Genomic DNA, 72089 nt, shown 5'->3' with positions numbered 1-72089 from the left:
GTACCATTAAGTGGGGTCCAAGTGAACCAGTCAGAATGACTGAAGTGATGCTTAAGCAAAATCCTATGTCTTGGAGCGAAGGCAATGAGAGCAAATCTTATCTAGAGCTGGATAAGTCAGCTTTGCTTGTAGCCCAAGTAAAGTTGTCGTGTGTGTTTGAAATCTGACCATTGGAACACATGTCAGTTCCTTAGTGACCCAGGGTCATTTCAGCCAAATCAGGTCGGGTTGCCTAGTGGCTATAAATAGCCCACCCCCTACAACCACAAACGATTGGCTGCTCAGAGTTAGTGTACGGCTTTTTTCGTTTGAGAGCAACCCACCTCGGAGCCTTTGAGAGAGAATTCCTTGCGAGGACAAAGCTCTAAACACCTAGAGCCAAAGAGTGTTAGGCATCACTGAAGTCTTCCTGTCTGTGTGATCTGAAGACTTATTACACTTGAGGACTGTGAATCCTCCAGCCGGTTAGGCGTCGCGTTCTGAGCATCCAAGAGTCATTGTGGATCGCCGGTGAACGATGTCTATGAAGTTTTGGAAGTCTACCTTGAAGACTTACCAGAGTGATTGGCCAAGGACTGGGTGTCCTTAGCTCAAGGGGAATAAGGTGAAGACGCGGTCTTCTGAGTTGAATCTCAGCCTCCCTAACCACACGTACAGTTGTCACAGCAACTGGAACTGGTCCAACAAATCATTGTCTTCAACGAGTCACTGGTTCCATTCTTCCCATCTCTTTATTTGCAGATTGGTCCTTGTGAAGTCATTGCCTGTTTGCATTATCTATTTGTCTTCACTTTGTGACTGCTTGTTCTGTTTGGCTTCATACTATCTTCCATCCTGATCTATACTGCCTAGCTGCTATTAGTCTTTTTGCTTTCATCTCATTTGAATACTTGACTATGGCTTGCTTAGTGTAGTCTACCTTCCACTTCATGGTAATAGGTTTGTTTTTATCGTTTGTCTTTGAAACTTCCATGTTTTGTAGACTTTCATAAAAATCATCTATTCACCCCCCCTCTAGTCGATCACTGGCACTTTTAATTGGTATCAGAGCAATGTACTCCCTTGTTCTGTGTGATTTGGTTTAACCACCTGGAGTTTTAGCTATGTCGACTGCAGGGATAATCAAAGTCTCCGCTGCGTGCCCAGTCTTTGATGGAACTGAATATCCCTACTAGAAGAATAAGATGCGCATGCATCTTGACGCCATTGATGTCGACCTCTGGTATGTCGTCAAGAATGGCGTCCCCAAGGCTGGTGCAGGTGTCAGCGCTGCTAATGTCAAGAAGTTCGTTCAACTGGATTCCACTGCCAAGAACATCATCTGTGGTCATCTGACCAAAGGACAGTATTGACGTGTGAGTGCTCTAGAAACATCCAAGCTAGTCTGGGACTGGCTCTCGAGGGTCAACGAAGGCGTCTCAACCCAGAGAGATCAAAGAATCAGTGTCCTTCGCAACCTCTTCAAGCGCTTCAAGAGAAACGACAATGAGAATGTTTAGCTCACGTTTTATCGACTCACTGACATCACAAATGAGCTTCAAGCCCTCGGCGCTGCTGAGATCACCAAGCATGAAGTCATCAAGACACTCCTGAGATCACTTGACAGCTCGTTTGACACCCTAGCCCTGATGATTCAAGAACGCCCTGACTTCAAGACACTCGATCCGTCTGACATACTTGAAAGGCTCAACACACATGAGTTTCAGCTTTCTGAGAAAAGAGATATCTACGGTCCCAACTATGGGCAAACTCGTGCTTTGAAGGCAAAAGTTGTTTCCTCATCTGAAGAAGACTCTGATTGTAGTTCTGATGATCCTAAAGACATTGGAAAGGAGCTTGCTATGCCTGTGAAGAAGTTCTAGAAATTCACCAAGAAGAAAGGCTTCAGAAAGTTCTCACGATCTAGCTCAAGGAATGATGAAGCTTCTGCTCATGACTACAAGAAGAGAACATGCCACAAGTGCAAGAAACCTGGCCACTACATCTCCGAGTGTCCCAGTGGGACAATGAGAACAACAAGAAGAAGAAGAGTAAGGAATATGATTCTGACGACAAGAAGAAGAACAAATACTCAAAGTCTTCTTCCAAGTCTTTGTCAAAGTCTTCATCACACAAGAAGAGCTCATCTGGGAAGGCTCGTGCGTTTGTTGGCAAGGAAATGGATTCAGAGGAGGAGTCTGCTTCTGAGGAGGCGGAGGTGGAGTCTAAGGAGGAGTCCGATTCTGGCATTGCAAGTCTGGCTATAGCCTACATTGCCAAGTCCATCTTCAACATTGAAGAGAATGACTCCATCACCAATGCCGATGCTAATGACCAGGACGAATCCGCTCCCACCTACTGCTTCATGGCACGCGGTGCCAAGGTAAACTCACGCACTACTCACAATCAAACATCAAGTGAAGATGACTCTGATTGTGGTTCCAAACCCAGCTACAAAACACTTGCTAAAATTGCAACTGAACAACAGAAAGCTATGGAACATATTCAAAAACTGTTAGACAAAAGCGATGACCTGTTAGACGCTGAAATGACTCGATCTCTGTCCTTAACTGAAGACATAATACATCTTCACGTTAAGTATGAGGAACTTGAAAGTCGTCATGAAACGCTCTCAAGAACTCATGAAAAGCATTCGTATGATTATCTTCAAAGGAAGCAAGATCTTGAGAAATTGAGAGCGGCTCATGAAGATCTTCAAAAGGAAAATGAGTCACTTCACACCAAACAGATCAGTTCCGCTCAGGAAGGATTTGAACCACCATGTCTTAAATGCATTGAGCGTGACAATGCTACTTCTGTTGCTGGATGTTCTACTGCTGCTACTGTTGCAATATCTTCAACTGTTGATGTGGTAACTAACCCCTCTGCTGAGGATGCCACTGCTATTGCTGATGAAAATGCTAGGTTGAAGACATTGCTTGAAACAGGGATGTACTAAAGTCTCAAAGGGCATCAGACACTATGTGATGTCCTCAAAAGGCAGATCATGAACCGAAACCCTAGGAAAGAGGGTGTTGGGTTCGAAAGGAAAATGAATGCTGATGGCTCTTACTGGAAACCTGAGCAGTACCCCAAAACCACATGGGTTGCTGCAAAGGAACTTTTAGTGGATCCATCCACCCTATCTGGCTTCACTTGTGCTAATCCCATTGTTATTGATGAATCCTTTGATGCAAACTATAAACTGTTTAAGAATCAGAATGGTGAATTATTTGCCAGGTATATTGGTACTAACTGCAGGAATAGGCCACCTATGAAGAAATTCTGGGTGCCGAAAAGATGTCTGGAGAATCTTCTTGTGAATTTCATCATGACATCACAAGTGAAGAAGAGAAACCCTAGACCATAGGCTTCATATGGTCCAAAGGCTTCATACAGACAGAGGACTCACCTGAGTCGCACTAATGCAAATATTTTGCAGGGAAACCATACTCAGGCCTATTCTTATGAGTACTATTACCCTCCTGCAAGACTGTTTGCTAGTGCTCCAAAGCCAAAGTTCTCAGATGCTGCACTTTGACTCATTGCTTCTAAGCCACCCTTGAAGATGTGGGTGGCTAAGAAAGCTTAATTCTCTTTTGCAGGCAAGGGTCTCCAGCCGAAAATCAAATTCGTCTGAAGCTATTGCTGGGGACCTTAAACATCTTGTAGGGCGCAAGATCAAATGCCCAAATGGTCTTATTATGTATTTTGTTCCTGAGTCGCTTGCTACTTGCCCTATCAGTCCTAACCTCGATCTAAGCTTTCATAATCCACTTGCTCATCAAATGTTTATGCTCCACAATTCCCTTCGTGAAGCCTATCCCCCTAACTGCACTGTAGGGTATGGCACCAGCTGCTTCAGAATGGATTATTGATAGTGGGCGTACTAATCACATGACTGGCAAGCGAAGTCTTCTCATGGACTCAACTTTACGTCCATCTGACAAGAGTCTCATCACATTTGCTGATACTGGTAAAAGCAAGGTATTGGGTCTAGGTAGAGTTGCAATCTCAAGGGATCAACACATGGATAAAGTGATGCTTGTTGAATCCCTTGATTTCAACTTAATGTCTGTCTCAATGCTTTGCGATTTAAACATGATTGTGATATTTGGAAAATATCGTTGCCTTGTTCTAATGGAATCTGACAAGTCTCTAGTCTTTGAAGGGTATCGGAAAGATGATTTGTACGTGGTAGATTTCTCAGCAGGACCACAGCTTGCCGTATGTCTTCTAGCAAAAGCTTTAGAATGCTGGCTCTGGCATCGGAGGCTAGGGCATGCTGGCATGAGGAACATGCACACTCTTGCAAAGAAGAAGCATGTCATAGGCATCGAGGGCGTCAAGTTCAAGAAGGATCACCTATGCGGTGCCTGTGAAGCTGGAAAGATGACAAGGGCCAAGCATCCCTCGAAGACAATCATGACAACGACTCAACCCTTTGAACTGCTACACATGGACCTCTTCGGTCCCACTCACTACTCAACTCTTACTACTACTGCCTGTCTCTATTGCTTTGTCATTGTTGATGATTATTCAAGATATACATGGGTGCATATAATCCTCTACAAGACTGAAGTGCAGGATGTCTTCAGACGCTTCGCCAATCGAGTCATGAACAACTATGGCGTCAAGATCAAGCACATCAGAAGTGACAATGGCACTGAATTCAAGAACACTAGCCTCAACGCTTATCTTGATACTTTGGGCATCACTCATGAGTTCTCAGCTCCGTACACGCCGCAACAGAATGGCGTCGTGGAACGCAAGAACAGAACACTTATTGAGATGGCCCGGACGATGCTCGATGAATACAAGACTCCAAGAAAGTTCTGGCCTGAAGCCATTGATACCGCATGCCATATTATCAACCATGTTTATCTTCACAAGCTTCAGAACAAAACATCCTATGAGCTCCTCAATGGTAAGAAGCCAAATGTCACTTACTTCAGAGTATTTGGTGCGAGGTGCTGGATCAAGGATCCACATCACACTTCAAAATTTGCAACGAAAGCACATGAAGGTTTTATGCTTGGATACGGAAAGGATTCGCACTCCTACAGAGTCTTCAACCTCTTTCACTACAAAGTGGTTGAAACTGTGGATGTGCAGTTCGATGAGACTAACGGCTCGCAAAGAGGGCACCTGCCAAATGTGCTAGATGAAGTTCCATCCAGTGAATCCATCAAGCTTATGGGAACTAGAGAAATCATACCGTCTGAAGCTCAGCCTGAATAGGAACTCATCACCTCTGCACCTGATCAACCTGAAGACAATGCTCAGCCTGAAGACAATCCTTCTAACGATGACAATGATCAGCAAGAGCAAAATCTTCGTCCTGTTCATCCTCGTGTTGCAAATGAAGTACAAATTGAGAGAATAATTGGCAGCATCAATGCACCTGGTCCACTCACTCGTTCAAGGGCAACACAACTATCAAATTTCTGTGAACACTTCACATTCATCTCAATATCTAAACCCAAGAAAGTTGATGAAGCCTTCATGGAGCCTGAATGGATTCAAGAAATGCAAGAAGAGCTTCAACAATTTGAGCTGAATAATGTATGGGAACTGGTCAAGCGTCCTGATCCTTGTAAGCACAATTTCATAGGAACTAAATGGATATATCGCAACAAGCAAGATGAGCATGGTCAAGTTGTTAGAAACAAAGCTCATCTCGTTGCACAAGGATACACTCAAGTTGAAGGAATTGACTTCGATGAAACATTTGCTCCTGCGGCTAAGCTTGAAGCTATAGGCATACTACTGGCCTATGCAAATCAACATAACATTCTTCTGTATCAAATGGATGTGAAGAGCGCTTTTCTCAATGGCAAGATTGAATAAGAAGTGTATGTTGCACAACCGCCTGGCTTTGAAGATCCAAAACATCCTGACATGGTTTGTAAGCTCAACAAGGCACTGTATGGCCTCAAACAAGCCCCTCGTGCTTGGTATGACACACTCAAGGACTTCTTGAAGAGCAAAGGCTTCAAACCTGGTTCTTTGGATCCCACACTCTTCATGAAGACATATGATGGTGAACTATTTGTGTGCCAAATATATCTGGATGACATTACCTTCGAAGGCACGAACCAGAAATATAGTTATGAGTTTGGATATATGATGCAAGAGCAATATCAGATGTCCATGATGGGTGAATTGAAGTTCTTCCTTGGTCTTCAAATATGACAGCAACGCAACTGCATCTTCATATCTCAAGAGAAATACCTCAAAGACTTCCTGAAGAAGTTTGGAATGCAAGACTGCAACGGTTACGCGACGCCAATGCCAGCTAAACACCATCTAGGTCCCGACGACAATGGTAAAGAGTTCGATCAAAAGGTATACCCTCCCTGGTTGGTTCTTTGCCTTATTTATGTGTATCTAGGCCAGATATCATGCTTAGTGTTTGCATGTGTGCCCGATTCCAAGCGTCACCAAAGGAATCGCATCAGTTAGCTGTGAAGCGAATTCTTCGATATTTGGCTCACACCCCAACACTAGGATTATGGTATCCAAAGGGCTCAGATTTTGATCTAGTTGGATTCTCGGATGTTGATTTTGCTGGTGACAAGGTGGATCGCAAGTCTACATCAGGCACATGTCACTTTCTGGGACGATCACTTGTATGTTGGTCTTCAAAGAAGCGGAACTATGTATCTCTCTCCACTACTGAATCTGAATACATTGCTGCTGGATCTTGCTGCGCTTAGCTTCTATGGATGAAGCAAACACTCAAAGACTATGGCATTCATCTGAAGCAAGTGCCACTCTACCGCGACAACGAAAGCGCCATCAAGATTGCTAACAACCCAGTTCAGCACTCGAAGACAAAGCACATTGAAATTCGTCATCACTTTCTCAGAGATCATGTCATGAAGGAAGATATTGATATCATACATGTCAACACTGAAGAGCAATAGGAAGATATCTTCACAAAGCCCTTGGATGAGAAAAGCTTTTGCAAGTTATGGTGTGAGCTAAATATCTTGGAATCCTCAAATGTCCTGTGATCAGGCACACATCCTAACACTTATGCATGTTGATGACTTAGATGTGCGACACACGAAGTTAAGTATGTCTTCAATCAATGAAGACTTACATTCTGAGTGTGAATACATTAACATGGAATTTGACTTCGGAGCGCCACGATAATTGTGCGCCGTGTCTGGGTCTAACACTTCCTATATGGTGGGTAACGCCACCACCAAATTCTTTCCTTAGAAGTGTTTTTCACATGGTGTTACGTTTGCAAAGTCTTCGCATTTTGTTTATCTTCAATGTTAACATGGCCTCATGTTTATCTTCAATTTAGTTTCTATCCCCTACAGCATTCACTTATAGCTATGTCTTCACGTTGAATCTTTTGAACTAAGTGAATGTGATCGGACCCTAACCTTTCTATGCTCCTGTCTCAAGTCTATCTATCCAAACTGTATGCATTCTATTGAAACTGTCGAATGTCTTCGTTGTGTCCTTGTCAGCAGGAGATACAGAGACAAACATTAAATCCGTTTTTAAATGCTCAATCCTTTTTCCTGAAACCCGGAGAAGTGGGAACGACCACCTGACAATCCAAGCGTGCGTGGGAACATGGAACAACCTCCAATGTGTTGCATGATCGCCACATGTCCTTCAGATGTGAACCACCAGGGGCACCTACGTAATAACGCTATGCCGTCCCTGTCTCTATAAATACACACCTCACCCCAGTAATTATCTGTTCTTCCACTCTCGCACAAACCCTAGCGCCACCGCTAGCACTCAACGACGCCGGTGACGAAGCGCTTAGCTGCCGCGACCTCACCGACACCGTCCTCACGCCTGCCGCAGACATTGTCTTATCTGCCGTCGCCGTAGGTGTCCTCGGTCGCCAAGTTAGGGCACGGAAGATCGAACTGCTCGGCCTCCTCTCCCACTCCGTCTAGCAGTTCCTCGTGTGGTAAATAAAACCTCCTTTCTAAAGTCTTTTTGATCCGATAGATTCATCCTTTTCAACCACAAGTGGTTTCTATTCCCACAAGTTGGATCTATCTCATTCTGCATCTCATAGCATGCCTAGTATGTTCACTTATGCTTCACAAAGTAGTTAGATTCCTCACTTGTACTTATTCATGGATTCGTACAAATCTGGAACCAACTCTCTACATATGAGTGAATGTCTTCGCACTATGAGGTTAATGTCTTCTAAACTGATTTATCTTCGACATCTTCTGAGAATGCATATGACCTCTTCCCCTTCCCTTGCACCTTTAATGCTATAACAGGTACATGTCCATGGCAGAATCCCTTGCTTATCATAGTCTGCATTCATTTGCAGAGTTCTTACAGCATCATATAAATTCTCCTGAAGCCAGTTCTTGTCTGACTAGTAGACGGAAGACTTTGACAGTGTTGAAGCCTTTCAGTCTAAACTTCATGGCAATAGAGAAGTCTGCAAGGAAGGGTGGAAGACAGCGCCATGGAAACACCTCAAGAGATTTGCCTCCTGACCACTATGAGTTGTATAAGACAGATCTAGAGGAGGACTACAATCAGTGGAAAACCCGAATCCAATGGATTCGAAGATATTGGGCAGAACAATGGTTCAAGTACAGGTTCGTGACCCAGGAATATGTTGAGAAGAATGCCATCAAGAGACCCTGGGGAGACATATTGTACAAAAACCTTCAACCCAGGTCCAGAGCTGAAGCCATTGAACAAGGCTTCTATCCTTGCATGGTCCATGGACCACAGCCTGCAGATGCAGACACATCTTCATTACTATGGTGCCGTGACGACAATCTGTTCAAGCGCAACTTCCAGTTTGCCAAGAACTCGGCAAAAGAAAACAAGAAGTCGTGGGGATTAGACTTCAATCCAGGCCCCTCTGCTCCTCGTGCTGACGGCACATGCGAAGCTGAACCCAATCTGGTTGGGCCCTTCTACAACTTAGAAGGTCTCATCACTCACATAAAGGTTCAAGGGGCAGTCGTGGATCAACCTACAGACGGCGCTGATTCTGACGAAGCGCCTGCACTGTAACACCCTCGATGCGACTATAGCTCCCACATGTCGAGGCACGACTTAGAGACATAATCGCATTGAAGGCATATGTCGCAAGTTAGGCAATCTTCACAACATCCCATGTAATAATAATAAAAGGGGAGATAACATAGTTGGCTTACACTATCCACGTCAATCAAGTACATTAATAACATTACATCATCCATACACTCAAGGCCCGACTACGGCGCCAAAATAAAAGAGAACCCAACATGCGACACGGTCCCGACCACCCCCAACTGGGCACCACTACTGATCGTCGGGAAAGGAAACGTAGTATCATTGAGAGTCTTCGTCGAACTCCCACTTGAGCTCATACGCGTCTCCTGGAGCAGAAACATCAGGCCCTGCATCTGGTGTAATAGTAATCTGTGAGCCACAGGGACTCAGCAATCTCGCACCCTCGCGATCAAGACTATTTGAGCTTATAGGTAAGGCAAGGTAAAATATGAGTGGAGCTGCAGCAAGCGACTAGCAAGTATGGTGGCTAACTTATTCGCAAAAGAGAGCGAGAAGAGGAGGCAAAGCACGAGCGAGAAGCTAGAGAACAACCTACGCAAACATTACTCCAACACGTGTCCACTTCCCGGACTCCGCCGAGAAGAGGCCATCACGGTAACACACTCAGTTGGTTCATTTTAATTAATTAAGGTTCAAGTTATCTACAACCAGACATTAACAAATTCCCATCTGCCCATAACCGCGGGCACGGCTTTCGAAAGTTCAAACCCTGCAGGGGAGTCCCAACTTAGCCCATGACAAGCTCTCATGGTCAACGAAGGAATAGACCTCCTCCCAAGATGTTCCGATCAGACTCGGTATCTCGGTAACTCAAGACACTGCGACAGGTTAAAACAAGACCAGCAACACCGCCCGAATGTGCCGACAAATCCCGATAGGAGCTGCACATATCTCTTTCTCAGGGTACACTCAGATGAGACATCCTACGAGTAAAACCAACCCTCAAGTTGCCCCGAGGTGGCCCCGCAGCCTACTCGATCGGACCAACACTCAGGGGAGCACTGGCCTGGGGGGGGGGGTTAAAATAAGATGACCCTTGGGCTCCGGTAACCCAAGGGAAAAAGAGGCTAGGTGGCGAATAGTAAGACCAATGTTGGGCATTGCTGGAAAAGCTTTAATCAAGGCGAACTATCAAAGGGTTCCCATTATAACCCAACCGCATAAGGAACGCAAAATCCGGGAACATAACACCGATATGACGGAAACTAGGGCGGCAAGAGTGGAACAAAACACTAGGCGAGAGGCCAAGCCTTCCACCCTTTACCAAGTATATAGATGCATTAAGACAACATAGCAATATAATGATATCCCAACAAGTAAATAAAGGTTCCAACAAGGAACGGCCTCCAATCTTCACCTGCAACTAGCAATGCTATAAGAGGGGCTGAGCAAAGCGGTAACATAGCCAGTCAACGGTTTGCTAGGACAATGGTGGGTTAGAGGTTTGACATGGAAATTTAGGAGGCTTGCAAGCAAGTGGTAGGCATCGTAACAATGGCATAGCAAAAGAGCGAGCAAACTAGCATAGCAAAGATAGTAGTGATTTCGAGGGTATGATCATCTTGCCAGCACAGTTGTCAGAGTTGACTGGATCCTCAAAAGCAAACTCAACGGGCTCCTCGTTAGCGAACTCATCTCCCGGCTCTACCTAACAAGACAAACAAGCAACAAGGATACAATCAACCACGTGCAAGACCAAGCAATATGATGAAACGATGATATGCTATGCGGTATGCGATGCGGGATGCAAAAATGCAAGATATGACAGGAAATGCATGAACCTGGCCTCAACTTGGAATTCCAAGGGTGCCACTGGAAATATGAGATGAAATCGCTTGAAAACGATATAAAGAACGCCGGAATCGGAGTTACGGTTTGGAAATGGCAAGCGATTCAAAAATGACACCGGTCTGCGATTTACAGCAAGTAGGCATCTAAATGCAATGAAATGAACATGCTACAGCCACCAAACATGACAACAAAATACATGGAAGGGATGCACACAAGATTCTTAACAAAAGTCTAGCACTGAGCTACGGCCACAACATCCATTAACAGGTTCAAACAAGCATGGCAAAAACACAAATGGTAAAACAGATCTCAGACTTTGTGAAATTAACACTTGTCTGGAATTTCATATCATATAGCCCTCTTCGGAGCAAAAAAACAACATGCTACAGGACCTGAACATGACAAAGAAAGACATGGCATGGAGCTACTCAACAAGCTTAACAAAAGTCCCTTAGTGACCTTGAGCCAAAAGGGAACACAAAATATACTAACAAGCACACGAACATAGCAAAAACATAATCAGTTTTCAAACTTTGTGAAAACTGGGACATGCTGAAATATAACTCACGAAGGCATGTTTACGAGCTCGATGCACTCACCACGGTGCAAGTAATGGCAAGAAAAGTATACATCCTTCAAGAAGGCACAAACTAGAAGCTAGACATGGCAAGAACAATTGCATAGCATGCACGGATCAACTATAATAACATCGGCAAAATCGCAAACAAGTTGTCGATCTGCCCAGATTCACAATGAAGCAAAAGTAGAGCTCGATTGACTCAAGCTAGGGTTTTCCATAATTTCAAACAAAGACATGGATGGATAGAGCACTACAAGATTAACAAAACTCCCTTACTTATCATCCTCAAAAGTGGCACGGATCACTAGGAAACAACAATAACATATGGCATCATGAACTAAACAATCCCAGGACTTAGTGAAATCACTAAGTCCCTGAAAACAGAATTAGCAAGTGCACCACTTTGCAAGCTTGCACAAGACACCACACACATCCTAAAAATACATGGGTTGCACCTCTTGATAGATGACAAAACCCTTAACAAAACATATGTAGAACTCACAGGCATAGCATGCACACATAAATCATGGCAAAAATGACAAATGTCTAAGATGAACTAGCAGATCTGACAATTAACTCACGAAGCCCTCTTCTAACAGCATTCGGGCATCAAGATGAGCTCAAATGAAAATGATGCAATGGAATGAAAAGATGTACTCTCTGAGATGAACATTTTGATATGCTATATGCCTCAATCGGAGCTATGGATGCGGAGATATCACAGGTCAAAGATTGCATAAAAAATTAACGGAGAGGCAAAAGTCAACCCTAGGGTTTTCGGATCTGAGATCCGGATCGGCACGGATTTCGGAGCATGCCAGAGTTACTGTAGCTGTTCGCAGGAATCGACGGGGGAGGAGGCCGGTGGCTTGACGGAGCTGCGAGGGAGGCCCGGGGCGCGCGGGGAGCGAGGCGGCGGCGGCGGTGGTCGACTGGGGCGGCGGCGGCCGCCAGGCGAGGCGCGGGACGGCGCTGAGCTTCGGGGCGGCGGGCCCTCGCGAGCAGGAACAGCGGTGGGGCGGCGAGGTGGGCTCGGCCACCGGCCGCAGGGAGGACGACGCGGGCGCGGGCGGCGGCCTCTGGCTCGAGCGGCGGGGACGAGGGCCGGAGATGGGCCTCGGCGGGCCGTGGCGGCGGCGGGCGCCGGTTGCCACGTGGCAGCGCGGGTGAGGGCGGCGGGATCCGGACGTTGTCCGACTCCGTCCGGACACGTCCGGCGGTGGCGGAGATCTGTTTTCTAGGGTTTGGGAGAGGGGATCCGTGAATTTTTGGAGGGGGGGTGTATATATAGGCATAGGGGGAGCTAGGAGAGTCCAAATGAGGTGCGGTTTTCGGCCACGCGATCGTGATCGAACGATCTAGATGATGGAGCATAGTTTGGTGGGTTTTGGGCCAAATTGAAGGGTTGTTGGGCTGCAACACACACGAGGCCTTTTCGGTCCCTCAGTTAACCGTTGGAGTATCAAACTAAGTCCAAATGGTACGAAACTTGACAGGCGGTCTACCGGTAGTAAACCAAGGCCGCTTGGCAAGTCTCGGTCCAATCCGGAAATGTTTAATCCCCACACACGAAAGAAAGCTAGAAATGACCACCGGAGGAGAACGAAGCGCCGGAACGCAAAACGGACAACGGGAAAAATGCTCGAATGCATGAGACGAACACGTATGCAAATGCAATGCACATGATGACATGATATGAGATGCATGACAACGATAACAACACACGGAGACAAAAACCCGAACCCGAGAAATAAATATAACTTAACGCCGGAAACGGCAAGAGTTGGAGTACAAATTGGGAAAGTTACATCCGGGGTGTTACATGCACCAGCGAAGCCAAAGAAGCTGAAGAAACCTAAAGCTTCGAAGCGTTCCCCTGCACCAAAGGTTTCACGGGCGAAGCTCCTGGCCACTGCACCTCCTGAAGACAGTGTGCAGTCTGAAGATCTTTCACGCATCTCCAAACCCGCCAAAGTGAAGAAGCCCATGCAACCCACTGGTCAAGCACTGACCTTTGCTGCTGTTTTGCGAAATGAAAATGACGCCATTGATCTGTCCAGTGATGACGATCTTGGCGATGACGCTCTTGAGCAGTTGATCAAGAGCAAGCAAGAGGCGGAAATCTTCAATGACCTCCCTCTCTTTGATGTGGAAATATTAAACAATTTTATTGATGAGTGGTTCGACAGCCCAAATGTCAGCTTTGATGATCTTCAGCTTCCTATTGACCTCAGCGTTGCCTTCCACGGAGCCATTGCTCCTGAGCTGGCTCTAGCTCAGAAAATTGTTGAGCTGAAGCATAAGATCGATTATGAAAAGGCTCAGTTAAAGAAGCACATGGCCAAGCTCAATGTTGAATACATTCAAAACTTCAAGGTCATGATGCATGAGCTCAAGGAAGCATTCCACAAGAAACGCGAAGTAGCCAAAGATTCTCGTGAGTGCATGAAGGATCTTGCTGCCAAATGTGTTCAAGGATACAATGAAGCTGAAAAGCGCAAGGCTTTCAGGCGACCAGGCATCGACCTAGAATGGCTGCCAAGAAGAAGAAGAAGCCAGTTGTGGAAGAACCAGAAGCATCAAGGCAGGAAGAACCTCGCATTGTCTTCCTTGCCAGGATGACAGGCTTGAAGCCTAAGGTCCCCACAGTGGCTTCCGAACTCAAGAAAACTAGGGCAGCTGAAGCCGAAGCCAAAAAATGCAAGACCAAAGCCACCAGTGATGATGCTCCCCCAACCAAGAAATGGAAAACCAAGAAGAGAGACTGGGCTGCTCCCACGGAGCACCTTGATGTCGAGCCAATCTCAGTGGCTCGTCCTGCATCCGAACATCGAGAGCGCCAGTTGATAGTTCATGAGCCTGCTTCCACAGAGGCTCCTGAAGTTGAAGACAATCCAGCTGTTGACCCCACCACAGCTGAAGACATTGGTCCTCACGACAATGTTGAAGATGATGAAGTCCTTCCTCAGATCGAGCGCAATTTGGTATCATCCCCTGTGCTCATGCACAGCGAGCTCATCAGCATTGGTCGTCCTCTCACGCCAACTACTCAGGATGCCTCATGGGCTGATCACCCACAACAACAAGACACCCCAAGTGCTCCCCAACAACAAGATGACGATGACTTTGAGGCCCAGCCGACTCCATCTCCACAAGCGTCTCCAGCATTCCGCAGGCTTCACAAAGAATCAAGGCCCCAAGTCCCTCCAACTGTGAACGTCTCTGAGTCTGAAGCCAAAACGGCTGAAGATATTCCGGCTGCATTAGCCGATGAAGAAGAAGAACCAAGAGTTGAAGTAGAAAGAGTTGCTACACCCTGTACCACCAAGATGTTGTTCTCGAGGAGAACGTGTCCGACCCTCCAGCTCCTGAAGTGGAGATTAACAATACTGAGGCGGCCACCAACATCAACACTGAAGCCAATGACGCTATCATGGATGAAGCTAATGTGGCGCCTGAGGCTAATGTGGCGCCTAAAGCTAATGCGGTGCCAGAAGTGCATGCACCTGAAGCCACTGCAGCGCCCGAAGCCAATACTGAAGCACCTGAAGCCAATGTGGCCCCTGAAGCCCATGTCAATGACAATTCCAATGCTCTTGTACCACCTCCAAGACCACATACAATTGAGCTGGCATTTGATCGTGGTCAGCCTGTTATGGTCCAATGGCCCATTCTGGTTCCTCCACCTGCTGTAGGTCCACAATTTGACTATCATGTCGAGCACAGACCTCAAGTCCAGAATCCCAAGCCAAGACTTCCAAGATTCCCAAGCACTGCAACTTCACCTGGGGTCTTCAATGTGAATGGCTTCGTGGCCCATAACACCTTCTTCAAAAACGCCAAGAACCCTTACACCAAACCTCGCATTTCCTTGGATCGGTTCTGGAGCTATCAGCAGCGCAGCTACTATTCTTGCGTCTTATACAATCAAGGGCGCATATTTCCACATATGCGTCTCGACACTGAAGCTATAGCTGGCCTGCCCTGTCTAGAAGAAGCGTTGGATTGCTTCAGAGACGCTGGACTCCTGAAATTTGTCACAGACAAGGAACACTGGAATGAAGAGCTTCTGTTATAGTTCGAGGCTACAACAGGGATCCAAAGACTTGGGTCCTTGAGTGGATGAAAGGCAATGTCCATCATGAAGCCAAAGCTCTTGATATCATTGAGCTCACAGGGCTGCGCACTCCTGGTGAATACTATGAACCAGGTTGTCAACAACACTAGAATGCTTTGGAGAGCATTTTTCAGAAGCCAGAACCCAACATGAGCCAAATTTTGAGCATGATGAAGCCTTTGCCTCACGACGCTGACTACCCATCTGAATTCTTTGTTGAAAACCTAGAGTATCTGCCTTGCACCATTTATCATATCATCAGAAAAACTCTATGGCCAGTCAAAGGACATTCATCTGCAGTGAAGCTTGAAGGAGCAATGAAGACTTTGTTTTTCTATATCTTCAATGGCATCATGTTCAATGCTCAAGAATTTTTCATCAGACAATTGGCTGCATCTGGCTCCGACATTTTTGGGTTGAAGTTCTATGCTCCATGGGTAATGCGTCTTATCAAGCTTCACTCTGCCTTCAACTATCATCCGTATGCGCGCAATCATCTTGTATTCTTGCCAAAGGTTGATCTGTGAGTTGAAGCTATTTACCCAGAGGCTGCTAAGGATCCCATTTATCTTCAACATGCTGATCATCAAAGCTTCACCCAGCCCATTGAAGGAGTTCAGGAAGTCTCTCGTGTTTATCCCTTGCCTGGTAACACAGGTGCTCCTCGTGCTCAAACTGACGCCACTGGAAGCACCATTGCCCAAAGGCCTCGAAAGCAATCTCGTGTTCTCAATGACCGAGAGCTTCTCGTGGTGCTACATCAGAAACAGGATAAGCATCATGACTGGCTTAAGCGTCAGATGCAAAGCCTCTTGGTGGACGTCAATCGCATTCGCAATCTTGCCACCAAGAATGCCTTTGTTACACATGAAGCCTGTCGGAGGTCTTGGAAGAGTTTGACATTGCTTAGTGTTGAAGCTGATCTGCAGGACGATGGCTTCACTGAAAGATTCAAGTTTGACTCAACTCCTCCAAGGAATGCTCACTTGCGTCGGACTCCCTCATTTGAAGACTCTGACTATTTGTCCTCAGCTGTGACAGTGAATGCCAGAGTCATCGATGACCAAGATGATGCAACTTCACCTCCTCCAACTTCAGCGCGTGTCGACACTGCACCAATTTCTTCTGCACCACCGGACCTCAATGACGACCCTGCTGCCTCGCCTGCACCTCATGGGAACACGTAGGCGCTCCATGTCTTCAAACCTTTTTGGTCCTTACTGACAAAAGGGGGAGAAGCATATGAGTTGATAGTCTTCAAGCGGGTCCATATGGGTGGTTGCTTTACTTTTTGCGACTTTTGCCAAGTGCTTACAACTCTCGCTTTTTGATACATTTGGTTCTTTGAGTTGTAACACTTAAACTCGATGGTCGTCTGCTACTTATTTGCTATTCTGTGATGCGATGATAAATTCTGCATGTGCGATAATAACTTCCGCACTTAGGTCATTTTGTAGACGTCCATTTTTCATTATGCATGTCATTATCTTCGTTATATCAAATCATGCATGATGAATTGTCATCATAAGTTGAAGAGGATCTCCACAAGTACAACCTGCCATGTGCATTTGCATTCCAAAAGCAAATTACTTATATGCGCATCTTCAGGGGGAGCCTTTGCCACTTATGAAGACAATAGCCTATCCTTTACAATTTCACATATTTTATTCCCTGTTGAAAACTTCAACCAATTTTTCATCAATCACCAAAAAGGGGGAGATTGTAAGTGCATCTAGTGCCACCCCTAGTTGGTTTTCGAGTATTGACCACAAACCTGGTTGAGGGACTAATGTGTTTGTGAGAATTGCAGGATAACACAGGTAGAAGTCCCCCATGATTCGGTTTTCCTACCAGAGATGACCCCTAAAAATGCATGAAGACATTGAAGTCAAAGGTGGTATGTGAAGACATTCACATTGAAGATTGTGACAAGAGAAGACATTGCGTGAAGACTATGGAGCGTGAAGACTTAGTTATTTCGTCGTTCTTTTTCTTCTTTGTTGTGTCATAGGAACCTCCGTATTGTTAAGTGGGGTCCAAGTGAACCAATCAGAATGACTGAAGTGATGCTTAACCAAAATCCTATGTCTTCAAGCGAAGACAATGAGAGCAAATTTTATCGAGAGCTGGATAAGTCAGCTTTGCTTGAGCCCAAGTAAAGTTGTCGTGTGTGTTTGAAATCTGACCGCTGGAACACGTGTCAGTTCCTTAGTGACCCAGGGTCATTTCGGAAGAATCAGCTCGGGTTGCCTAGTGGCTATAAATAGCCCACCCCCTACAACCACAAAAGGTTGGCTGCTCAGAGTTAGTGTACGGCATTTTTTGTTTGAGAGCCCTAAACAACCAGAGCCAAAGAGTGTTAGGCATCACTGAAGTCTTCCTGACTGTGTGATCTGAAGACTTATTACACTTGAGGACTGTTGTCAGGACCCCGATTCCAAGTCACATCGATCTAGCTGGTAACACCTCATATCACTTTGCGGCCTCACACACGTTATTCCCACGGGTGTCGCCTTACCATGGCCCGGGACCGTTTGTGCCTTTTGGCTCACGTATATGATAGTGTCGCTAGCATCCATATGATATCGTACCCGGGCCGACATGGCTAGTCGTGAACCCGAAGCGGCACTAACCTATGGGGACAGACATACATGAATCACATCGAGCATGTCGGTCAGCAACGTGTGAATCCGGGCTATAGCACTGGGCTAACAGGACTCCGAGAACCCGGGCTATAGCAGGCTAGGCAGGACTCCAGACGTCACCGTGCGACATTTCCCTGAAGGGATAGACATAGGAATGAAGTGAAACACATGCCCGCCAGTCAAGTGTCCTGAGCAGTAGTGCTGGGCTAGCAGGACACCGGTGAACCGGGCTATAGCGGACTACTATGGCTCATGGAGGCACTATACTACATTTCCCCATAAGAGAGGCTGCCAAGGATAAACAACTTAATTGTCGGATCCCACACATACCAAGCATTTCAATCATACACACGATATGCTCGACATGTGTAAATACAACATGGCATCACAACAATACTCTATGACTCAAACATTTATTCATTAGGATCTGAGGAGCGAGATATTACAAACATGGGTCTCATGACCCAACAATCATAGCATACAAATTAAGCACATGCGGAAGCTTAACATGTCTGAGTACAGACATCTACAAATGAAAAAGGCTAAGAAGCCTGACTATCTACCAGATCCTGCCGAGGGCACAAGATCGTAGCTGAGGTAGCAAGCTAAACATCGAAGCCCGCACGGAACTACTAGCGAGACTGACGTCTCTCCGCAAAACATAAATTAAACAAACGTGGGTACAATTGTACTCAACAAGACTTACATCAGAACTAACTACATATGCATCGGTATCAACAAAGGGGTAGTGGAGTTTAACTGCAGCAAGCCAGCTTTGACTCAGTGGCTAACCTGAACTACGACATCAAGCAACTCTTTGAGGAGGCGCACACGAGTCCACATATTCACCATTCAATACACCACTATGGATCCGCTCCCGTCTCCCTACGAGAAGGCCATCCATAGCACTCACACTTATCTTGTGAGTTTTAGAGTATCCACTTTCACTTGTCTATGAACTGTTATAGGCAACCCAGAAGTCCTTTACCGCGGACACGGCTATTCGAATAGATCATTTATAACCCTGCAGGGGTGTACTTCTTCACACACGCTCTCGCCACTTACCACCATGTACACGTCGTGTAACTCGGCAACCTTCAAGCGGAAGCCTGGCGAGGGAGTCGGCCACGACCTGACTAACCACACAAGTCTCTAGTCTAGGTTTATCGCCTATTCGGGTTCCATCCGCGAGGAGATCCGGCCGGAGTTTTGCTCACAGCCGCAAACGATGTGTGGAGGGTTCCCGAGACACCAAACAGGCACCCGATACATCGTGCCATGGTGTATCTACCGCATCATAGCCCACCCCTAGGGTCAGCGCTACGCACGGCCGCCAACACATATCCTATGAACACCAGAAACTAGTTGCAACTCCTGGACAGAGGGCAAGGGCAGTTAATAAGTCGAGAGGGTCCATTGGTTTCGGGCCCAATGCGTGGTAGTAGCTGTTTCATGGATCACAAACACAGAACCCAATTCCCAAGTATGGCTTCAATGAGAAAACCCACCATGTACTCCTACATGGCCTCTCACCGCTACCTTTACCAAATCGTGTTCACACACTTAGCTCACACACAGTAGGACATGTTCATCACCATTCCAATTCATTCCCGATGAATCAGACCCGACTCAACTCTAAGCAGTAGCAGGCATGACAAATAAGCATGAATGATTAGGCACATCAGGGCTCAAACAACTCCTACTCATGCTAGTGGGTTTCATCTATTTATTGTGGCAATGACAGGTCATGCAGAGGAAAAGGGGTTCAGCTACCGCAGCATGTAACAGTTGAATCATTGTTGTCCTAATGCAGTAAAAGAGAGCAGGAGCGAGAGAGTGGGATTGTATCGGCATGAACAAGGGTGTTTTGCTTGCCTGGCACTTCTAAAGATAATATAGTTCTTCATCGGTGTCATCGATCACGTCGTTGGAATCACGTCTATCAAGAGGGGACAATTACCGGCAAGGGAACATAGACAACATTCAATTAATGCAATGCACAAGAGGATGAATGATATGACATATTAAGGTACTGAATTGACTTAATGCGATATCTAGCCAATCTAATTGAAGTGGTCAAACAAGATCAAATTCCAATTCCAAATGTTATTTCATAAGTTGCCCTAATCATAATTTGTCCTATTCAGTGAGGTTAACTTGTTCAAACATGCATGATCATGGCATAAACATATTCTTCATATTTTTCTGATCATTTTTCATATATAATTTATTTCATTTAGAGTTACTGTTTAATTTCTATGAATTTTGGAAGTTTTGGTCATTTTCTGGAATTTCCTGATTATTTTTAAAACCAGAAAATCCTTAATTGCGTTAGCACTACGTCACTGTGACATCAGCAGGACAACGGGGGTGGTCCAGGTCAAACCTGACCTGTGGGGCCTACTGGTCAGTGACACACCGCTGGCATGAGTCACTGACGTGTGGGGCCGGTTAAAGGCCACGTCAGCAAGTCAAACTGACGTGTGGGACCAGCTGGGTTAATAACTAATCTAAACAGAACATTAAGTTAAACTAAACAGGCACTGGGCCCACATGGCAGTGGCTCTAGGGAGTTTTAGCAGGGTCATTAGCACTAATTAAGCCAGTGCCACGTCACCTCGCCGGAGCATGGCCGGCGGTGACCAAATACGCGACGGGGTTTCGCTGGAGTTGCTCGGGTTTCTCGTGTGGGTCGCCGTTTGGCGCACTGTGGACACCAGGAGGAAGCCCTCACTCGGCCGCATCGAGCAGAGGCAGCAGCAGGGCGCAGGGTGGCCGGAGCTCGCCGGAGCAGAGCTCGCGGCGGCGCCAGAGTTCGGGCGGAGAGGGAAAGAGGGCTACGGTGCACGGCAGGGCGAGGGAGTGCGTGCGTTAGGCTCCTGAGGATGCACTCCGTGCGGTGGTGCGCTCGAATGCGTGCTTGCACGGCCGTAGCCACGATAGCGACATGGCCGGCGGCGAGGAGCGCTCGGGCTCGAAGGGGGCGGTGACTACGCGGTGTAATCGAGCACAGGAAGTAGAGGGCGAGGTAGAGGAGCTCATGTCGGATCCATAGAGCTGGTCGGCGACCTTGGGGAAGCGCGGATGGCGGCGAACGACGGTGGCGATCTCCGGTGGCCGAGGCTGAAGAAGACGACGCCGAGGACGAAGCAAGGCTTCCCGGCTCACTTGGCTCGGTGCAGAAGGCGTAGGAGACAGTGGCGGAGCTTCCACGCAACACGGGAAGGCAAGAGGTGGTCGGGGAGCGCGGTGGGTCATGGCGGCGCTTCCATGGCCGCGTCGGCCGCCACGGGAGAGAGCAAGGGAGAGGAGGGGAGAGTGAGCTGCGAGAGAGGGGAAGGACCAGGGGGCTCGGGCGTTTCCAAGCGCGTCGGATCGGAGTGGGGAGGAAGCAGGAGGTGGATTCGCCTCCTGTGCGTGCGCCACGCCGTCGTCCTCCTGGCAAAGGAAGGAGATGACTGGCGCCTAGCTCTGGTGGGCTGGGCCGTGCTGGGCCGTGTCAGGTGAGCGCTAGGTGAGCTCTTCTCTCTCTCTCTCTTTCCTAATTCTTTCTGTTTTGCATTTTCTGTAATTTTTTTGATTTAGTTTTAGACACTAAATCATTTTTGTTGCTTCTGATAATTCTTGTAGGGACTAGTTGGATTATTCCAAAGCCCTTCACCAAAGATTTGAATTATTGGACATATATTATTTAATTAATAAATATATATCCAATGCAAATAGTTATTGATTTAATTCAAAGGCCCAAAATAAATATCTCTGAGATTCCAAAAATATTGTTTTAAGTTTTACCTCTTGCCAATATTTTTAGAGACTAAGAGGAACATTTTTTGGACTTATTTGAAAAGATTTTAATGTTATTATTTTTGAAGTGATTTATGAAGGTTTCAACTAACCTCCATTCAACTTTCAGAATTTAGACATGATGTATGATGCTCACTCACGTAATTAGCTACAAGCAAATTCTAGGGCTGTGACAACTCACCCCCACTAAATAAGAATCTCGTCCCAAGATTCAAGATGTGAGGTAAGAAGACAGAGGGAACACCAATAAAGAATCTTCACGATCCGATTGCCCTTCTCGAAGATGTTGATTCATAGCATCATGTCGATCTTGACATCCTCACTTTTGAGATCTTCATCCACGCGATGACGATGGAAAGAAACTCAACTAGGATTGATCTTCTCGAAGATCGAGCTAAACAATATCAACTCGCGGAATGAGATGTTGAAATCTTGAGTTGAGACACAAAACACATTGAGAGGGATGGAAGAACAACGACAGGGTTTGATTTGGTGGGAAACAATACCACGCCTAAATAGATGGTGAGGGGGTTTCAAAGTAGCGAGGAGTTATGTTGCCAATAATACCATAACGAGGCACCTTAGTGAAGGTGACTCGTAGAGCTATTCCCTTAAGTGGCAAAAAGATTTACTTTTGACCCATAGATCATTGAAACTCTTTATACCAGCCTAAGGCAATCACAATCGATCTTTTGAAGGAGTTCGAAAGAATGACATACTCAGACTAGAATGGATAATGTGGACTACCTTGTTTAAGACAACACAATGGATGATTTTTGCTTATCACCAGAAATGGATGGGACCCATGACAGGACCACTTTTGAAGATGATCCTGGACAACAACTGCTGAGAAGGGCATCCCATGGAAAATTGGCACGATGGGGTGCAAGCTGGGAACAAAATACAAATATTGGGAATGTTCCAACCATCATATCTGCCTGAGATTCAGATCTGGTTGGTGTCAGGATATTCCAGACTAATCAAGTTTAGAATGAAAAATGAAGTTTGCAACACAAATCGACGAGATGACGTTGCGAGATTCTCGGGGAATGAACTACGATAGTAAGCTCCAAAACAAGAGCTAAACGTCGAAGCCCACACGGAACTACTAGCGAGACAGACGTCTCTCTGCAAAACATAAATTAAACAAACGTGAGTACAATTGTACTCAGCAAGACATACATCAGAACTAACTACATGTGCATCGGTATCAATAAAGGGGTAGTGGAGTTTAACTGCAGCAAGCCAGCTTTGACTCAATGGCTAACCTGGACTACGACATCAAGCAACTCTTTGAGGTGGTGCACACGAGTCCACATATTCACCATTCAATACACCACTATGGATCCGCTCCCGTCTCCCTACGAGAAGGCCATCCATAGCACTCACACTTATCTTGCGAGTTTTAGAGTATCCACTTTCACTTGTCTATGAACTGTTATAGGCAACCCAGAAGTCCTTTACCGCGGACGCGACTATTCGAATAGATCATTTATAACCCTGCAGGGGTGTACTTCTTCACCCACAGTCTAGCCACTTACCACCATGTACACATCGTGTAACTCGGCAACCTTCAAGCGGAATCCTGGAGAGGGAGTCGACCACGACCTGACTAACCACACAACTCTCTAGTCCAGGTTTATCGCCTATTCGGGTTCCATCCGCGAGGAGATCCAGCCGGAGTTTCGCTCACAGCCCCAAACGATGTGTGCAGGGTTCCCGACACACCAAACGGGCGCCCGGTACACCGTGCCACGGTGTATCTACCGCATCATAGCCCACCCCTAGGGTCAGCGCTACGCACGGACGCCAACACATATCCTACAAACACCAAAAACTAGTTGCAACTCCTGGACAGAGGGCTAGGGCAGTTAATAAGTCGAGAGGGTCCATTGGTTTCGGCCCCAATGCATGGTAGTAGCTGTTTCATGGATCACAAACACACAACTCAGTTCCTGAGGACGGCTTCAATGAGACAACCCACCATGTACTCCTACATGGCCTCTCACCGCTACCTTTACCAAATCATGTTCACACATTTAGCTCACACACAGTAGGACATGTTCATCACCATTCCAATTCATTCCAGATGAATCAGACCCGACTCAACTCTAAGAAGTAATAGGCATGAAAAACAAGCATGAATGAGTAGGCACATCAGGGCTCAAACAACTCCTACTCATGCTAGTGGGTTTCATCTATTTACAGTGGCAATGACAGGTCATGCAGAGGAAAAGGGGTTCAGCTACCGCAGCATGTAACAGTTGAATCATTGTTGTCCTAATGCAGTAAAAGAGAGCAGGAGCGAGAGAGTGGGATTGTATCGGCATGAACAAGGGTGTTTTGCTTGCCTGGCCTTCTGAAGATAATATAGTTCTTCATCAGTGTCATCGATCACGTCGTCGGAACCACGTCTATCAGAGGGGACAATTACCGGCAAGGGAACATAAACAACATTCAATTAATGCAATGCACAAGCGGATGAATGATATGACATATTAAGGTACTGAATTGACCTAATGCAATATCTAGCCAATCTAATTGAAGTGGAACTCAAACAAGATCAAATTCCAATTCCAAATGTTATTTCATAAGTTGCCCTATTCATAATTTGTCCTATTCAGTGAGGTTAACTTATTCAAACATGCATGATCTTGGCATAAACAGATTCTTCATATTTTTCTGATCATTTTTCATATATAATTTATTTCATTTGGAGTTACGGTTTAATTTCTATGAATTTTGGAAGTTTTGGGCATTTTCTGGAATTTCCTGATTATTTTTAAAACTAGAAAATCATTAATTGCGTCAGCACTACGTCACTATGACGTCAGCAGGTCAACGGGGGTGGTCCAGGTCAAACCTGACCTGTGGGGCCTACTGGTCAGTGACACACCGCTGGCATGAGTCTCTAACATGTGGGGCTGGTCAAAGGCCACATCAGCAAGTTAAACTGACGTGTGGGACCAGCTGGGTGAATAACTAATCTAAACAGAACATTAAGTTAAGGACCCACATGGCAGTGGCTCTAGGGAGTTTTAGCAGCGTCATTAGCACTAATTAAGCCAGCGCCACGTCAGCTGGCCGGAGCTTGGCCGGCGGCAACCAAATACGCGGCGGGGTTTCGCCGGAGTTGCTCGGGTTTCTCGTGCGGGTCACCGTTTGGCGCACTGGGGACACCAGGAGGAAGCCCTCACTCGGCCGCATCGAGCAGAGGCAGCAGCAGGGCATAGGGTGGCCGGAGCTCGCCGGAGCAGAGCTCGCGGGGGCGTCGGAGTTCAGGCGGAGAGGGAAAGAGGGCTTCGGTGCATGGCAGGGCGAGGGAGTGCGTGCGTTAGGCTCCTAAGGACGCGGTGAGTGCGGTGGTGCGCTCGAACGCATGCTTGCACGGCCGTAGCCACGACAGCGACATGGCCGGCGGCGAGGAGCGCTCGGGCTCGAAGGGGGCGGTGGCTACGTGGCGTAATCGTGCATGGGAAGTAGAGGGCTAAGTAGAGGAGCTCAGGGCGGATCCAGAGAGCTGGTCGGCGACCTTGGGGAAGCGTGGACGGCGGCGAATGATGGTGGCGATCTCCGGTGGCCGAGGTTGAAGAAGACGACGCCGAGGACGAAGCAGGGCTTCCCGGCTCGCTTGGCTTGGTGCAGAAGGCGTAGGCGACATTGGCGTAGCTTCCACGCAACACAGGAAGGCGAGAGGGGGTCGGGGAGCATGGTGGTTCATGGCGGCGCTTCCATGGCTGCGTCGGCCGTCGCCGGAGAGAGCGAGGGAGAGGAGGGGAGAGTGAGCTGCGAGAGAGGGGAAGGACCAGGGGGCTCGGGCGTTTCCAAGCGCGTCGGATCGGAGTAGGGAGGAAGCAGGAGGTGGAAGCAGGAGGTGGCTTCGCCTCCTGTGCGTGCGCCACGCCGTCATCCTCCTGGCAAAGGAAGGAGACGACTGGCGCCTGGCTCTGGTGGGCTGGGTCGTGCTGGGCCGTGTCAGGTGAGCGCAAGGTGAGCTCTTCTCTCTCTCTCTTTTCTAATTCTTTCTGTTTTGCGTTTTCTGTAATTTGTTTTGATTTAGTTTTAGACACTAAATCATTTTTGTTGCTTCTGATAATTCTTGTAGGGACTAGTTGGATTATTCCAAAGCCCTTCACCAAAGATTAGAATTATTGGACATATATTATTTAATTAATATATATATCCAATGCAAATAGTTATTGATTTAATTCAAAGGCCCAAAATAAATATCTCTGAGATTCCAAAAATATTGTTTTAAGTTTTACCTCTTGCCAATATTTTCAGAGACTAAGAGGAACATTTTCTTGGACTTCTTTGAAAAGATTTTAATGTTGATTATTTTTGAAGTGATTTATGAGGGTTTCAACTAACCTCAATTCAACTTTCAGAATTTAGACATGATGCATGATGCTCACTCAGGTAATTAGCTACAAGGAAATTCTAGGGCTGTGACAACTGTGAATCCTCGAGCCGGTTAGGCGTCGCATTCTGAGCATCTAAGAGTCATTGTGGATCGCCTGTGAACGATGTCTGTAAAGATTTGGAAGTCTACCTTGAAGACTTACTAGAGTGATTGGGGGAGGACTGGGTGTCCATAGCTCAAGGGGAATAAGGTGAAGACGCGGTCTTCTGAGTTGAATCTCAGCCTCCCTATCCATACGTACAGTTGTCATATCAACTGGAACTGGTCCAACAAATCCTTGTCTTCAATGAGTCACTGGTTCCATTCTTCCCATCTCTTTATTTGCAGATTGGTCCTTGTGAAGTCATTGCGTGTTTGCATTATCTATTTGTCTTCACTTTGTGACCGCTTGTTCTGTTTGGCTTAATACTATCTTCCATCCTGATCTATACTGCCTAGCTGCTATTAGTATTTGTGCTTTCATCTCATTTGAATACTTGACTATGGCTTGCTTAGTGTAGTCTACCTTCCGCTGCATGGTAATAGGTTTGTTTTTATCGTTTGTCTTCGAAACTTCCATGTTTTGAAGACTTTCATAAAAATCGCCTATTCACCCCCCCTCTAGTCGATCACTAGCACTTTCAATTTGTTCAATGTGGCTCCTTTCTAATTCCATTTTATGGAGTGTATTTTCATAGATGAGGTTTAGTCCACTGCCGCCGTCCATGAGGACCTTGGTGAGTCAAAAGCCGTCCATGATTGGGCTGAGGACCAAGGCGGCTGGTGCTCGGATTGTCCTGTATTTTGGTTCATCACCGGCATTAAAAGTTATAGCCGTGTCGTTCCAAGGGTTTATCGCTGCTATTCGACAGACTTCGGCGAGTCCACATAGTGCTGTTTTGCGCCTATTGTTTGAGGCGAATGTCTCGAAGACCGTCAGTACTTTGGGGTCGTTGTCCTCTGAGGGCTTTTGTTCTGGGTTATTCTTGGTGAGGATATCCTTGCCGCTCTTGGCCACTTTCTAGAGTATCCAACATGCTCTACGGCTATGTGTTGGTATCCGGGGTTGCGTGTATTTTGCATGGCCCATCGAGCCATCCTTCCAGAATGGTTCCACACCCCATACTGGACTTGCATTTCTTTACTATTTAACCGGGCGTGTTGCCCGGGTGCGCCCTTTTTGCCTGAATAAGGGGTTGAGTGGGGAATGATGATTCCCAACGAGCTGTTTGATTTTTCCAGGCGCTTTCCATTGCACTGTACTTCTGTACGATAGTTGCCAAGTTAGCGAAGTGTAGGATGCGACGGCGGTTGATGGCGTTGAGGATTCCTTCCTCCCTGCAATTGTTGCGGAACACTGAGATAGCTTCCTCGTCGCGGCAATATTTAATCTTGTTTTTGACATGAGGGAATCTGGCCCAGAAGTGGTGGACCGTTTCCTGAGACTACTTTTTTATGCTCATGAGAGCGCTTGTATTTGGGTGGGTGGGTGGATTTAAATATGAACCCTTCCCTAGTCTTGGATCCAGAGTCTAAAGGTCTTCCGAACTTAGTAGATTGGGATCCGGGATGCCCACTAATTTCTTAGGCCCGTCGTCCGATTCTATGTTCGGAGGGTAGGATGCTACGCCTCGCGGGTAGGTGTCCGTGTCTTCGAGACTGGAGATACGGACATAGTCCGTCCTTAATATGGAGGAAGAGTTGTCGACTCGCTCCAAGACTACCGCTATCTGGTGGGTGATTGGCGGAGATTTGATTTTTCTCTGATCGCGTTTAAGCCCAATCCGATCGTAGTCTGTAGCGACCCCTAGGGCGGCGATGCGATCTAGGAGCTCGTTTAAGGCCGAAAGCTCCGCTAGCTCCATCTGCTTGGAGTGTTCAGAATCGATACGAAGGTCGTTTTCGATGACCTGAGAGGTCATCGTCGGCTTAATGATCGAACGGACGGTCATGGTAAAGCTGCCCAGCCGGAGGGTTTGGCCCGGAGCCAACATTCCTCCAGTGGCGATATTATCCTTGAGAACTAGGTGAGGCATCGATCCTGTTGTCGACGGCACAGTGGAACTCTCAATGAAATCACCAATGTCGGTCTCAAAACCGTCGGATCTCGGGTAGGGGGTCCCGAACTATGCGTCTAAGGTCGATGGTAACAGGAGACAAGGGACACGATGTTTACCCAGGTTTGGGCCCTCTCTATGGAGGTAATACCCGATGTACTACTTGATTGATATTGATGAATATGAGTATTACAAGAGTTGATCTACCTCGAGATCATAATGGCTAAATCCTAGAGATCTAGCTGGTATGCCTATGATAATGAATCTCCCCTAACCAAACTAAGTCCTCCAGATTATATAGACACCGGAAGGATCTAGGGTTACACAAGGTCGCTTACAAAGAAGGGAATCTACATATCCGGTTGTCAAGCTTTCCTTCCATGCCAAGGAGAGTCTTATCCGGACACGGATGCATTCTTAGGTCTTCATATCTTTATAGCCCATCAGTCCGGCCCATGGCCAACAGGCCGGACGCCCGAGGATCCCTTAATCTTGGACACCCTCACCCGGCCCTCCAGTGCCCCTTCCCATGCACTCCCCTCCATCCACCATGGCGCCAGTCCCCGTGCATTTGGCTGCAGCATCCAGGCCCATGCCAGTGCCCAAGCGCGTGCCCCCCTTAGCGGTATGGGACGCTGCCGTCGACAGCTACCTCTCAGCAGCACCAGTTGCCGTACTCCCACGCCCCGCCCGTCGACCGCGTGATGACATGATGTATTTACAAGTGAACAACATTTTGTGCCGCCTTGAAGACTGTCGGGACCCCGTTCTAAGTCACATCGATCAACCGGTAACACCTCATATCACTTTGCGGCCTCATGCACGGTATTCCCATGGGTGTCGCCTTACCCTGGCCCGGGACCGTTTGTGCCTTTTGGCTCACGTATATGATTGTTTCGCTAGCATCCATATGACAGAGAACCCGGGCCGACATGGCTAGTCGTGAACCCAAAGCGGCACTAATCTATGGGGACAGGCATACATGATTCACATCGAGCATGTCGGTCAGCAGCATGTGAATCCGGGCTGTAGCACTTGGCTAACAGGACTTCGGGGAACCCGGGCTGTAGCAGGCTAGGCAGGACTCCGGATGTCACCGCGTGACATTTCCCCGAGGGGACAGACACAAGAACAAAGCGAAACATATGCCGACCGGTCAAGTGTCCTGAGTAGTAGTGTTGGGCTATCAGGACTCCGGTGAACCGGGTTGTAGCGGACTACTATGGCTCAAGGAAGCACTAGACTACATTTCCCCATAAGAGAAGCTGCCAAGGATAAACAGCTAGATTGTCGGACCCCACACATAGCAATACACGTCACACGTACGCATAACATGCAACTATGTGCTGTACAACATGGCATCAAAACATAAAGCAAACAAATATAGATAAAGGCCAGAAGAGCCACATAGCATTAAATACAAACAGGGGTCACATGACCCATCATTCAGAGCATACAAGCAACAAAAGCATTACATGTCTGAGTACAGACAACTACAAAAGAAAAAGGCTGAGAAGCCTGACTATCTACAAGTCCCTCCCAAGGGTACAAGATCATAGCTGAGGTAACAAGCTACTCGTTGAAGTCCAAGCGGTACTACTAGTGAGACAGATGTCTCACCTGCAAAACATAAATAAAGCAAACGTGAGTACAAAGGTACTCACCAAGACTTACATCATATCCTATCATACATGCATTTGTATCAAGAAGGTAATGTGGGGTTTAGTTGCAGCAAGCCAACTTTGACTCAGTGGCTATCCTGTTCTACGACAACGAGAAACTCCTTTGAGATGAGGCAGCGCACACGAGTCCACTAATCACCACATCAATACACTACTATGGATTCATCCCCGTCTCTCTACGAGAAGGCCATCCATAGCACTCACACCTGTCTTGAGCATTTTAGTGTATCCACTTTAAGTTGTCTATGTACCACGTAAGCATCCAAGAAGTCCATAACCGAGGACACGGCTATTCAAATAGATCATGATAACCCTGCAGGGGTGTACTTCTTCACACACGCTCTCACCACATATCATCATATACATGTCATGTATCTCGGCAACCTTCAAGCGGAAGCCTGGAGAGAGTGTCGGCCACGGCCTGACTAACCACACAAGACTCTAGTCCAGGTTTATTGCCTATTCGGGTTGCATCCGCAAGGAGATCCGGTCGGGGTTTCGCTCACGGCCCAAACGATGTGTACAGGGTTCCCGAGCCCACCATCCGGGTGCCACTCGGTACACCGGGCCATGTTTGCCTAGTCTGTCCCAAGTCCACCCTGCCGGGTGCCACTCGGTAGAAAAATAGCACTACCTATAAACACTAGAAACTATTTGCAACTCCTGGACAGAGATCAAGGCAGTTAATAACTCGAGAGAGCTTGGAGCGCCTGGAGCCCAATGTGTAGTAGTAGCTAGTCATTGGATAACTTACACAGAACTCAGTTCTTAAGGACGGTCCCAATGAGACAACCCACCATGTACCCTACATGGCCTCTCACTGCTACCTTTACCAAATCGTGTCCACACGCTTAACTCTTAGCACCGGATCATATCGTAACACTCCAATTCATTCCCGATGAATTAGACCTAACATACTCTAAGCAATAGTAGGCAAAGCATGTTAGGAACACAACATGGCTCAATCAACTTCTACACATGCTAGTGGGTTTCAACTATTTACTGTGGCAATGACAGGTCATGCAGAGGAATGGGTTCGACTACCGCAGCATAAAGTAGCAGTTGAATCATTGTTGTCCTAATGCAATAAATGAGAGTAGGAGCGAGAGAGTAGGATTGTATCGGCATGAACAAGGGGGGTTGCTTACCTGGTAGATCAACAGGGGGGCACTGCTCCTCAGACAGGTACTCTCGAACACTCTCCGGAGCAGGACCTATCGAGAAGGAACGGTGTCAGAAATCAAACTCAAGCATATGCAACAATATGATGCATGAACATGGCATGAGTATGTGATGTTGTTTGAGCTAATGCAACTAGCATTCATTTGGTTTGAGGTCCATTTGAACCAAAGGTTCAAATGCAACTCCAAAATAAGCTCTTATAAATGCCATTCATATGTTTTCATATATACAGCATGTATAGTTTGGTTTGTCATGCATGAAAATGGTATATATGGATAGATTGAATTTTTCTGATCATTTTTCATATATAAATTATTTCAATCTGAGCTACGGTTGAATTTCTATGAATTTTTGAAGTTTTGTGCATTTTCTGAAAATAATAAATAATTTAAGATTTATTTAAATTCCAGGAAGGAATTATTGCGTCAGCATGACCTCACAGTGATGTCAGTAGGTCAACGGCTCGGTCCAAGTCAAACCTGACGTGTGGGGTCCACACATCAGTGACACAGTTAGCTAACAAGGTTAATTAAAATTAAACTAAACCTAATCTAGTTTAGTTAAGGCCTGGGCCCACATGTGAGAGGCTAATTAAACTAACTAAATAAATTAACACTAACCTGGGTTAATTAGCAGGGCTGGCCCCATGCGTTAGTGACCCAGGGTGGTCAAACCCTGGTCAGACGGGGTCAAACCCCCGGGTCAACTCGGCGGAGTTGACCCGCGGCTCGTCGCCGGCGAAGCCCGGGACGGCGGAGGGGCTCGGGATTCCTCCACCGGCGACCAAATGGCCGGCGAAGGGCATCTACGTGGAGCTGGGACTCGCCTGCATCCATTTCTGCAAACGGTAGGGGCTGAGGTGGCCTGAGCTCGCCGGAGGCAAGCTCGCGGCGGTGGCCGGAGTTCGGGCGCGGACGGTGTCGATGCTACGGTGCACAAGAGGAGAAGACGAAGAGTGCTACGTGCTCCTGGGAGTGTGCTGAGCGCGCTGATGGGCTCGGACGCGAGCTACAACAGCTGTGGCCGCGGCGGCGCCATGGCCGGCGGCGAGGAGCGCTCGGCAAGGTGGTTAGGGCGGTTAGGGGAGGCAATCGAGAACGGGGTTAGGGGAAAAGGATCGTGGCGCTCATGGCCGTCTCCAGCAGCAGCAGCAGCAGCAAGCAGGAGCTGGCGAGCGCGTGCGCGCGCGCACGGCGGCCACACGCCTCTCGTCCTATTGGTGAGAGGTGGAAGCTGACTCGCAGCCGCGCTGGCTGGGCCGGCCAGGTGGGCTTCCTACTGGGCCGTCGAGGTAGGCCAGGTAAGTGCTTTCTCCCTCTCTTATTTCTATTTTTTAATGTTTTCTATTTTCTGCAATTTGTTTGGACTTTATTTAATTCTGTGAAATTTTGCAGGGACCTAAGGTATTAATCCAAAGCCCCTCACCAAAATTCAGAATTATTAGACAATATTTTGTATATATAAAAATATTTATCCAATGCAAATAAATACTGGATTAATTCCAAATGGACAAAATAAATACTTATGAGCTCTTTAAAATATTGGTTTGATTTTTATCTCTGTCCAATATTTTCAGAGAGCAGCATGAGCATTTTCTTGGACCATTTTGGAGCAATTTTTTTACTTGGGTCATTTTCAGAAATGATTCTGAGGGTTTCACAAATCCCCAATACAAATTTAAATGGAATTTAAACATGATGCAAACATGAACGGTAGCCTAGGTCATAACAGAACTAGGGATGTGACAAAGAATTCAACAACGGCGTCTCGGAGGACGACAAGGACGGCACAGCACGCCGCCTCTGCCGCCGCCGAAAATAGTTTTTTTGGGGTTTAATACTGTATCTCGAATTCTCGATCATATGAATATAAATTTGTAGTGTGACTGAATGAAATATATGGTTTGAGCGAAGTTGCATTTTTCTCTCTTAATGTACAGACTTATCAAACGATTTTCTTTTGAAAAAAGTCAATGGTTTTTAAATATAAAACACTCATCGCAAACACTTTAGTTAGAACACCCCTATGCAAACCGACAGCTTCCCCAGGAAGCCATGGGAAACTGTGCCAAGTAGGATTTTTGCATCCCTTCAATGCAAACGGTTGTTTTGCATGACCCATTTGCAAGCACGTACAAACAATTGGGTAAGATTTGCATATCTATCATTTTGGGTATGTTGCCATTTGTCAAACTGGAAATATTGACATTTCTTTATCTAGTAACATTGTCATTGGTCAACCTTGTAACACTGCTATTTCTCAAAATATGCAGCAACAAATCACCAGCACTATCTAATTTTTGCAACTAAAATCGCTAGCACTGTTCATATGGAACCACTAGCAGGCGTGAGTTGATGGATTCATATGCAAATGTACCATTGATTACATACAACAAGTTATCAACCCACAATGACAACGAGGATACACATTGGATTATAGATCATTTCCAACAAATCATTCTAGTAAAGTTTTACTCATACAACAAATAACAAAGCGATGAAATGAACTTCAGCTCAACCACTCATCGATGTTGGAAACGCTTGCTTTGAACCAGAAGTGATTCTCTGGGAAGGGCCAGCTACTGTCAATCTCGAGACCAATGCAGGACTGGTGATCGAGGCTGAAGCGGCCTATGTCAAGACCCATATTGGCACCGTAGGGAAGCATACTAATGTCTGAGGTATAGAGACAGTTGCTACTCATAAATGGTAGTAACATTGTGTCAACAGGAGCTGGATCGCCTTCCACCATCATTTGATAGTTTTGTCCAAGGAAGAGCAAGTTTCGTCCAAGACTTTCACTACTGAACCAGGGGGAAGGTGTTGGCTCTAGTACACTAGTATCCATCCCGAATTCCCTGCAATGGGTGTTGGAATAGGTTCGGAGAGTGCGACCATGTGAGACAACACCTGCTTCCTTAGTAACATCAGCAGTGCCCTGTATACAGACAAGAAGAGGTGATCCATCGGAATAAGTTGCCAAGCGCCACTGAGTATATGGGTCTTGCTCGCCCTCATGCTTGTAAATTTTTTCAAGTATAGGTGGTGTAATGTTCACAGGACCTTGGGAACACAAGAAGGTTAATTAGTAAAGGGAAACTAGCTGACCCGCATGCATGTGGATGAAACAATTATAAGTACGGTGGAAGACAAATGTACCGAAAGCATTAGGATTCCATGCAAAAACAGTGCGACGAGTGGTGGTAGCAAACAGAAGACCCTTATATTGAATTGCATCACAGTACTCATCCGTGTACAGAAATTGGTATTGAGCAATATCCATCGATGCGTGGAAGTAAGGACGGGAACAAGCTTGTCGAAGATAGCAACAACTTCATAGTTCGTGTAATCCCAGGAGCGGTTTGGAACTCCACAAATTGCTATCTTCCGTAGATGACAGTCACCATGATCATATTTGAAGTCACATGGAATACTGGTGTACTCAACCTCTGGGAAGCCGTCTGAGATTTTTGGCAGTGGAACCCGGTGACGAGGGTACACATTCACAAGTTCCCACTCGTAGTTGTACCCAATGTAAACAACCCAATCTCCATTTGCGCCTGCCCAAGCCTTGCCCTTAAGCGATGGCATCTATACATCATCTGTATCATTATCAAGCGGCATCAACTTATGCAAGGCGAGGCTTCCCTCATCCCCGCGCCAGTCAGCAGGATGACGGTAAAGAAGATAGGGGAGATCAAACCGCTTCTGGACCCTTGGGTTCCTTGTAATGATGTTATTAGTTGAGTTGAGAATGGTCTTGAACGAACCTGCCGTGCTAGCCGAGGTGATGACGTCGCACCGATCAATGTGTTCCTCCACTGCGTCATCATTTAGATCGGGGCAAGAGTAACGGGGTCATTTTCGGCCTGATCCCTCCATGGAGAAGAAGATCGAACAATAATGGCAGAAGGAAGGGTCAAGGCAAATGTAGGAGGGAGGAAGAGCGTGCGATAGTAGATCCAAATCAAGAGGGAAGGCGAAGAGTCGGTGAACTATTGCCACAGTACATGAAGAGGCGCCTGGGGAGGAACGGTTGCCACAGAGGTCACACACTGACGACAATGGCCGAGTGAACCACATGAGTATATCGCACACAGCTTGATCTGGCTGACCGTTTCTTTTGTGTTGCCTAATCACAAACAGTTCATCCGAGTGAACCGTATGCTATATATCACGCACACCTTCATCTGGCTGCCCATTTTTTGTGTTGCCTAATCACAAACAGTTCATCCAAGTGAACCGTATGCTGTGTATCGCACACGCCTACATCTGGCTGCCAGTTTCTTTTGTTCCTCCTCATCGCAAACAGTTAATTGAACTGAACTGTATGCCCTTCATCGCACACGCAACTAAAATCTTAACCATGTTTGATGCATCCGTCATCGCAAACGTTTTATACATTTTTGACGGTTTTCATACACCACCGTCTGCGATTATTGCATCACACATAGTTTCTCGAATGGTCTCTGGTCGTAGTGTCGCGTTAGCAGCATCCTGCAGTAGTTAAACTTTCGAGTACATAAGAGGCAGCACAGACAATCTGAACTTTGCTTGGAGGTTTATCCTCAAATAGTGGCCTCCTTCCGAGGGAGGTTTGAGCAACTTGGCCACTACTTTCATCCAACTAGTTTACTGGCTCATCTTGGTGTTTTACCTCAAGAAAATTCTACATTGCAGACAAGAAAGGAGGTGATTGAGAAAATGAACAACCCAAATTTTTTGTGCAGTTCAACTGAAATGGAGCATCCTTGGCGTGCAGGCTGATTAAGTGCCAGATGAATATACGCATCAACCAACTTGTGTGGAATTTTAGACTCCATGCCATACAGTTCGCTGCCATATGTGCCGATAACCAAAAGGCACAAGTTGGGACCAAATACTGGACTGTGTTTTTTTGGGCTATGCACCAAGCAATATTTTTTGCGTTCGCTCTCCTAATACTTGGAGTTTGACAACTGGTTGATGCTGGTTGGTACTCGAATGAATATAGGAACTTCTTCTTGTCAACATTGATGCTTGTGTGAGTGAACTCTGGAGTACGTAGCAGTAGCATAAGTATCTATCCATCTGATCTTTTTATGCAGCTCTACTGAAATCGTCCAATGTAATGATTTGCCTGCGAGTTCAGGCTCCAAGTTACTCCTTTATGATATCAGCAAATAGTAGCACAATACCAAATTACCAATGCATATGAGAAGCACAATAATCAGGATAAAGACCAGTACCAACCCATGTGCGGTAGCATATCAATTAGTATTTCCATTGATTGGAAGCCAAGATAAGAGAAGCGACTGACAGCAAAGGAAGGAAGCAAGCTGAGATAAGAGACTGAGAGGAAAGGAAGGAAAGCAGTCGAGGCAATGAAGCACCCAAAGTTTTGTGCACTTCCACCAAAATCGAGCATCCCTATTGGCACATATATTGATAGAGTGAGATTACTGTAATAGTGGGACTAGTTGATGAAACACACACTAACAAATAGAAGCACCCTCGTTATCTTAATGGGTAAAGTTAGCAACATAGTAGTCTTTCTTAAAGAGAGGTATTAGTTTATTTAATCAGTGCCATTTAGCTCAACACTCAAAGCATTGCCATGTATCAGAGGTTGCAAAACTTCGACATGCAAAGATAAAGGAGTTTCTCATGACAGTAGCACGATACAAATAGAGATGACAACAAACTAATATGGATGAAGGCCTTAGGCCGGTACCAACCTGAGCAAAAAACCTCATTCATGTAGTCCCAAAACAGATGATAAAGCACTCACTTGAATCACACAACAGTATATATTTTTGTGCACTTCAAGTGTATGGTGCAAATCACTCTTGTTTACCAATGCTGATATTATATCGAAAGATTATCAAAAACTTCCACCAGAGTTAAAGCACGGGTTGGGATACAATTCATTGTATTGTCTTGTGTAGTTCCACTAAAATGTATGATTGGCAGAACATGATCCCTGTTTGCACAAGTAGGAACATGGTGAAACATTCATTAGCTTAGTGAGAATGGATAGAAAGACATTAGCATATTACTCTAACAGTAGCATCAAATTCATGATGGACAACATGTAAAACATTGCCTCATTGAACCAATGGCAATAAATTAACATGCAAAATAATAGCACTATTATCTCATGACACTACCAAGATTCCCTCCCTGCTCCACCACATGATTTACCTCCACAGACACACATACACATGTACATGATTCAACATAGGGTGCTACTAAAGATTTATGTAACTCCGACAGGAATAGTAGGCAGCAATAAATTAGTGGTACTTAGGTAGTCCTAATTAATTAAGTGACCTTGCAGGAGAGACAACAGAAGTCGAAGGGCTCCCCGGAGTATAGTCTCACATGTAAGGTAGATGTTGCCGGAGCCCTTGAATGGCCTCGACTGAGGCCTCGGGATTTAGCAAGATCACCTTGGTACTGTTCATCGTGTAGATCTAGGTCACAGATGCATCCAGAATCCAGTTAATTAGTATGATGTGTCATCAACCCAAGTACCACTCTGCTGCATTTCTCTATCTATCTCTAGTCTACTCTTATCTACTCTACTCTTATAAAAAGAAGAGTTGGTCATGATGGTGTGCCTGCCATCCTGCAATATAGACCGTCTGATTTATATCTGACGGATAGGAAGGAAACTATGGAAATTTTGCAAAAAGGTACCCACAACCCTCTTCACATTTGCAAATAAGGCCTTCCCTCATTCATCCTTTTCTCTCACAAGATAAACTACTCATACAAATGCATCTGGATGTTACACGCAACGCACGGGCGTCTTGCTAGTCTTCCAAGTAAATTGCGACTAGTAGCAACACAACAATACAATACCACTAGCAAGATGTCAGGATAAAATAGGATGGTACCATCGTGTGATCTCCATTTCCTCTTTATTCTTCTTCTTCCTCCTCTTCATGCTCTGTTTCTCTTTTTCCTCACTAGTTCGTGAAACCAAGTACATGATTGGCCTTCTATTTCAGAATTGGTTTTGTCAGTGAGGGAGTATAAGTGTACTAGTAAATAATAGCATTATTTTTCTCATGGCAGTCGCAAAATAGAGATGAACACATGCATTAAATATCATTCTTACCTAAAGGAAGGTTATGGTGCCAATATGGATGATGATGATGGGAACACAGATCTCCCTTTGTGCAGTTCCACCGAAATGAACCAACTGTTCCATTCTGACATTCCAATTAAACAGCACAAAAGTCACTTATTTTGGTAAGTGTTTTGTGTAGTGCACCAAAAGGTCACAACAGCAACCAGGTGAAATGGATATCCCTGTTTGCACAAAAAGCTACAGAGGAAATAGTCAGAGTCTCAAACAATTATAGGCAAAAACATTTGGCTAAACTTGTCATGGCTTATAACAGTGGCATGGCTTCATTTTACCAGGGGCATTAGATTAACAATAGCTAAATATTTGGTATAAGGGCATCAGATAGTGGGTGCACCAGCAGTCCAGCACCATGTACCTAAACCGGGGCATAAAGTGGTGATTCAGAGTTTGTTGCCCCGAGAAACAAACATCCAAGAAACATATCTGGGTTGGTCCCATTTTTGTTCACTATAGCCACCTACTCCTATGTGTGGATAGCAAATCTAGTCCCGGTCATACCACTGTGTACATTGTTTCCCCTATATTTCCCTTTTCGACCAAGAGACCGGTTGGATGACCAGTCTGTACTACTTTCACCCCCTTTCCTTCCTGTTTGTACCAAGTTTGATGTACATACTAAATCCCCCTCCCCTTTATTTATTGTTTGAACCAAGTACAAGATTCAACTCCATGATGTAGCTTTACCTGTAACAATAGAAGAATAAAATTGGTGACATCGTACCATCCCATCGAGAGGGGCTGAGAGGTAGAAAATGATGGACATGTAGCGTTGTAGCGAGCTGGGGAAGTAGAGCTAGGGCGGTTTCGAAGGAAGATATACCTGAAGGTCATCGAGATGTGGATAGGTGGGAGGCGAGAGGCCAGATCCGCCCACAGTAGGGAAACAACGAAGGGACCGGAGGATCTCCCGTGCCGGCGCTCGGCCAGAGATAACGGTGCGGCCAGCAGTGGGTCTCCTCCCTCGCAGTTGATAACGGCCTAAACGCTGCCCTCCTCCCCTTCACCGATGGAGGGGGATACATCCGGATCTATAACCAGCGGTGAGGATAGAAAGACAGTGTTACCACCGCCATCTTGTTTTGATCTAGGTAGTACGAGAGTGTGTCAATAGAGCAACCCTAGCAAGGAAGAGCGGGGACTCCGGCGTTTATATATACGTAGTGGGGTAGTTTTCCTATTTCACTCCATCAAAACAATCATTTAAAATTATATACGTGCTAGGTCGTCTTTTTTTAGTTCTGGATTGTTTTTTGAGATAGCTACCCGCTTATTCCAAGTGGTGTTATGGTGTGCCAGGTCGCACTTTGTATCATTTAAGTCTGGTACAAGACCCTCCATTAAATGAACAACCACCACCTCATAAAATTTGTGAACAAGCCCACGGCTAAAATTATCGGAAATGTGGGCTGCCCCAACATGCATTATTATTTATATTTTCTATGTGGGGGTATCCTCAAAACAAAATGTAAGAGTACAATATTTATTGGGCCGCTTTGTAATTGGTGCTAAATTTTGACCAAATAATGACAAAATGTTAGTTCATGTTAACAAAAATTATATCGTTTGATTCGTATTTGAACATAGTTTTCACTGATGTAATTTTTTGTGACATGCATGAACATTTGGTTAGTTAAATTTATAGTCAAAATTTGGCAAGGTGCAGTAAATAAACACATGCAAGTATCAAAAGGGAAGTCACGACATGCATGCATGTGTTGCAATAAATGCATCGGTAAACACAAATTATTGAAATATATCGAGTGTAGTGCTTTGATGTGTTGCGTCAACTCGTACAACAACGAGAAGTTTGATTACATCACCCTCTCCCTCACGGACAGAGCTCCGGTGCCTTAACTGCACCTGCCTTTGGCTGTATGACAGGTGGGCCACCCACCTGTTGGGCCCACCTTTCATACACACAAAAGCAGGAGCAGTAAGTCAATGAATATGCGTCCCTCCCTCGCCCATGAGCGTGCTGGCTTGCATGACTAGGAGAAGCATTCGCTACATGCTCTCCCTCCCGCATGTGTTGCACATGCAGTAGTTCATTTGGTGTCAGTTGGTCAGAAGCATACTGTAGTACTCCACTGTAGTAATACTCCATCATTGTTCGACTTCCCGAAGAGGCGACAAGCCAAGCGCAACCCGAAAGCTCGTGTTGCAGTTTCATGTGTAGAGTAGTCTAGGATTGCATGTACCATGCCTCTAAGCTTAAACTTGTTGGGGTTGGCTCCATGCTATGAGGCCGTCTCGGAGCATTTTTCTGATTAAAATAATCTTATGGCCCTACCTGTCATCCTGGTTATTGTAGTTTGCACGCTCATTTGGTCAAGACAGGTATATATATTTTAATTTGTGGCGGGGGAAATGTTAGAGGTTGCAGCAAATATATTGTAAGCTGTGGGTCTATTAGATAAGTTTAGAGGCAAGCATGTGGGCCAGTGCTATGATGTGTCGCGTCAACTCGTACAATGAGGAGAAGCTTGATTTTACTACTACATGCCTTCTCCCTCGCCCATGCACGCGGTGGCTCGCAGAAGAGGACATGCTTTTGCTTATACTACAACAAGCTATCCCTCCTGCACGCAGTGGACAAACATGCAGCAGTGGATTTGATACTGTAGAAGTAGTAGTAACATCATTATTGTTCATGTTCTCGAAGAGGCGAAGAGCCAAGCGCAACCCGAACATGGCAGTTGCGAACGCTCGCATGGTAGTCTTCGTGTAGGGGTGGGGCGTGGTGTGAAGCCTTGGAGCATGCATATAGCTAGGCTCTTGCATGACAAAAAATTGCTATGTGAGCCCACTATTGTAGTACTACTTGCTAGTATAGCCCTGTAAACCGGAAAGGAGTATTTGGCTTTCAAGAGATTTCAACAAGTGACTAGACTACACCCTAAATGAGTACATATGGAGCAAAATGAGTGAATCTACACCATAAATAAATACGTAGTTCTCTCGTTTTACTCTCCGCCTTGGTCGTGGTGCACAATATTGAGTATATGACTAACCACTCTATGTACATGCGGGACATCAAAGGATCCGGGCCCGCATGCCATCCAACAAATCACAACGAGGTCCTACAGTCAAGACTCACCGGTCACCCCGGTGTGGCCGTCATGACCCTTCATATCAAAAAACCCACACCTTTACCAGCAGCGGTAAAGTGGCCTCGAAGTGGCCTCAAAGTTGGACTTGATGAAGCAACCATCATTTCACTGGAACGCTCGTTGAAGCCCTTTGTCCCCTTTCTTGAAGAACTAGCAAGATGCCCATGCATTGGACGGAACATCAAGATCTTATGGGAGAAAAGGATGAACGATAGAAGGCCTTATCTGCAAATGTGGAGAGGAGTGCGGGTAAATTGTCATAGTTTCCTTCCTATCCGTTAGATATAGATCAGACGACCTATATTGCAGGATGGCCGGCACACCATCATCACCAACTCTCCTTTTTATAAGAGTAGAGAAAACCTCACTCCAGGCTACTCACTTCTGCCAGTTTTCTTCTGTACCAACGAAGGAAAGGTGGGAAAATCAGTGATGCTACTATATTTTCATTCCAAGAATCTTCTTTTTGCGAAGCACCGACCAATTCTCATAGCCTATTCTTTTCGAATTTTCATTGCGATTGTGGTTTCCTTTCGATTGCTTTTTGTTTGTCAGTTCATTGATGGATCCTGGAGTACTAGACAAAGAGTTGACGGCGGACAACCCACTGGAGATAGTGATCTCCAGGAAGCGAGCACCGACCAACGAGTTGACCATGTTGGCGGGCCAACCCATGGAGATGAAGAACTCCAAGAAACAAGCACTAGCCAAAGAATTGACGACGTTGGCAGACCAACTCCTCAAAGAAAGCTGGAAGAATAGCAAGGGCCCCACCATGCCTACCCCAGAAACTCTAATGGCCACCTATGTGAGCCTCAAGGCCGAGTTTGAGGAGATAGTCGCTGTTGAGAAGCAGTATTCCCCTGGCAAGGTGATGGCCCCCATCGAGGATGAGGAGATGGCCCCCGGAGGGATGGGAGCCCCCGGTGGTTCTTGATTATTTACAATGTGCTTGCTAATATGTTAGGGTTGTGCAAGTGACGGTGGACGTCCTTGATGATTTCGATGTCGCGGCCCGTCCTGTGGACAACGTCCGAGAGATCGTTTTTGATGTCGCGGTCCATCCTGTGGACATCGCCCTGGAGATCGATTCCGATGCCGCTGTCCATCCTGTGGACATCACCCCAGAAATCGATTCTGATGTCGCGGTCCGTCCTCTGGACATCGCCCCAGAAATCGATTCCGATGTCGCGGTCCGTCCTGTGGACATCGCCCTAGAGATCGATTTCCATGCGACTGTCCTAGCTGTGGTCATTGCGCGAGAGATTAATGACCAGAAATAGTTGGTCGCGCTAATCCTTTAGGGTATTTTGCATTGTGTTTAATTACCAGAACGATGCATGTTATCAAACCATCTTAGGGCTAGTGCACTTTCTTGTGTGGGCAGTACTTGCTACTTTTGTTTGATAGTGAATCATGCGAACCTCTCCGAGTTATGGAAACAGATGTATCCTCACTAGCTTTTGATGTAATATATGGCATGCTTAGATGTAAGTTTGAACTGTTTATCATATCAGCAGGGCTTGTTTGATGATTCTTGGTGTTAGTAGGCTAGCTATTGTGCGAGCTATAGTACTTGCAAAACACTCACCGAAGAGAAATGTTGGTGCTGATGAGCTCGTGGTATGCTTATAGGTATGATCCCTCGTTGTTATTGTGCGAGCTATAGTACTTGCAAAACACTCACCAATAGCCCAAGCTCCTAAAATTGTAGGCTTATCGATCGATCACATACTTGTCGACACGGATACATTTTAGGCCTCATTGTTATTCTTTCTGATATAGAGGATGAGCAACTAGTCTTCATTGTTATTTTTGATGAACGCTATTGTCTCCACTGTTACGACGGAGGAGTGTGAAACACGACAGACCAGTGAACTTGGCATGTGCACCACTCCCTCCTTCCTCATGTAATACTACCATAGTGTTGACTATAAGGTTACAACTTTTTCTCACTTTCTCTCTATCTATTTCCTCTCAAATGTTTTTACCTTCCTTTTTTAGACACAATTTTTTATGCCTCTTTTTTTAGAATTAGTTTTTTATACCTAGGCACACGTGTAGAGACAGGCTCTTGCAGAGCCCACTCCTTGACTTCGTCAATGCCACTCTCCCCTCCACATAAGCGGGTATTCTGGTGGGCCAAGGCAGTCAGAAGTGGGCTTGGAAGCGGTCCGCACTTTCACATGGCCCACCTCACATTATCACCATATATTTCTTGGACTCCATGCGCGACAGGCGGGCGATTTCTTCTCCCTCCCCCATCTCCCTCTTATTAGCCGACGCCTGTCGAGCAATTAGATTTCGACTATCGACGGTTTATTCAATTGCAGTCCCACATGTCAGAGAAAATTCAAGACAACGTGGGTCCCCTCTGGTGAACGGCGTGCGAGCCAGACTGTCGGGGGTGCGACGCGAACGTGACGTGTACGAGTCATAAGTGTGCCACCTTTTCCTTTTGACCTTGCAAAGCGTAACATTTTTGTGCGATAAATCGATAGAAATCCAGAACAAAATGACGAGGGCGGGGCTTTCCCGCGCGTTAGGCGGGCTAGTGTGAGTGATATGACGTGCTATAGTGCCATCCACTTGCTCCATTTTTATGTAAGCAAGATTCTACTCTTACGTGGGAGGAGTGCGGAACACGGCGGATCTGATTTTGATCGGGGGATAACTGTTCCCTGTGAAATAATGGAGCACTATTAGCGATTATAGCATGATAGTTAGGGCATCTCCAGTGCTGGCCCAAAAATTTACACCGGCATCTGTCTGCGGACACTTGTGCCGGAGGATGCCATCCAATGTTGCCCGCATACCTTTTGACAAATATATGAACTAACCAGACGAAATTCCTCCAAACAAAGCAAATTTCAAAATAACCGGATGAAATTCATTACATTTCTAAAACTTTTCGTATAAACTGGACAAAATTAATTAGATTTCCGCCTCCGCATCACCGTCAAGCGACTAATTGACCGCGGATGTTTATCCCACCAAGCTTGGCGTCGACTGAGTGGAGGAGCGGTGCCCTTCTTGGGACTAGAGCGGCGGCGACGTACTGTGTACTACTCTTCCTCGCGGCCGGCTGCGCCTACGCACTTGCGCCGACTTCATGCTCGTGGCGATGGAGGGCGACCGGGGGGGGGAGCCGGCAATCTCCTTCGTCTACTCCTGCGATAGTACGTCCAAGAGAGCTTTGGAGCACACTCGGAGCGGAGTCGCCGATGTCCTTAGTCTGCTCCTGCGACAGTACGTCCAAGAGAGCTTTGGAGCGCTAGGAGGCCCTGGTTGGAGTGGTGCCGACAGAAGGAAGGGACCGAAGGAGAATGAGTGTGGGTCTTTGGCTATGGCTGGGAGCTGGGGCTCAAGTTAATATAGCGGGTGAATGGCAATGAGCCGCGGTAGACGGATAGACGGCTAGTGCCGCAGTATGTTTGTCGGCACCCACGCGTCATTAATGTGGGTGGTGGACGGAAGGATGGTCGTGGTGTCGTTAACGCGGAGCAGTCGCTTGCACCGGGATGCCGCGCAGGTGGCGCTCTCTTGGCCATTACGCTGCTGCAATGCCGGCGCCAGTGAGAGGTCGTGTCGGGCGTGAATGCGGATGCTGCTTCAGTAACTTAACTGCATGTGCAGTTGGGTCACTGACATGTGGGCCCAACAGGCATCTGGCCTGCATGTCAGTGACACACCAACTGCACCTGCAATTAAGTCCTTTGAATGCGGCATTGATGTTCTGGAGAGACCATGACTGTTTCAGGTGGGAAGTGCGCGCTAGGGATGGAAGGGGTTTCGGTAGGATCGTTCGGTTGGCCAGGGCGGTCAGACACTGGCATGGTGTTTAAATGTGAACTCGTGGATGACGAGCCATTGAAGCACACGTGGCACGTATTGACAACCAGGTGTCCATGCAACCACTCTTGTCGCGAACTAGCCTTCGACGACCACCATTAGACACCACACAACCATGCATAACTTATGAATATTGGACGAATCAATCAGACACACACTCGTGTGCAATGGCACCATGATCGGTCGCTCATGATACATATATAGGTACCATAGTACCCTCTCTCGCTAGGTTGTTTTATAGATTGTTGTTGTGATGGATGATATACATGAGCAAGGCGCCGAGTCATGAGAATGACCGTTGGTGTTGAGACAGGTGAATACATACTCGGTGTTCGCGGAGGCCTCCAGCAAACATCTAAACAGTAATGTCAAGCACCGCCGGGGCACACAGGTGATGGGCTCGTCGTTTGCGTTGCACCATGAGCAGGACTTTGATTGAGAGGGCGACGTGCATGCATTAGCATGGTTTGGCAGGGTGAGCGTGAGTGTGTACACACGTACATCATACTTGCCTCTATGGATGGTGTGCGCTAATGTGTGCATCACGTATAATATATAAAAAATCGGTTTGTGCATTTAACACAAAGTATTTCATTTTCATTTGGCTGACGTGTGTGCGTTGGAGCGACGAGTCCGTGGTTTGATTCGTCACATACGCATAATTTTGGTTTTTATTTCTTTCTTCCCTAACAGGTAGGCCTGCATACATAGATAGATAAAGAACATGAGCTGGTGAGGCGCACGCGAACTGTCTGACTATTCAACCAGACAAATACAGAGCTATACACTGAGCCAGTGACCGTATAATCACCATATCTCATATACAATGATCAAAGTGACCTATCAAGACAAGTTCGGTGACCACCAATTCATTTTACTCGGTAATAAATAACCAGGATTGAATGGAAATCCGTATTTCCTTCGTCTTCTGTCCTTGAGCTCTTGACAAACCAATGCACTATACGGTTGTCTGGCCACTCCACCCTAAAGCTCTCACCAAGAGTCGTTCATGCTACCTCGCCGCACACTGGCATACCGCCACGCCGAGTTCCTGGCCACCCATGACCGCATACAAAATGGTAGGGAAGCGATGGCAACCCACCATGCCGAGTTCATCGCCGCTCGCGACCTCGCACCTACATGGGAAGAATTTGAAGCTGCCAAGGCCTAATGGGCGATAGAGCAAGAGGCGGCGAAAGCCACACAAAGGGAGCGCAAAAGTCAGAAAGCACTCAAGAAGAGAGAGGCCCACCGCCGCAAGAAAGAAGAGGATGCACGCGCTGCTGCGGAGAGGTCGGTGGAGACCCAAGCACGGCGGGGGGTCGCCAACAAAGCCGGGAGGAGAACGACGACATCTGGCCAGCATGTGAGAAGTAGTAGTACTAGTAGTTAGTGTGTGTGTGTATGTGTTGCCTGTACGTTTGTTTAAGTAATTACGAGCATGTACCATTACTAGTTACTACTATAGTTTTTAGAGCAAATTGCCAGTACATTAGCCTAGACTCAATGGAAAAATTCCTAACCTATGCATCAAATGGCATCTCTTTCTCTATAGGAATTGAGATGCATGTCATCTCAATTCTCATGATTTTCATATTCCTATAAATTTTCTATCCTATGAACCAAAGGAGGCCTCTGCTGGATTAACTACTGTAGCTAGCAGTACTGCTGGTATAGTAGTTTTCTTCAAGAAGTGGAATGCAACGAAGTCGGTTCCTTCATCCGAGCAACTTCATAGTGGAAAAGGTTGGGCCTGTGATTTGACAGCTCATTAGTCATTATTATTGTGGCATGACGACCAGGGTGACTCTCCCTTGGAGTTCTGCGTGCATGGAAAGTGGACCAGGATGGTCGATGTCCCACATGTCGGCGAATGGAAGTATTCTTTCCTATATCGAGGAGCAAGGAAACCACGTGGTATAGTATCACTGCTGATTTATATTTATTTTTTATTTCTAATGAATGCTAGTGTTTCAACTCTTAAGACGAAGGAGTGCCAAACACGACATGTGCTGGATGTCCCACACGTCAGAGAAGGGAGTGGGACATGAACAACGTGGTAGAGCGTCTCCACTTCTTCCACTTCCGGGTTCAAGACCACACGTAGTAGTACTAGTGGTATGAACGATACAAAGTGCAAGCCGGAGAGAAAGACACGTACAGTTGGAAGGTGTCGGGGCATACACGTAAACAAATATAAAATATAAGATGTACCTCCAATTAATATAGTAGTAGTAGAGTACTTAGGCACGTACTCCATAACATCACCATGCATTGCACGTACAACATTTAGTGGTAGTAAGAGACAAATGCCGATATGCCACACATGTTCATACTATTTGTGCCTTTCTACTTCACTTTCTATGCTACATTACTTAGGTTCGTATGTCCACTCCTAGGTACATGTCCGTATCGTAGTTCCAGTCCCACGTGTTCTTCATAGATGGAACGATCCATAACTATAGGCAACGGGAGTCCACATATCATCGCAGTTAGTGTGGCTCACCATGATGGAGACTCATCCAAACTATGGCTAGCCTTGACACGGAGCAGTCGCGTGCATCGGGAAGCGGCGCTCTCGCGGCTGTCGCGCTGCTTCAAAGCCGGTGCTAGTGAGAGGTCGCCTCCGCTCTGGCTGGGCATTAATGTCGCACTGACACTCCAGGGTGACACTGACCATTTCACATGCGAAGCGCGCGCCGGCAAGGGAGGGAGTTGGGTCGGCCAGGGCGGTCAGACGCGAGCGTGGCGGTGGTATTGGTGTTGAACTGTTTCAAGTGTAGTACTGGTAGTTTGCAAAACTACCCAATTATTGCACTCAGTTTCCTAAGAAATTGTTGTAAAAAATGTTACTCCACAACCCGCTTCCCTTCGCCTTCCTCTTCCACCGCCCGCGCACGTCCGCGGGAAGCGACCGGTCAACCCTTATATAGGAGTGCTAGCACAAAAAGATGCATGCATGACCACTAAAATTTCCAGATTAAAGCGCCGCTCCGGCGGGAGTATGGCATATGTTGTTACCTTCCGCCGGGCCATGGCCACCATGCGACGGCGACCAGAGAAGAGGCAGTGGGAGGCGAATGAATGCAACTACTATTTGGGTTCATCGTCCGGCTTAAATAAATGCACACCATCACGTGTACCCGCGGGCGCACAAATTGTAACACACGTCTCTACTTAAGGTGGTGTCACGTAACTGGTGTGTGTTTCTGAGATTCTAAGTGATAGAGTGCGTGTGTGCGACTCTACTCTTGGGACATGTACTCAACCTTTTGCATCGGGATATAAATATAATGGTATTACACTTTAGCTAGTGATTTATGTGGCCATGTTAACATGGTTGTGTAAAAAAATATCACTTCCTGCTCATGATTTGCGTTATATAATCACTAGAAAGATGCCCATGCATTGCGCGGAACATCAAGATGCATTTTTTTTACAAAACACCTGTTGTGATTGACCCATGCAGGAGTAATCCCATGTGTAAAAACTAATGATATCTCGAGAATTTTATCGGAAAAATGGTATCTCTAGATTTTCATGGAAAAAATGAAAGATGAGGGATAAGGTGAGGAGGAGTGGAGCGTGGTGGTGATTGGTGGTTGAACTGGGCGAAGGCATGCGGATGGACGGCGCCGGCGGGTGGCAGCGACCACCATGCTAGATTGTTCCAGAGACTTCCTTTTTTAATTGCTCAGCAATGAGGTTGTGGGTGAAGGAAATATGCCCTAGAGGCAATAATAAAGTTGTTATTTATATTTCCTTATATCATGATAAATGTTTATTATTCATGCTAGAATTGTATTAACCGGAAACTTAGAACATGTGTGAATACATAGACAAACAGAGTGTCACTAGTTTTCCTCTACTTAACTAGCTCATTGAATCAATGATGGTTATGTTTCCTAACCATAGACATGAGTTGTCATTTGATTAACGGGATCACATCATTTGAAAATGATGTGATTGACTTGACCCATCCCTTATCTTAGCACGATGATCGTTTAGTTTCTTGCTATTGCTTTCTCCATAACTATACATGTTCCAATGACTATGAGATCATGCAACTCCCGAATACCGGAGGAACACTTTGTGTGCTACCAAACGTCACAACGTAACTGGGTGATAATAAAGGTGCTCTACAGGTGTCTCTATGGTGTTTGTTGAGTTGGCATGGATCAAGATTAGGATTTGTCACTCCGATTGTTGGAGAGGTATCTCTGGTCCCTCTCGGTAATGTACATCACTATAAGCTTTGCAAGCAATGTAGCTAATGAGTTAGTTACGGGTTGTAGCATTACGGAACAAGTAAAGAGACTTGCCGGTAACGAGATTGAACTAGGTATTGAGATATCGACGATCGAATCTCGGGCAAGTAACATATCAATGACAAAGGGAACAACGTATATCGTTATGCGGTTTGATCGATAAAGATCTTCATAGAATATGTAGGAACGGATATGAGCATCCAGGTTCCGCTATTGGTTATTGACTGAAGACATGTCTCTGCCATGTCTACATAGTTCTCGGACCCGTAGGGTGTGCACGCTTAACGTTCGGTGATGATGGTATTACGAGTTTATGTGTTTTGATGTACCGAAGGTAGTTCGGAGTTCCGGATTCGATCATGGACATGACGAGGAGTCTCGAAATGTTTTATACATAAAGATCGATATATTGGAAGCCTATGTTTGGACATCAGAGTGGTTCCGGATGATTTCAGGCATTTTCCGGAGTACCGGGAGGTTACCGGAACCCCCCGGGGAGTATATGGGCATTATTGGGCCTTAGTGGAAAAGAGGAGAGGGAAGGTGGGATGCGCACCCCTTGCCCAATCCGAATTTGGAGGGGGCCGCACCCCTCTCCTTTCTCCTCTCCTCCCCTTCCTTCTCTCCTACTCATACTACATGGAAGGGGGGAATCCTACTCCCGGTGGGAGTAGGACTCCCCTAGGGCGCGCCATAGAGAGGGCCGGCCCCTCCCCTCGTCCACTCCTTTATATACGCGGAGGGGGGCACCCCATAGACACACAAGTTGATCATTGATCTTTAGCCGTGTGCGGTGCCCCCCTCCACCATAATCCTCCTCGGTAATATCGTAGCGGTGCTTAGGCGAAGCCCTGTTCCTATAGCAACATCATCACCGTCATCACGTCAGCGTGCTGACGAAGCTCTCCCTCGAAGCTGTACTGGATCGTGAGTTCGCGGGACATCACTGAGCCGAACGTGTGCAGATCGCGGAGGTGCCGTATCTTCGGTACTAGAACAATCGATCGTGAAGACGTATGAGTACATCAACCGCATTGTCATAATGCTTCCGCTTACAGTCTATAAGGGTACATAGATGATATTCTCCCCTCTCGTTGCTATGCTTCACTAGGATCTTGCTTGTGCGTAGGAATTTTTTTGAAATTACTGTGTTCCCCAACAGTGGCATCCGAGCCAGGTTTATGCGTAGATGTTATATGCACCAGTAGAACACAAAGGAGTTGTGAGTGTGGGTATATACATATTGCTTGCCGTCACTAGTTGATTCTTGATTCAGCGGCATTGTTGGATGAAGCGGCCCAGACCGACATTACGCGTACGCTTACGCGAGACTGGTTCTACCGACGTGCTTCGCACACAGGTGGCTAGTGGGTGTCTGTTTCTCCAGCTTTAGTTGAATTGGATTTAATGAACAGGGTTCTTTCTGAAGATCAAAAAGCAATCAATATACCACGTTGTGGTTTTTGATGCGTAGCTAAGAACGGTTCATGCTTAGCCCGTAGCAGCCACGTAAAACTTGCAACAACAAAGTAGAGGACATCTAACTTATTTTTGTAGGGCATGTTGTGATGTGATATGGTCAAGACATGATGTTTAATTTTATTGTATGAGATGATCATGTTTTGTAACATAGTTATCGGCAACTGGAAGGAGCCATATGGTTGTCGCTTTATTGTATGAAATGCAATCGCCATGTAATTGCTTTACTTTATCACTAAGCAGTAGCGATAGTCGTAGAAGCAATAGTTGGTGAGACGACAATGATATTTCGATGGAGATCAAGGTGTCAAGCCAGTGACGATGGTGATCATGATGGTGCTTTGGAGATGGAGATCAAAGGCACAAGATGATGATGGCCATATCATCTCACTTATATTGACTGCATGTGATGCTTATCCTTTATGCATCTTATTTTGCTTAGTTCGGTGGTAACATTATAAGATGATATCTCACTAAATTTCAAGGTATAAGTGTTCTCCCTGAGTATGCACCGCTGCTATAGTTTGTCGTGCCGAGACACCACGTGATGATCGGGTGTGATAAGATATACGTTCACATACAATGGGTGCAAGCTAGTTTTGCACACGCGGAATACTCGGGTTAAACTTGACGAGCCTAGCATATGCAGATATGGCCTCGGAATACTGGAGACCGAAAGATCGATCGTGAATCATATAATAGACATGATCAACATAGTGATATTCACCATTGAAAACTACTCCAACTCACGTGATGATCAGACATGGTTTAGTTGATATGGATCATGTGATCACTTAGATGATTAGTGAGGTGTCTATCTAAGTGGGAGTTCTTACGTAATTTGATTAATTGAACTTTAATTTATCATGAACTTAGTACCTGATAGTATTTTGCATGTCTATGTTGTTGTAGATAGATGGCCCGTGATGTTGTTCCATTGAATTTTAATGCGTTCCTAGAGAAAGCTAAGTTGAAAGATGATGGTAGCAACTACACGGACTGGGTCCATAACTTGAGGATTAACCTCATTGCTGCACAGAAGAATTACGTCCTGGAAGCACCGCTTGGTGACAAACCCGCTGCAGGAGCAATGCCAGATGTTATGAACACCTGGCAAAGCAAAGCTCATGACTACTCGATAGTTCAGTGTGCCATGCTTTATGGCTTAGAACCGGGACTTCAACGACGTTTTAAACGTCATGGAGCATATGAGATGTTCCAGGAGTTGAAGTTAATATATCAAGCAAATGCCCGGATTGAGAGATATGAAGTCTCCAATAAGTTCTACAGCTGCAAGATGGAAGAGAATAGTTTTGTCAGTGAACATATACTCAGAATGTCTGGGTACCACAACCACTTGACTCAACTAGGAGTTAATCTTCCTGATGATAGTGTCATTGACAGAGTTCATCAATCGCTGCCACCAAGCTACAAGAGCTTCGTGATGAGCTATAATATGCAAGGGATTGATAAAACGATTCACGAGCTCTTCGCAATGCTAAAGGCTGCGGATGTAGAAATCAATAAGGAGCATCAAGTGTTGATGGTCAATGCCGGCGTTCTGGGAACGGGGGTCCCCAGACTTGCCTGCTTGCAGCCCGTGACGTGGCTGAGCCAGCAGGCCGTACGACCCATCTTCACCAACAAAGCGCCCAAGACCCTCGCGAGGGGCCAAGCCTCGCGAGGCGAATGACAAAAGACCTCCTCTGGAGTGGCCTGGCTAGGAAGGCTCACGAGGAGCGGAGATATCAAGGCAAGCCGAACCTCACGACCATGGACTGCAACAAGACCAAGACCATGGACTGCAAGACGGAGGTCATCGTGGAGCCCAGATCAGCGTCACCACCAGAACTTTGTGTTGGCGAAGACTACTTTTGTTAGGATAGCTTGTACTAGCTGTCCCCTTTCAAATTAGCCCACCATTGTTGGCTCCCTTCCAGCTCGATATTTGGGAAGAGGACCAGGGCCTCTATAAATAGGACTAGCCACCACAGTGGAGGGGGATCACCTCATCTAAGCGAGAGGAAGAGAGACCACCCCACACACACAAGGTCACCGAGCACAAGAACGCCTCAACCTCAGGAGGCCGTTCTTCCCTTGTATTGTTCATCATGATCCCAAGAGGCAATCCACCACCACCACACTTGAGTAGGGTATTACACCACAACGGTGGCCCGAACCAGTACAAATCCCGTGTCTTTCTGTGTTGTGAGTTCGTCGAGTTCGTCTGCAAGATCTTAGCGAGCTAGAGCGTAGATCGGTTGGAGGGAAAGACTTTGCACGCACCCCAGTGTTCGAACCTTAAGGGTTTGCCGGAACCCCACATCCCGATAGTCAACAAGACCACCAGTTTTAAGAAAAAAAGGGTAAAGGGAAGAAGGGGAACTTCAAGAAGAACAACAAGCCAGTTGCTGCTCAAGTGAAGAAACCCATGTCTAGACCTAAGCCTGAGACTGAGTGCTACTACTGCAAAGGAACTGGTCACTGGAAGCAGAACTGCCCCAAGTATTTGGCGGAGAAGAAGGATGGCAAAGTGAAAGGTATATTTGTTATACATGTTATTGATGTGTACCTTACTAATGCTCGCAGTAGTGCCTAGGTATTTGATACTGATTCAGTTGCTAACATTTGCAACTCGAAACAGGGGCTATGGATGAAGCGAAGATTGGCTCATGACGAGGTGACGATGCCCGTGGGAAATGGTTCCAAAGTCGATGTGATCGCCGTCGGCACGCTACCTCTGCATCTACCTTCCGGAATAGCTTTAGACCTAAATAATTGTTATTTGGTGCCAACATTGAGCATGAACATTATATCTCGATCTTGTTTGATGCGAGACGGTTATTCATTTAAATCAGAGAATAATGGTTGTTCTATTTATATGAGTAATATCTTTTATGGTCATGCACCCCTGATGAGTGATCTATTTTTACTAAATCTTGATAGTAGTGATACACATGTTCATAGTATTGAAGCCAAAAGATGCAGAGTTGATAATGATAGTGCAACTTATTTGTGGCATTGCCATTTAGGTCATATTGGTGTAAAGCGCATGAAGAAACTCCATTCTAATGGACTTCTAGAATCACTTGATTATGAATCACTTGGTACTTGCGAACCATGCCTCATGGGCAAGATGACTAAAACTCCATTCTCCGGAACAATGGAGCGAGCAACAGAGTTATTGGAAATCATACATACTGATGTATGTGGTCCAATGAAAATTGAAGCTCGCAGCGGATATCATTATTTTCTCACCTTCACAGATGATTTGAGTAGATATGGGTATATCTACTTGATGAAGCATAAATCTGAAACATTTGAAAAGTTCAAAGAATTTTAGAGTGAAGTGGAAAATCATCGTAACAATAAAATCAAGTTTCTACGATTTGATCGTGGAGGCGAATATTTGAGTTATAAGTTTGGACTCCATTTCAAACAATGCGGAATAGTTTCGCAACTCACACCACCTGGAACACCACAATGTAATGGTGTGTCGGAACATCGTAATCGTACTTTACTAGATATGGTGTGATCTATGATGTCTCTCACTAATTTACCGCTATCATTTTGGGGTTACGCTTTAGACACAGCTGCATTCACGTTAAATAGGGCACCATCTAAATCCGTTGAGACGACACCTTATGAACTATGGTTTGGCAAGAAACCCAAGTTGTCGTTTCTTAATGTTTGGGGCTGCGATGCTTATGTGAAAAAACTTCAACCTGATAAGCTCGAACCCAAATCAGAGAAATGTATCTTCATAGGATACCCAAAGGAGACTGTTGGGTACACCTTTTATCACAGATCCAAAGGCAAGCTATTCGTTTCTAGAATGGATCCTTTCTAGAGAAGGAGTTTCTCTCGAAAGAAGTGAGTGGGAGGAATGTAGAACTTGACGAGGTAATTGTACCTTCTCCCTTATTGGAAAGTTCAAGTGATTCCTACACCAGTAAGTGAGGAAGCTAATGATGATGATCCTGAAACTTCTGACCGAGTTACTACCATACCTTGGTCATGGTCAACCAGAGTAAGATCCGCACCAGAGTGGTACGGTAATCCTGTTCTGGAAGTCATGTTACGTGACCATGACAAACCTATGAACTATGAGGAAGCAATGATGAGCCCAGATTCCGCAAAATGGTTTGAAGCCATGAAATCTGAGATGGGATCCATGTATGAGAACAAAGTATGGACTTTGGTTGACTTGCCCGATGATCGGCAGGAAATAGAGAATAAATGGACCTTCAAGAAGAAGGCTGACGCTGACGGTAATGTTACTGTCTACAATGCTCGACTTGTTGCGAGAGGTTTTCGACAAGTTCAAAGAGGTGACTATGATGAGACTTTCTCACCCGTAGAGATGTTAGAAATTGCCGCATTTTATGATTATGTAATTTGGCAAATGGATGTCAAAACTGGATTCCTTAATGGATACCTTAAAGAAGAGTTGTATATGATGCAACCAAAAGGTTTTGCCGATCCAAAAGGTGCTAACAAAGTGTCCAAGCTCCAGCGATCTATTTATGGACTGGTGCAAGCCTCTTGGAGTTGGAATATACGCTTTGATAGTGTGATCAGAGCATATGGTTTTATACAGACTTTTGGAGAAGCCTGTATTTACAAGAAACTGAGTGGGAGCTCCATAGCATTTCTGATATTATATGTAGATTGTTGATCGGAAATGATACTAAATTTCTGAATAGCATAAAAGGATACTTGAATAAGAATTTTTCAATGAAAGAGCTCGGTGAAGCTGCTTATATATTGGGCATCAAGATTTATAGAGATAGATCAAGACGCTTGATTGGACTTTCACAAAGCACATACCTTGATAAAGTTTTGAAGAAGCTCAAAATGGATCAGGCAAAGAAAGGGTTCTTTCCTGTATTACAAGGTGTGAAGTTGAGTCAGACTCAATGCCCGACCGCTGCAGAAGATAGAGATAAAATGAAAGGTGTTCCCTATGCTTCAACCATAGGCTCTATCATGTATGCAATGTTATGTACCAGACCTGATGTGTGCCTTGCTATAAGTTTAGCAGGGAGGTACCAAAGTAATCCAGGAGTGGATCACTCGACAGCGGTCAAGAACATCCTGAAATACATGAAAAGGACTAAGGATATGTTTCTCGTATCTGGAGGTGACAAAGAGCTCTTCGTAAATGGTTACGTCGATGCAAGCATTGACACTGATCCAGATGACTCTAAGTCAGAAACAAGATACGTGTTTTTATTGAATGGTGGAGTTGTCAGTTGGAGCAGTTCCAAGCAAAGCATTGTGGCAGGATCTACGTGTGAAGCGGAATGCATAGCTTCCTCAAAAGCAGCAAATGAAGGAGTCTAGATGAAGGAGTTCATATCCGATCTAGGTGTCATACCTAGTGCATCGGGTCCAATGAAAATATTTCTGACAATACTGGTGCAATTGCCTTGGCAAAGGAATCCAGATTTCACAAGAGAACCAAGCACGTCAAGAGACGCTTCAATTCCATCCGCGATCAAGTCAAGGAGGGAGACATAGAGATTTGCAAGATACATGTGACCTGACTGTTGTAGACCCGTTGACTAAACCTCTCTCACGAGCAAAAAAAATGATCATCACCAAGGCTGCATGGGGGTTAGAATCATTACAATGTAATCTAGATTATTAACTCTAGTGCAAGTGGGAGACTGAAGGAAATATGCCCTAGAGGAAATAATAAAGTTGTTATCTATATTTCCTTAGATCATGATAAATGTTTATTATTCATGCTAGAATTGTATTAACCAGAAACTTAGTACATGTGTGAATACATAGACAAACTGAGTGTCACTAGTTTGCCTCTACTTGACTAGCTCGTTGAATCAATGATGGTTATGTTTCCTAACAATAGACATGATTTGCATTTTATTAACGGGATCACATCATTAGAGAATGATGTGATTGACTTGACCCATCCGTTAGCTTAGCACGATGATTGTTTAGTTTGTTGCTATTGCTTTCTCCATAACTATACATGTTCCTATGACTATGAGATCATGCAACTCCCGAATATCGGAGGAACCCTTTGTGTGCTACCAAACTTCACAATGTAACTGGGTGATTATAAAGGTGCTCTACAGGTGTCTCCGATGGTGTTTGTTGAGTTGGCATGGATCAAGATTAGGATTTGTCACCCCGATTGTCAGAGAGGTATCTCTGGGCCCTCTCGGTAATGTACATCACTATAAGCCTTGCAAGCAATGTAGCTAATGATTTATTTACGGGATGTAGCATTATGGAATGAGTAAAGAGACTTTCCGGTAACGAGATTGAACTAGGTATTGAGATATCGACGATCGAATCTCGGGCAAGTAAAATATCGATGACAAAGGGAACAACGTATATCGTTATGCGGTTTGAGCAATAAAGATCTTCGTAGAATATGTAGGAAAACAATATGAGCATCCAGGTTCCGCTATTGGTTATTGACCGAAGACATGTCTCGGTCATGTCTACATAGTTCTCGAACCCGTAGGTTCCGCACGCTTAACGTTCAATGACGATCGGTATTACGAGTTTATGTGTTTTGATGTGCCGAAGGTAGTTTGGAGTCCCGGATTTCATCACGGACATGACGAGGAGTCTCGAAATGTTCAATACATAAAGATCGATATATTGGAAGCCTATGTTTGGACATCGGAATGCTTCCTGATGAGTTCAGGCTTTTTCCAGAGTACCGGGAGGTTACCGGAATCCCCTTTCCTTTCTCCTCTCCTCCCCTTCCTTCTATCCTACTCCTACTACATGGAAGGGGGGAATCCTACTCCTGGTTGGCGTAGGACTCCCCTAGGGCACGCCATAGAGAGGGCCGGCCCCTCCCCTCCTCCACTCCTTTATATACGGGGGTGGGGGGCACCCCATAGACACACAACTTGATCATTAATCTTTAGCCGTGTGTGGTGCCCCCCTCCACCATAATCCACCTTGGTAATATCATAGTGGTGCTTAGGCGAAGCCTTGTTCCGGTAGCAACATCATCACCGTCATCATGCCGTCATGCTGACAAAGCTCTCCCTCGAAGCTCTACTGGATCGTGAGTTCGCGGGACGTTACCGAGCCGAATGTGTGCAGATCATGGAGGTGCCGTATCTTCTGTACTAGATCGATCGATCGTGAAGACATACGACTACATCAACCGCGTTATCTTAACGCTTCTGCTTACGGTGACGATACTCTCCCCTCTTATTGCTATGCATCACCATGATCTTGCGTGTGCGTAGGATTTTTTTGAAATTACTGCGTTCCCAAACAGTGGGAGATAAGGATGAACGAGGCAAGGCCTTGTCGGTAAATGTGGAGAGAGGTGCAGGTATATTTTGTAAAATTGTCATAGTTTTCTTTCTATCCATCAAATATAGATCAGACGGTCTATATTACAAGATGGTAGGCAGACCATCATCACCAACTCGATTTTTTACAACAGCAGAGATGATAAGTTTGCTAACTACTAAAGTAAAGTGGAATTTGTCCATGTTATGCAAGTAAATTAAGGTGATTGTTTATCATACGGGTAAGGTTGGATGAAGGGTGTGTGAGATGGAGTCTTAGTGTGTGTGTGTGTGGGTGTGTGGGTGTCTGAGGGTGTCCTGGATTAGGGGGTCTCCGGACAGCCGGACTATATCCTTTGGCCGAACTGTTGGACTATGAAGATACAAGATTGAAAACTTCGTTCCCTGTCCGGATGGGACTCTCCTTGGCGTGGAAGGCAGGCTTGGCTATACGGATATGTAGATCTTCTCCCTTGTAACTGACTTTGAGTAACCTTAGCCCCCTCCGGTGTCTATATAATCCGGAGGGTTTAGTCCGTAGGACAACACACAATCATACCATAGGCTAGCTTCTAGGGTTTAGCCTCTACGATCTCGTGGTAGATCAACTCTTGTAATACTCATATCATCAAGAACAATCAAGCATGACGTAGGGTATTACCTCCATCAAGAGGGCCCGAACCTGGGTAAACATCGTGTCCCCTGCCTCCTGTTACCATCCGCCTTAGATGCACAGTCCGGGACCCCCTACCCGAGATCCACTGGTTTTGACACCGACATTGGTGCTTTCATTGAGAGTTCCACTGTGTCGTCGTCATAAGGAGGGATGGCTCATCTCGTTGTCAAGGACAACATCACCTCTGGGGGAGCCCTGGCTGTAGGCCAAACTCTCCGACTAGGCGGCTTCGTCATGATCGCCCGCTCGGCCACTTTGCCGACGATGACTTCTCGGGTGTCGGGACGCCGATCCTAAGTCACACCAATCTATCATGTAACACATCATATCACTTTGCGGCCTCACGCAAGGTATCCCCACGGGTGCCACCTTACCTGGCCCGGGACCATTTGCGCCTTTTGGCTCAAGTATATGATAGTGTCGCTAGCATCCATACAACAGAGAACCCGGGCCGACATGACTAGTCGTGAACCCAAAGTGGAACTAACTTACAGGGACAAGCATACATGAATCAACGTCGAGCATCTCGGTCTGTAGCAACTGGGCTAACAGGACTCCGGGAACCCGGGCTGTAGCAGGCTAACTAGACTCCGGATGTCTCCGCGTGACATTTCCGCGAAGGGACAGACACAGGAACGAAGTGAATCACATGCCGGCCAGTCTAAGTGTTCCGTAGCAGTAGTGCTGGGCTAATAGGACTCTGGTAACCCAGGCTATAGCGGACTACCAAGGCTCAGTGGAAGCACTAGACTACATTTCCCCATAAGAGAGGCTACCAATGATAAACAACTAGATTGTCGGATCCCACACATAGCAATACACGTTACACGTATGCATAACATACAAGTATGTGTTGTACAACATGGCATCACAACATAACTCAAACTCATATAGATAAAGGCCCAGAAGATCCACATAGCATTCAATACAAACAGGGGTCTCATGACCCATCATTCAGAGCATACGAACAATGGAAGCATTACATGTCTGAGTATAGACAACTACAAAAGGAAAAGACTAAGAAGCCTGACTAAACACGACCCTCCCAAGGGTACAAGATCATAGATGGGATACAAGCTACTCGTCGAAGTCACTAGTGTAACCAACTGCAAAACATAAATAAGCAAACATGAGTATGAAGGTACTTAGTAAGTCTTACATCAGAACTATATATATATGCAACATTATCAACAAAGGGGTGGTGGAGTTTTAACAGCAGCAAGCTAGCTTTGACTCAGTGGCTAACCTATGTTACGATTATCAGAAACTTCTTTGAGGTGAGAAGACGCTTAAGAGTCCACATATTCACCATATCAAAATTCCCTATGGATCCATTCCTGTCTCCCTACGAGAAGGCCATCCATAGCACTCACGCTTATCTTGCGCATTTTAGAGTATCCACTTCAAGTTGTCTATGTACTACATAAGTCCTCCAAGTTTCCATATCCGAGGAAAACGGCTATTCGAATAGATAATGTTAACCCTACGGGGGTGTACTTCTTCACACACGCTCTCGCCACTTATCGCCCTATACACGTCATGTACCTCGGCAACCTTCAAGCGGAAGCTGGGCGAGGGTGTAGGCCACGACCTGACTAACCACACAAGTCTCTCGTCCAGGTTTATCGCCTATTTGAGTTCCATCCGCAAGGAGTTCTGGTCGAAGTCTCCAGTACGGCCCCAAACGATGTGTGCAGGGTTCCCAAGCCCACCATCCGGGTGCCACTTGGTACACCATTCCTAGTCTGTCCCAAGCCCGTCCCGTTGGACACCACATGGTAGACAACTAGCAATACCTACAAACGCGAGAAACAAGTTGCAACTCATGGACAGAGATCAAGTAGATTAATAAGTCGAGAGGGGCCGGATAACCGAAACCCAATGTGTGGTAGTAAGTGGACTTGGATAACATACACAGAACTCAGTGCTTAGGGACGGTTCCAATGAGACAACCCACCATGTACTCCTACACGGCCTCTCATCGCTACCTTTACCAAAACGTGTTCACACACTTAGTCATCATCGGCAGGACATGTTCACCACTCTGATTCATTCCCGATGAATCAGACCTGACACAACTCTAAGCCTAGCTGGCATAAAGGAAACAAGCATGGATGAGTAGGCACATCAAGGCTCAAGCAACTCCTACTCATGCTAGTGGGTTTCAACTATTTACTGTTGCAATGACAGGTCATGCAGAGGAATGGGTTCAACTACCGCAACAGAAAGTAGCAGTTGAATCGTTGTTGTCCTAATGCAATATAAGGAGCAGGAGCGAGAGAGTGGGATTTTATCGAAATGCTCAAGGGGGGTTGCTTGCCTGATAGATCAACGAAGGGGCACTGCTCCTCTGACAGGTACTCGGGAACACCTTCCGGAGTGGAACCTATCGAGAAGAAACGGTGCCGGCAATCAATACACAAACAAATGCAACAATATGATGCATGAACATGACATGTGCAAATGCTAGTGTTTGGGCTAATGCAAGATGCTACCAAGTTGGTTGAAGCCCATTTGAATCAAAGATTCAAATGCAATTCAAAATGAAGCATTTAAAATGCCCATATTATGTTTTCACTTATACAACATGTATAAGTTGGTTTTTCAAGCATGGAACTAGCATAAATGGATTCCTTGCATTTTTCTGATCATTTTTCATATATAAATTATTTCATTCTGAGCAACGGTTAAATTTCTATGAATTTTAGAAGTTTATATCATTTTCTAGATTTTCCTAATTTATTTTAATACCAGAAAATGAATAACTGCGTCAGCATGACAGTGGTATGATGTCACGAGTCAAACTGGGCTGACCAGGTCAAACCTGACTAGTGGGTCCCACTGGTCAGTTACCCAGTCAACTAACTAAGTTAGTTAGCCCTAACTAACTGGGCAGGGCCCACTAATCAGTGACTATAGTAACTAACCTAACTAGTTAATTAGTACTAACTAGAGTAATTAGTCGGGCGGGGCCCGCAAGTCAGTGAGAGAGAGGGGGGGAGGTCAGACCGGGCAGTGCGGTCAACCCACGCGTGTCAATGGGTTAGCGGTCGCCGGCGTTTAGCCGCCGGCGAGTCCAGACACGGCGGTGCGCTGCGGGATTCACCTACAGAGCGTGATTTAGTGCGTGGAGCACAGCTACGGGATGCGGATGCTCATCCGTATCCAACCGTGGTGGTGGCGTGGCCGAGGAGTGGCCGGAGTGGCACCGGCGATGATGAGTGCGGTGGCCAGAGTTCGGCCAGGTGCGCGTGGGGTGTTGCGGGGCATGGCAGGAGCTGCGAGCGGGTCCGCTCGACTCGCCGGAGTGCACTGAGTGCAACGGCGAGCTCGACTGTGAGCTGCGGCTGGCCAAGACGGCGAGGGGTTGCGGCGGCGATGGCTTCGGCCGTGGTGGAAACAACATCTACGACGCGGGAATTAGGGGGGGAGAGGGGAAACAGGGAGATGCTCACGGAGATCATGCAAAGCAGCACAGCGGGCTCGGGGGAGACCTGGTGAAGGCGAATCGATGGTGGTGGATGGCGGAGCCCTAGGTGGAAGATGATGCCGATGGCGGTGTTCCAGGGCGTCCGACGCCATGCGTCTCGACGAGGAGGCATAGCCCACAGCGGCGGAGCACGTGGACACGACGGAGGGGCAAGGGGGCGGCGTGGAGCGCGTCGGCGGTGAGCTGTGGCTACGGCAGCGCTTCGGCTGTCGCGGGAGAGGGTGACAGAGGAGAGGATGAGGGCGAGGGGCCTGGGGGGTGCGTGGCGACGCTGTAGGGGGTCGCGGAGCAAGCAAGGAGGCAGGAGGTGGCCGGGCGCATGGCCGCGCGCAGCGAGCGATTGCCCGGCGTCCTCCTGGCGCGGTGGAGACAACGACTGGCAGGGCCAGCTGGGCCACACAATGCCAGGCCTTAGGTAAGTGGCCCAGGTAAGTTCATTTTTTGTTTTCTTGTCTATTTCTGACATTTGTTTTTGACATAAAATAAATACTAGCACAATTCTAAAAATGTTGGGATTCCTTGTGACCACTAGTTATAATATACCAGAGGCCCTTACCAATTTCCAACATTTTTGGAGCCTTTAAAATATTTATATTATTTAAATAGCTCCAATTCAAATACATATGGGTTCATTCAAAAATCCAAAATGTTTAGCAAAAATGTGCATCACCTCTGGTTGTTGTTTCTAACATTTCCCAAAGACCATGAACATTTTTGAAGAGCATTTTGGGTTCATTGAAATTCCATTTTAATTTGAATCTATTTGAATTTGCTTTGTTTCTAGGGTTTGAAACATTCCCCATTTCTATTTCATTTGAAACTTAAACATGATGCACGAAGCAAGCCTAGATCATACCAGAACTAGGGATGTGACAACTCGCCCCTACTCGAAAGAATCTCGTCCCGAGATTCAGGAGTTGGCGGAAAGAAAGCGGGGTACTCAAGTCGAAGACGATCTTGTCGCTCCCAAGTAGCTTCTCTCTCGGAATGATGAGACCACTAAACCTTGAGAAACTTGATGTTATGACATCGAGTGACACGCTCTTCTTGATCCAGAATGCGAACGGGGTACTCTCGATAAGTGAGGTTATCTTGGAGATCAAGCATTTCATGATCCACTCCACGGATGGGATCCGAGAAGCAACGCCTGAGTTGAGAGACGTGGAAGACATCATGAACTCGAGAAATATGTGGGGGTAGTTCCAACTGGTAGGAAACCGCTCCTCGTTTAGCGAGAATGCGAAAAGGACCAATGTAACGAGGATCCAACTTGCCCTTGATACTGAAACGATGGGTACCCTTCAAAGGAGTAACCCGAAGGTAAGCCTTGTCGCCAACTTCATAAGCCACTTCCATATGATGACGGTCATACAGGCTCTTTTTACGAGATTGGGTTGTTTTCAAATTCTCACGAATGATGCGAACTTTCTCTTTTGCATCCTGAATCATATCTGGTCCAAAGAATTGTCTTTCACCGGTTTCTGACCAGTTCAAAGGTGTTCGACATCTTCGTCCATAGAGAATCTCAAAAGGAGCTTCCTTAAGACTTTATTGATAGCTATTGTTATAAGCAAACTCGGCAAAAGGAAGACACTTCTCCGAATCCATACCGAATGAGATAACACAAGCTCTAAGCATGTCTTCGAGAATTTGGTTGACCCTTTCCACCTGACCACTTGACTGAGGGTGGAAAGCGGTACTGAAAGAAATATGGGTTCCCATGGCATTCTGGAAACTTTCCCAGAAATGAGAGGTGAAAAGACTGCTTCGGTCTGAATTGATCTCTAGTGGAACACCATGGAGTGACACTATTCGGGAGATATATAATTCAGCAAGCTGACTAGCAGTGATACTCTCTCGAACAGGTAGGAAGTGAGCCACTATGGAAAGACAACCAATGACTACGAAGATAGCATTATTTCCTTTCTTGGTCCTAGGAAAGCCGGTGATGAATTCCATACCAACTTTGTCCCATTTCCACTCGCGAATAGCTAAAGGTTGAACGGTGCCAGCAGGTCTTTGATGCTCTGCCTTAACGCGATGACAAACGTCATAGTTGCCAATATACTAAGCGATTTCTCTCTTCATCCTAGTCCACCAGAACCTCTGGCGTAGGTCCTGATACATCTTGGTAGTACCAGGATGAATCGTGAGAGGAGATTCATGGGCCTCCTTAAGGATCAGTTTCTGCACCTTGACATTTGGGAACCACCAAACGGTTTCCAAAGTTAACAACACCTCGTTCATCCATAGAGAAACAACCAGCAACTCCCTTAGAAATATTTTTCTTGATCCGGGAGATTCCCGTATCATGCTTCTGAGCCTCTATGATTTGATCCGTAAGGGTAGGTTTCGCCACCAAGGTAGAAAGGGAACCATGAGGAGCTATGTGAAGGTTAAGCTTATAGAATTCCTCATGGAGGGGTGGTTGACATTGTTGCAACATGAGGTTGTTGCAATAGGATTTACGACTTAAAACATCAGCCATGACATTGGCTTTGCCTGGGGTGTAGGTGATTCCTAAGTCGTAATCCGAGATCAACTCCAACCAACGTCTCTGTCTGAGATTCAGATCCGGTTGGGTGAAGTTATACTTGAAACTCTGATGGTCAGTGTAGATTTCGCAACGGTTAGCAAGAAGGTAATGTCGCCAAGTCTTAAGTGCATAGACTACGGCTGCAAGCTCTAGATCATGTGTAGGGCAATTTACCTCATGTGGATGCAACTGTCCAGATGCATAGGAAATCACACGACGATCCTGCATAAGAATGCAACCTAGTCCTTGACGCGAAGCGTCGCAATAGATAACAAAGTCTTTAGTGAAATCCGGTGGCACGAGTATGGGCGCGGAAGTCAGGCGTCTTTTCAGTTCCTAAAAACTGTGCTCACACTGTGGGGTCCACTCAAACTTTTTATATTTCTTGAGAAGTTCTGTGAGGGGTTTGGCCACTGTGGAGAAGTTTTCAACGAAGCGGCGATAATAACTGGCTAGACCAAGGAAACTCCTAACTTGTTTGACCGTTTCGGGTGGAGTCCAATCGAGAACGGCTTTAACTCTCTCCGGATTGACAGCAATGCCCTTACCAGAGATCACGTGGCCTAGATAGGTCACTTCTGGCAACCAAAATTCACACTTGGAGAACTTGGCATAAAGGCGGTGTTCTATGAGTTTTTCTAACACAAGTCTAAGATATTCGGCTTGCTCTTTCTCGTTCTTCGAGTAAATAATAATATCATCGAGGTAAACCATGACGAACTTATCTAAGTACTCCATAAAGATCGAGTTCATCAAGTGGGAGAAAGTAGCTGGAGCATTGGTTAGGCCGAAAGACATCACGGTGTACTCGTATTGACCATAACGACTGACAAAGGCCGTTTTGGGGATGTCCCCATTTCTGATTTTGATTTGGTGGTATCCTAACCTCAAATCCATCTTGGAAAAGATTGAGGATCCAGCGAGCTGATCATACAGGTCGTTGATCCTAGGGAGCAGATACTTGTTCTTTATGGTGACCAAATTAACGGGATGATCTACAACCGTCCGATCCATACGATCCTTCTTCTTGACGAAGAGGACAGTAGAAGCCCAAGGAGAAGAGCTGGGATGGATGAAACCCTTTTGCAAGGACTCATCAAGCTGTTTCTTATGCTCGGCTAACTCCAAAGGTGCCATCTTGTATGGTCTCCTATAGATTGGAACAGTTCCTGGGATAAGTTCTATGACAAACTCTACATCTCTGTCAGGTGGGACACCTGGCAGTTCTTCTGGAAAGACATCCGGGACGTCACGGACAACCGGAATATCTTGAAGGTATGGAAGAGGGCTGGCATTAAGAGAATAGAATTGACGCCTTGCAACTCTAGTGGAGACAGTGACTATTTTGCCAGATGGATGTGTAAGTTGAACAGATCTAGTGTAACAATCGATCTTGGCATGATGAGCTATCATCCAGTCCATGCCCAAGATGATGTTAATATCTGAAGACTTGAGAGATATCAAAGAAGCAAGGAATACCAGTCTGTCAACAAGGATTTCATTACCATGGCTTACCTTGGAGGTTTGCCATTTGGAACCAGGGGTCTGGATTATTAGTGGAGTTGGCATATGACAAAATGACATGTCATGCAACCGAGCATAACCTTCGGATATGAAGGAGTGAGATGCTCCAGTATCGAACAGAACTGAAGCTGGGTGACAATTGACAAGAAGCGTACCCAGTACGACATCGGGATCATCTTGAGCTTCTGTAGCTGAGACGTGGTACACACATGCTCGTTCAGTGGTGGCTGGCTTTGTACTGGTCATCTTGCTTGATGGCTTTTCATGGCCAACAAACCTCTCGGACTGGGGTGGAGTATAACTGGACTGAGGGCAGTCACGTGCATAGTGTCCTGGTTCTCTGCAGGTGAAGCAAGTTCCTAAGGTAGGACCTGGACCTACTTTGAAAAGTGGTCCACTAATAGGCCTGGGTGGAGCATGTTGCTGAGCTGGGTGAGGCGCCACATCGGATGGCCTCGGTGCATATCCAGGTGGAAGAGCTGAGTTTAGAATCCAAATCCATCGCTTCTGAGAGCCAGAGCGGGAGGAAGAACCCAGATCATGTTTGTGCTTACGAGACTCCTCGTAAGTGAGCTGAGCGGTCTCTGCATTGAAGGCTTTGTTCACAAGAGCCTGGAATGTATCACAATGGTGCAGGTGGAGATCACGAGGCAGCTTGGGGTTGAGACCATTCCGGAATCTAGCCTGCTTCTTGGCATCCGTGGACACTTCTTCTGTAGCATAGCGGGCGAGGCTTCCAAACTCTCTACTGTAAGCATCAACAGGCATCTTACCATGGGTAAGACTACAGAAATCTTCCCTCTTGCGGTCAATGAGAGCCTGAGGAATGTGGTGCTCACGAAAAGCCTCGGTGAAATCCTTCCAGGTAGGAATTTGTCCAGCTGGAAGCATAGCCTCATAGCTCTGCCACCAAATACTAGCAGGACCTTCTAAGTGATAGGTAGCATAGGTGACCTTGTCACCTTCAGCCACGTTCGCAGAACACAACTTAAGAGTGATGCTACGGAGTCAGTCATCTGCATAGAGTGGCTGAATGGAATGATGGAAGGTGGGTAGTTTCAGACCAATGAAGTCGGTGATGGAAACCAACTTCTTACGCTGATGTGCAGTGTTCTGCTCAATCTGTGCCAGCAAGCGGTTAGTCTCACTCTTGTTCCTCTCGGATGCTAACAAGAACTCTGCCATCAAAGGCTGGTCAGGAGGATCCTCATCCCTACCATCCCCGTGGTTCTTGCTATGAGCAACTGAACCTCGGTTAGCAGACAATATCTTGGCACAAAAACCAAGGAAACAAGGATGGAATTAGCATTGACATAAGGATGCGGAATGTAATGCAAAAGCATTGGAAACTCTTGAAATCCTAGGACAATTTCGGCAGCATAACGGCTGTAAATTCTCAAAAATGATTTTGAGACATTCACTAAAGGAATAGCGTAATCACTCAACATCATAAAAGGTTTTGGGTCAAACTGATGACACACGGAAGTAGTAGAACTGTACAGAGACACAAACTCAACAATCCTAAGACTTTACGGTTTAGTAACACGTCATCCTGAGAGATAGAGGAGAAGCCTAGTCCTTAACCCTCATAGAAAAGAAGAGGCTGACTCAGAAAGAATGACACGAGGTAAAGGAGTAAAAAGAGCCTTACGTTCCCTTCCACAATCAATTCCCTTATATAACTAAAGCATTTCTAGACTCAACTTCGACCAGTTTGGCTTGGTAATACTATAGTTAGTCAAGCTCTGATACCAACGCTGTCGGGACCCCGATCCTAAGTCACACTGATCTAGCATGTAACACATCATATCACTTTGCGGCCTCACGCACAGTATTCCCACGGGTTCCACTTTACCTGGCCCGGGACCATTTGCGCCTTTTGGCTCACGTATATGATAGTGTAGCTAGCATCCATATGACATAGAACCCGGGCCGACATGACAAGTCATGAACCCAAAGTGGCACTAACTTACAAGGACATGCATACATGAATGAACCTCGAGGATGTCGGTCAACAGCGTATGAACCCGGGCTGTAGCAACTGGGCTAACAGGACTCCGGGAACCCGGGCTATAGCAGGCTAATAGGACTCCGGATGTCTCCACGTGACATTTCCCCGAAGGGACAGACACATGAACGAAGTGAATCGCATGCCAGCCAGTCTAAGTGTTCCGGAGTAGTAGTGCTGGGCTAACAGGACTCTGGTAAACCGGGCTGTAGCAGACTACCAAGGCTCAATGGAAGCACTAGATTAAATTTCCCCATAAGAGAGGCTACCAAGGATAAACAACTAGATTGTCGGATCCCACACATAGCAATACACGTTACATGTGCGCATAACATGCAAGTATGTGCTATACAACATGGCATCACAACATAACTCAAACTCATAGAGATAAAGGCCTAGAAGATCCACATAGCATTCAATACAAACAGGGGTCTCATGACCCATCATTCAGAGCATACAAACAACGGAAGCATTACATGTCTGAGTACACACAACTACAAAAGGAAAAGACTAAGAAGCCTTACTAAACACGACCCTCCCAAGGGTACAAGATTGTAGCTGGGATACAAGCTACTCGTCAAAGTCACTAGTGTAACCAACTGCAAAACATAAAAAAGCAAACGTGAGTATGAAGGTACTCAGCAATTCTTACATCAGAACTATCTACATATGCAACATTATCAACAAAGGGGGTGGTGGTGTTTTAACAGCAGCAAGCTAGCTTTGACTCAGTCGCTAACCTATGCTACGAGTATCAGAAACTTCTTTGAGGTGAGAAGACGCACACGAGTCCACATATTCACCATATCAAAACTCCACTATGGATCCGTTCCCGTCTCCCTACGAGAAGGCCATCCATAGCACTCACGCTTATCTTGCGTATTTTAGAGTATCCACTTCAAGTTGTCTATGTACTACATAAGTCCTCCAAGTTTCCATATCCGAGGAAAACGGCTATTCGAATAGATAATGTTAACCCTGCAGGGGTGTACTTCTTCACACACGCTCTCTCCACTTATCGCCCTATACACGTCATGTACCTCGGCAACACTACTGGAATCAACTACTTTGCCATCTGCCAGCTCTTTGTCGTCTGCTAGCTGACGGCAAAGAAGCTCTTTGCCATCAGCTACCCAAAAGCAGACGGCAAAGAAATGGCAGATGGCAAAGAAGGTCTTTGCCATTAGCCAGTTCTTTGCCGTCCGCTAGCGGACGACAAAGAGGGAGGTGGCCCACACTAACGGGCTGATGAGCGAAAACCTAACGCGGACCCTATTTGCCGTCCGCTAGCAGACGGCCAAGAGTAATAAAGCGGACGGCAAAGGGGGGCGGGCGGCAGACATCTAGGCTACTAACGGCCGAGCCCCACCCCTGCCCATCTCTGTTTCTGTCCCCCTCCTCCCCGACGACCACCGCCACCCGCCGCCGCCCCCGCCACCCCTTGCCCCACCTCCCCTCGCCCCGTTGCCCCACCGTCCGAACCAGCCGCCCGCCACCGCCCCCTAGCCCCACCTCCCCTCGCCCTGTCGCCCCCACCACCCGCCACCGCCCGGCGCCCCGTCGCCCGAACGGCGCCCCGCCCCGGTGCCCCGTCGCCCGAACGGCGCCGCCCGGTGCCCCGCCGCCCCCCCCACCTGCCCGTCGGCCCCTACGCCCGTGCCGCCCCCGGAGCCAGGCTCGCCGCCGACCCTGCGCCCGACCCCGACCTGCCGGAGCCAGGCCCGCTGCCGCTGCCCTAACCGCGGCCGTCCACCACCACCCCTACCCCCGGAGCCAAGGTGAGCATTTTTTTGTTTTTTTCTACTATTTTTCTTTGCTGTTTAGGTTTAATTAGGTTATTGATAGGTTTAGGTTAGTGGTTGGTTTAGGTTAGTGCTAGATTTAGGTTTAGATAATTAGAAGAAGAAAGTTGAAAAAAGAAGAAGAAGTATAAGAAGAGGAAAAAGGAAAAAAAGGAAGAAGAATAAGAAGAAAGTTGAAAAACAGAACAATATAAAAGAGGAAAAAGGAGAAGAAGAAAGAAGAAGCAGAAGAAGAAGAAGAGGAGGAGGAGGGGGAGGAGGAGGAAGAGGAGGAGGGAGAAGAAGAAAGAAAAGAAGAAGAAGACCCCAACATGCCACCCGACACCCCGACCCCGACACGCCACCCCCGACATCGCGGCCCGACACCCCGACCCCGACCCCCGACCCCCGACACCCCGACCCCCGACCCCCAACACCCCGACCCCGACACGCCGCCCCAACACCCCGGCCCGACACCCTGACCCCGACCCCCGACCCCTGACACCCCGACACCCTGACACGCCACCCCAACATGCCGGCCCGACACCCCGACCCCGACCCCCGACCCCCGACACCCTGACACCACACCCCAACAACGACACGACACCCCGACCCCCAACACCTCCCGAAAAGGTGTTCTTTGGCCTTCCAGAGGCCGACGGGGTCATATATTTGTGAATTATTAGTTAGGTCATATATTTTTCGATTTTGTTATGAAAAACATCATATATAATTGTGTTGATCAGGTAGTTTTAAATGTGCAGTTGTTTCATCGCTGCGAGGTTTGGTGTTCGACGACCTCGTCGTGCGTATGACGAGCTCTGCCCCTTCGTTCGTGGGTGAGCAAAAATGACATGTTTCTCTATTCCGATGAAACTTGATAGCTAGCTATATATGTGTCTTGAATCATCAGTATGCGTAACCAATATGTGTCTCCCGTTCGAAAGCGTCATAGTTATAAATATGCATGCATTTGCATATTTATAACCTTGATTCTTTCGAATTGTCCAACGCTATCCATGGACAGCCCGAGTATGTGTAGATTGGGTTCGTTTTCCCATATGCTTGATCCGATGCATAAATTTTGTCAGTGCCTCCCCTGTTGTTCTCCGGGTACACATCCTCTCTGTTTATTGTAGAGACGTGTATCAGGAGAGAAGCGGGGAGGTGTTGCCGAAATTTTGCGTCGGATCCGGAGCATAGAATGGGAAAATGAACCCAATCTACACATACTCGGGTGGGATTAGGACCTATCATTACCTATCAGAGTGTAGGTTGCATGGACGTAATAAAATTGACAAAGTAGATCAACTGATGAATATATACATGGTGAATTACATATATAATTGTTGTGTGTCCAGTAGCTCTGAAATTCAAGATGAGTGATCGTGCGTGGATGTATACCGGTCACACTGGTCAGAACAAATGGAGCGCTGAATGGTTCACAAAAACCAAGGGGTTTGTGCAAGACGCATTTGCAAATGGCCATAGGAAAACCTGGTGCCCCTGTTTGCGGTGCGGCAATTGGGAAAAGAGGACAGAGGCTGAAATGGGCAAATACCTGTAGAAGAGTGGTTTTATGCCTGATTATACGGTGTGGACATTTCATGGTGAGTCTGCACAAC

This window comes from Triticum urartu, chromosome 1 (assembly GCF_003073215.2).
Source record: "Triticum urartu cultivar G1812 chromosome 1, Tu2.1, whole genome shotgun sequence".
Taxonomy (NCBI): Eukaryota; Viridiplantae; Streptophyta; class Magnoliopsida; order Poales; family Poaceae; genus Triticum; species Triticum urartu.
This window is presented reverse-complemented; position numbering follows the sequence as displayed.